The following is a 57,413-nucleotide window of genomic DNA, read 5'->3' as shown; positions in this document are numbered from 1 at the left end:
TCTCTGGCTCTCTCTCTCTCTCTCTGGCTCTCGCTCTCTCTCTCTGGCTCTCGCTCTCTCTCTCTGGCTCTCGCTCTCTCTCTCTCTGGCTCTCGCTCTCTCTCTCTCTGGCTCTCGCTCTCTCTCTCTGGCTCTCTCCGTCTCTCTCTCTCTCTCTCACACACACACTACACTTTGCGCGTCATTAGAACATCATTTGAAATAGACTATATACTCCACTCTTACCGAATAAATGCAGACAGACCCAAAAATCATTCAACATTTTGCGTAATAATCATGAAAGCCAAGGCTGGCATCATAGAGTGAATTAAACGCATGGCTTACCTTTAGAAGAGTTGCAGGCGGTGAGTGTTGGTGCTGAACCTCCTAAGAATGGTGTCCTTCCACTCAGTTGTGCATTTTCGGGTTAAGTCACTCTCAAACGCTAGCTGAACCAACTGGGTCTTTCTTTTGTGGAGCATTGCGTGTCTGTGGTCCGAAAATACGTTTCTCAGAGTGGAGAATGAATTCTCGCCCCTTGCTGTGGAGGCGCCAAATGTTAAGGCATGTTTGAAAGCGGTCAGTACACTGGGCATTCCGATCAGATGTGTGTGGTACTCTGAGAGGATGTGCTGTGTAGTCCAATCCCTCTCGATTGGCTGTGATTGTTTTTGTGGGCTGAAAAACTGTTTAGCAACTTCGTACTCTGTCTCAATTATAGGCGATCGTGACAGGTCCATAATATGCTTCACAGTCTTTACATCAAGAAATGTATCACTTTCTGGATTCAGTGCAACAAGTGCACCAGCCAAGTGTGAGTTGCGCTCACTGAATCTGTGATCCATCTCTCCAAGCACTGAATCAATAGTGTTGTAGTACAGTCTCTGAAGTTCTGTTTTTTCGTCATCGTCCCTGTGTCCTGTAGTTCCCATAACGACATACTCATCCATATTTGTGTTCGCTTTGCGTCTCCGTTTGGGGATCGCGGGTCTCAGTGATGCGCTGGCAGTCGTGGCCATGTCCCACACCTTATTAAACTCCTCGTCACAACTGAGTTTCCGTACACAAGCTGTTGCACTAGCCACGATATTTAAACCTATCATCAAATCAGTGTCCTCTCTCTGTAGAAGCTTGTTTGGTGGGTCCAACAGGGCAAGAACTGTGTGCACTAACTTGGCAATGAATGAGAAACTGGGCTCGGTCATCTCGCGCAGCAGGCCCACAGCCTCCATTCATATCTCTGCGCCATAGGCCAGCACAGAGTCAATCTCAGTCAAAAGAGATGTTATGTCATGGAAGGATTTTGGAATGACTGACACAGTGGCAAGATGTCCTGTCCATCTCTGTTCCAGAAGGCATTTAAGATGCACACCCTTATAGTGCACAGCAATTGTGGGCTTCTTGCAGAATTTGTAGAGGGCATTACACACATGAAAAAAGTCCACTACAGCTGTCTCTGCTGACATTGCGTGTACTACCACTAAGTGTAGCTGGTGGTTAAGACAGTGTACATAAGGTATCTCACGACCTAGTTTCTCTTGCAGTAGCTTCTAGATGCCACCATGCTTCCCAGACATCAGAGCAGCCCCATCAAATACAAGGCTTAGAATCTTTGATGTGTCCAGTCCAACTTAATTTAGCTCTGCCAAAATGGTGTCTGTTAATGTCTGTGCGTCACCTTTGCCAGCTGTTGCTATGGTTTGCAGAGGAGGAGTTCATATGGGTCAACTGTGACCTCATATGACTCATTTACAAATCGAATGACAATCGATATATTTTCACACCCGGTTGGGTCACGGGTTCCATCGACTTTCAAAGTGTACTAGGAGTCGCGTACTTCCTCCATTATAGCCTCTGTCACCACACTGCTGAGTGTACTTATGAGTTCATTTTGCATGTCGTGACAGGTGTACGAGGCATTGCGAGGGATCGTTTTCACAACATCAGCCAATTCAGGGTCCTTTTCAATCGTATAGTCCAGTAAGGAGAGGAAAAGTCCCCCCCCCCCCGCCCCCCACCCCCCTTCGACGTGTTATCAAAAGCCTCTATCTCCCCTCGTAAAGGCAACTGGTTTTCCGCCAAAAACCGACAACATTGATGAGAGAGGAAACATAATACCTGTTCTTTCGTAGTTGGTCTGCGTTGACAAGTGTTGAAATCTCCTTTCCAGTATTGACACGCCTCTCCCGCTCCTTCCACAATGTACAGAAAGAGATATGCTCCTTTGAAGATTTGTGTTTATGAAATCCCCGATCTCTCTCCACAGCATTTTTCCAGTTACGAAAGCCCACACTCACAAAGGCATCCAGTGTCCGAGACGTCTGAGTGGCACTAGACAGCCGACAGCAAAAACAAAATGCTGCATCGGCCTTGACACTATTCAAGCCAGTCTCGGTTGTGATACCAAGCGGAGACAAATGAACGCTTCCTACCACTGAAAATGCTGGCAGGGTACTGTTGTAAGACTATTTGGTTGGGCTGGTCAGTCCCGAGGTCATCTATAACTATGGGTTGTCTTCCACAGCTAGCGCTTACGCTAGCAGGTGCATCATGGCTGCTCGCAGAATGGGGCTCTTGCTCTTCAGAGGTGGCCGTGCTGGGCGCATTTGCTCCCTCTTCCGTTGGTGAAGCTGGAGGAGGCCTTGAAGAAGCAGCACCGTGTAGCCATTTTCTTAAATCCATTTCTGTTCGAAATGCAGTCTGATAGTTGCTTGCTCTCACTGAAACATATTGGCGCCAAGCGCCGTCTGTCTTGCTAATGCAAACTGTACGTGATGAATGAATGATCGTTTTAAGGCCATTTTTCCCCGCTAGAGCGGGGGTTAGCCTTGCGAGCCCCATGACAATCATGGTTCCCTGTTTGAGGCAATGTTTTTATGGCCGGATGCCCTTCCTGACGCCAACCCTTGGTCATGCTCTTACGATGCGCAGGGATACGGTGTACCTATTCTAAATCGGGGTACAGATCGTGATCATTCATCCCAGCAAGCTGGTACTCAATTTGCCGACCTCGGAAGGATGACAGGCTGAGTCAACCCCCCTGGCGTTAATTCAGCGATCGACCGGGATTCGAACCCAGGATCCTAGGATCCCAAGCCGGCACCCTAACCGCTAAGCCAACACCAGGTGATGCGCGCGCTTATCTTGACGTAATGACAACAAATCAAACCAGTAGGTCATAGGTCAAAAACCAGACCAATGAGCATACGACTTCCTCAAATGTGACGTTATGCAAATATGACCAACAGGGTGTGTGTTTTTTTTGGCCCCCGTCGCACCGCGGAGCGAAAGACGGACGATGGTTTTCCCCTCCGTCCGTGTGTCCGTGCGGGCGTGCGTGCGTGCATAAGCGAAGGACCGCATTCGAATTTGGTGTGTGGGTGCAACCCACGTCAAAATGCAAGATGGCCACCGCCATGTATGTCTGATGCCATGTATGTCTGAACCTTGTGAGCAGAATATCTTGAAAAATAAGCGAAGTACCAACTTCTAATCTGGTGTGTGGGTGTATCTTGGCATAAGGAAGAACCCTATTGAAAATTGGGTCGCCACGTCAAAATCCAAGATGGCCACGGCCATGTATGTCTGAACCTTGTGAGCTGAATATCTTGAAAAATAAGCGAAGTACCAACTTCTAATCTGGTGTGTGGGTGTATTCAGGCACAAGGAAGAACGCTATTGAAAATTGGGTCGCCACGTCAAAATCCAAGATGGCCACCACCATATATATGTCTGAACCTTGTGAGCGAAATATCTTGAAAAATAAGCAATGTACCAACTTCTAATCTGGTGTGTGGGTGTATCTAGGCATAAGGAAGAACCCTATTGAAAATTGGGTCGCCACGTCAAAATCCAAAATGGCCGCCACCATATATATGTCTGAACCTTGTGAGCGAAATATCTTGAAAAATAAGCGAAGTACCAACTTCTAATCTGGTGTGTGGGTGTATCTTGGCATAAAGAAGAACCGTATTAAAAATTGGCTCGCCATGTCAAAATCCAAGATGGCCGCCGCCATGTATGTCTTAACCTTGTGAGCGGAATATCTTGAAAAATAGAGGGAAGTACCAACTTCTAATCTGGTGTGTGGGTGTATCTCAGCATAAGGAAGAACCCTATTGAAAATTGGGTCGCCACGTCAAAATCCAAGATGGCCACCACCATATATATGTCTGAACCTTGTGAGCGAAATATCTTGAAAAATAAGCGAAGTACCAACTTCTAATCTGGTGTGTGGGTGTATCTAGGCATAAGGAAGGACCGTATTGAAAATTGGCTCGCCACGTCAAAATCCAAGATGGCCGCCGCCATGTATGTCTGAAACTTGTGAGGTGAATATCTTGAAAAATAAGCGAAGTACCAACTTCTAATCTGGTGTGTGGGTGTATCTAGGCACAAGGAAGAAAGCTATTGAAAATTGGGTCGCCACGTCAAAATCCAAGATGGCCGCCACCATATATATGTCTGAACCTTGTGAGCGAAATATATTGAAAAATAAGCGAAGTACCAACTTCTAATCTGGTGTGTCGGTGTATCTAGGCACAAGGAAGAAGGCTATTGAAAATTGGCTCGCCATGTCAAAATCCAAGATGGCCGCCGCCATGTATGTCTGAACCTTGTGAGCGGAATATCTTGGAAAAATAAGCGAAGTACCAACTTCTAATCTGGTGTGTGGGTGTACCTAGGCATAAGGAAGAATGCTATTGAAAATTGGGTCGCTACGTCAAAATCCAAGATGGCCGCCACCATATATATGTCTGAACCTTGTGAACGAAATATCTTGAAAAATAAGCAAAGTACCGACTTCTAATCTGGTGTGTGGGTGTATCTAGGCATAAGGAAGAACCCTATTGAAAATTGGGTCGCCACGTCAAACTCAAAGATGGCCGCCGCCCTATATGTCTGAACCTTGTGAGCGGAATATCTTGAAAAATAAACGAACTACTAACTTTTAATCTGGTGTGTGGGTGTATCTACGCATAAGGAAGAACGCTATTGAAAATTGGGTCGCCACGTCAAAATCCAAGATGGCCGCCGCCCTGTATATCTGAACCTTGTGAGCGGAATATCTTGAAAAATAAGCGAAGTTCCAACTTCTAATCTGGTGTGTGGGTGTATCTACGCATAAGGAAGAACGCTATTGAAAATTGGGTCACCACGTCAAAATCCAAGATGGCCGCCTCCATGTATGTCTGAACCTTGTGAGCGAAATATCATATAGCATGTTTTCTGCGTCTTTCACTTTGTCAACTCACATCACTTCCCCGACGGGGTACATAGGCGTAACGCTTGTCTTTTCTTATTTTTGTTTTTATTTCATTTCATTTAGCGAAAAGATTTTCACTTTTAATATGATAAATATAAATTAATTAATAAAACGTAAAGTTTGGCGCCAAAGGCTTGGCCTGTGGGTGGGGGCACAATAACTCATTTGGAGGGGGGGGGGCATCACCCGCGAATGCCCCCCCCCCCCATGACGCCGACCCTGTGTCTACTGTGGTGGGAATAGTACGTTTTGATGTTTGTTTTGGTTTTGGTCCTCTTTTCTGGGTCCTATGTGACTTGTTTGCATAATGGCCGATGAGGATGTTAGCTTGTTGTTAGCTCACCAGGAACATAGCTCCGGGGAGCTTATGCAATGGCGCGTCGTCAGTCCATAAACACTTGCAACTTCTTCTCTGAAACTGCTGATGGGATTGTGACCAAACTTGGCACAAATTATACTTTGTATGTTTCAACTCAAGTTTGTTCACATCATGAAAAAAATCGTGGTCTAAGGGGCTCTACCGGGGGGTCAAAGTGGATCCAGGTTTGAACCCCCAAAATAGGAATTTGCCTTTTCCTCTGAAACTACACATGCTATTTTGATGAAACTTCTCACCACAACCTTCATCACCAGTGAGGTACCAAAGTTTGTTCACGGCATTAAGAAAATCAAGATCTAAAGCAGTTAACGGGGTGGTGGGATGGGGGTTGACCCCCAAAATAGGTATTTGCTTTCTTCTCAGAAACTACATATATAATTCTGATGAAACTTGACAACAACATTCCGTTCATCACCCGTGATGTACCAACGTTTGTTCATGGCATTAGAAAAATCGGCATCTAAGGGGGTCTACAGGGAGTGGAGGATGGGGATTTGCCCCCCAAAATAGGTATTTGTTTGTTTAAAGTCTTATGATTAAGTTGGTATGATTCTACATGCTGCCCTGTCTTCTAGCAACCATTGAAATTGGTTGAAAATACCGTGATACTGTTTAAAATAATTTTAGTTGGTGTCTATACCGTTTTTACCAGGTGAGCGCCCAGGGGTATTGCCCCTATTTTTTTCTGATGGTATGTTGTCTATGGTAGTTATGGTTGCATGTGAGGGTGTTATTGCCGCTGTTGGAGTTATTGGTGCTGTTTATGGTTTTGTACAAGTGTTTGGTCTTGGTTGAGTGGTTTAGTGTTTGTAGAAAGCAGTGCCAGTTTTATTTTTGTTTTTTTCATGAATATTTTGTTGTTACCTCCACCACCAAAGGTGGATGGAGGTTATGTTTTCACTCCTGTCTGTTTGTCTGTCTGTCCGTTTGTAAAGAAGAGATCTCAAAAAGTTGTGGACGGATTTGGACGAAATTTGGCAGAGACGTAGCGTATGTGACAAGGAAGAAATGAGATTTGAAGATCTGGATTCGGATCCGGCTCGTAGAATCTTTTAAGTGATTCTTCACCATTGGGAGAGAGGGCCAAAAACGATACAAAGCAGGATATCTCAAAAAGTTATGGACGGATGATTTTGATTACATGTGATTCTGTATTGTGATTTTCTGGTCTACTGCAGGATACAAAACGTAAACTGTTCACCTGGCGGGGGTATGCTCTCTACTGAGTGCCGTTCTAGTTGATTTCTGTGTTTAGTGTTTCAATCCTTTCTACTATGTCTGGTGCTTTGGTGTTGGTGTGTTGTGTTTTACGTTGTCTCATTGTTTGGGGTGTGCGATTTCGGGCGAGTAGTTGGGGTTGCAATTTTTGATATTGCCCTTTGGAATGTATACTCAGAGGCAAAAGTTATTGTGACATGGAATTTTTTCATTGGTAATCTTGTGAATGAATTTTTGGATTTGAACCAGAGAAAGAGTGTGTTAAAATGGTCGAAGAAATGCAACCAAGCAGTTGTTGTTCAAATTGCATGAAATTTGCAAGAAGCATGACATATTCGAGAAAAATGGCCAGCAATGTTCACTTTAAAAGGCCAGACAACCAGACGCTTATCATTTCCACTCAATGCAGTCTTAAGAAGTGCAGAAGTCAGAAAAACACCTCTATTCATCGTTTTGGAATAAGTTCGACATGCCACGCCTCGGGGAAATTGACAGATGGAGAGCTATAGGTATGCTTCAGTCTGGTACCTCGCAGCGTGATGTTGCTCGTCGATTCAACGTCCATAGAAACACCATTTGGCACAGCTTCACCGAGCTGACGGTAGGACACGTGTCTACAGGTGCACAGGTGAACGTTACATCAGGCCATGTGTTCTGGAAGGGGATCGTTTTGGAGGTTGGGGGCGTTATGATCTGGGGTGGGATAACAGCTGCAGCAAGAACGCCAATGATTGTGATTGAGGGGAACTTGAATGCTATGAGGTACCGAGACGAGATTTTGCAAATGGCCGCTTTACCGTTTTTGCAACAGAACGGCCCTAGAGTGACGTTTCAACACGATAATGCCAGACCACACGTTGCTCGAGTTGTACAGCAGTATTTTAATCAGAACAATGTTAATGTGTTACCCTGGCCTGCAAGATCCCCTGATTTGTCACCCATTGAACACGTCTGGGATGAAATGGAGCGACGTTTACGACGTCATCCGAATCCTCCAAAAACGCTGCAGGAACTCCACCAAATCCTTCCTTGGATATGGAATGATCTTCCCAAGGACTTTCATCGACATTTAATGGCCTCAATGAGGCGAAGGTGCCAGGCCTGCATCAATGCACAAGGTGGACACACTCGCTACTGACTGTGTGAACTTGCTTGTGAACCCCCTCTTGTGTTGTGGCTCATTTGCATATGCCAGGTGCACTGTTCTTCTGGACTGTTGATCGTTACCATACCTTGAAACATTTGTCTTTCCATGTAATAACATTTCATTCGCGGCAGTTGTTGTGGAAAACCAATCAGGTCCACACAACTTTAGTCCAACGGGTTGGTTTAATTGCATTTAGATCATCACATCATCCTGTAAAGTAGAAATACACAATAAGTATACGATGCGACATCTCATGGGTCCATTCATATCATTCAATGCAAGCAAGCTGGATATTCTATACAGGCGTACCGTTAGCGAGGCTACCGATGTAACATGTCACAGGAGAAGTCTCGGAGCACCGTTCGCAGCAGCGGGTCTTATAGTCACGCCCCTAGCGGTGTCAACGAGCAGCGAGCATCACCCCGGGTTCAGTACGAATACGATTTCACTACAGCAGTAAAAGTTTAACACTGATTCTGTTTGTTGTTTGTGTGTCACAATAACTTTTGCCTTTGAGTATATTTGGTAGCTGCGGTTGGTGATGATCATATTGAACTGTTTGATACAGATGTCAATGGTAGTGATGTTGTTGTTAAGTTGTTGCAATTTTTGTTCAGTGTCGTGCTCAAGTTGTCCCACATTGCTTTTTTGGAATTATCTCCACCACCAAAGGTGGATGGAGGTTGTTTTCACCCATGTCTGTCAGTTTGTCAGTCTGTCTCAGAACAAGATATCTCAAAAGGTTGTGGACGGATCTGGACGAAATTTGGCAGAGATGTAGGTTATGTGACGAGGAGAAATGATTATATTTTGGTGAAGATCCGGATCTGGCTCGTAGAATTATTTTTAAGTGATTCTTCACCATTGGGAGATTGGGCTAAAACCGCTACATTGCAGGATATCTCAAAAAGTTGTGGACGGATTTGGACGAATCTTGGTGGAGAGGCTGGGTGTGTGACGAGGACTAATCAATTCGATTTTGGTGAAGATCTGAATATGGATTCAGATACAAGAATTATTTAATTTGTGATTCTTCACCATTGAGAGATCGGGTGAAAAGCGATATTTAACGTGATATTTCAAAAAGTTATGGGCGAGTTATGACTAAACTTGGTGGACGAGTTGGTTATGTGACAAGGACAAGCCGATTAGATTTTGATTCAGGTCCGAATCCAGATCCGGCCTATCAGTGGGATAGAAACCATAAACTGTTCAGCCTGGCGAGTGCCGTAGGTATGCGCTCTAGCGAGTGCCGTTCTAGTTGGTGAATGTTTTGTTTGTGTTGAGGTCTATAGTTGTGTGAATGGTAATCATGATAGGTAGGTGATTTGAAGGGAGTTGTTGTACTGTTCTCCACGTGGAAGTGATGTAGAACAGAATGTTATGTCTGGTGATGGGTTATTGTAACCAGCTGTGTGTGTGTGGTGTGTGGTGTGTGGTGTGTGGTGTGTGGTGTTTGGAGTTTGGTTGGTGATGGGTATACCAGGCCTTGTCTTTGGCATTGAAGTCCCCCCCGATGATGTATGGGACGGAACAAAGGTTCTGTAGTTGTGGTGTGTATTTGGTTGGTTCAGTGGGATGTGTCTAGTGGTATGTAAATGTTTATGATGTTTGTGGTCTTTTTTGTTGCCAGTTTTAATTTTGAAAATTTGAAGTTCAAGGGTGTTGTCTGGTGGAAGAAGTGCTTTTGTGTCTTGTGTGATATCTGTGTATTGAATTGAATTGTGAATGTATGTGATGAGGCCTCCACCTCTGGTGTTTTTTGAAAGTGCTTTTTGAAAGTGCGTATGTCGGTGCGTATTGATATAGTTGGGGATGGTCGGTGTTTTGTTTTTCTTGTGTGATGGCTGTATGAATGTTGTTTGTGAGAATGAAGTGTTTAAGTTGCATGGCCTTGCTGATGAGGCCGGCTGTGTTGTACTGGAGGATATTTAGGTTATGTGTGCGTTTCATTGGTTGATGAGGTTGAGGTTCTTGGTTGGTTTCTATGTCTGTGGGTGGAATGAGGAGAAAGGGAAGGACTGCTGGGGGAAGGTCACTCCCCAAAGAAGAAGAATGAAAATAATAAATAACTAAACATTTGTTGTGGATATGTGATGCATATGTGTGAGAGCGACGTGTGATGATTTGAGTGATTGTGTGTGAGGTGTTCGTGTGGAAGATGAGAGTTATGTGGTTTGATTTCAATGATTGTGTGTGAGGTCTTCTTGTGGAAGTTGAGGGGAAGTGGGATGATCCATGTGGACCGATCGGCACTTACACCGTCACCGCACTGCTCCGACGAATCGGCAGGGAAGAGCTAGGAAGATTTGGCCCCTGGCTTGTGTTAAGGGATGCAACCACCGTGAAGAGGCATCCCTATTAGTTGCTCTTAGAGTGTTGTTTACTTTGCTCACACATGTGCTCACAAGTTAAGTTACACTTGGATTTAACATGCTTTGTGGAAGTTCTTGTGTCATTTTAATCAGAACAGATAATCACCTTGCGCCAAGGAGAGGAGATGTTACCAACACAGATTCCTGGGCAATGAACATTGTGTAGTTTACCAGTGGATTATAAATGGGTTTGGGATCTTCTCTTCAAAAGTGAAATTGAGACGCATGAGCTAACCCAGCCAGATAATTCAGCATCACCCGTTCTCATCCTGCTCACATATAGTGTTTTGTTGCATTTACACTTTCATCTTGCCTTGCGTTGGAGGTTTTCGTTATGTCATGGTTATAGTACAGAAATGTTTGATACTTTATGGGAAAACGCTGTATTCTCAGCTTGTACTATTCGGCTGTACTCCTTTATTTGGCATGTAGACTCCTTTTTTTACTTCTTTTTTTTTGCCTCTCTGCTGACAATGTCTCAGGAAGCATTATGTTTTGGGGTTGTCCGTCCGTCGGTGCGTCAGTGATCGGTTTTCATTGCCGCGATAACTTGAGAACGGTTGAAGGGATCTAAGTCAAACTTGGTACGGGTATGTACGTATAATGATAATTAACCCATTTGAGATTGTATATCCCAGGAGATCAACTGTGGCTACAGAGAATGAGCATTTATCATGGTTGAAGGTTAAGTTGAATTTCTTGGCAGCATCAAGAAATTTGTGAAGATTAGCATCATGCTGTTTCTTACTTTTGCCACAGACAGTAATGTTATCCAGGTAAGCATACAGTGCATTCAGAATGTATTCAGACCCCTTCACTTTTTTAACATTTTGTTATGTTGCAGCCTTATGCTGAAATCGTTTAAATTCATTTTTCCCCTCACCATCTACACTCACTACCCCATAATGACAACGAGAAAAGAGGATTTTAGAAAGTTTTGCAAATTTATTAAAAAGAAAAAACTGAAATATCGCATTGAGATACGTATTCAGACCCTTTGCTATGACACTTGAAATTTAGCTCAGGTGCCTCCCATTTCTCTTGATCATCTTTGAGATGTTTCTACACTTTGATTGGAGTCCACCTGTGGTAAATTCAATTGATTGGACATGATTTCGAAAGGCACACACCTGTCTGTATAAGGTCTCACAGCTGACAATGCATATCAGAGCAAAAAACCAAGCCATGAGGTCGAAGGAACTGCATGCAGAGCTCAGAGACAGGATTGTGTCGAGGCACACATCTGGGGAAGCCTACAAAAAAAATCTCTGCTGCATTGAAGGTTCCCAAGAGCACAGTGGCCTCCATAATTCTTAAATGGAAGAAGTTTGGAACAACCAGGACTCTTCCTCGAGCTGGCCGCCCGGCCAAACTGAGCAATCGGGGGAAAAGGGCCTTGGTAAGAGAGGTGACCAAGAACCTGATGGTCACTCTGGCTTAGCTCCAGAGATCCTGTGTGGAGATGGGAGAAACTTCCAGATGGACAACCATCACTGCAGCACTCCACCGATCTGGGCTTTATGGCAGAGTGGCCAGACGGAAGCCTTTCCTCAGTGAAGGACACATGAAAGCCTGCTTGGAGTTTGCAAAAAAGCACCTGAAGGACTCTCAGACTGTGAGAAACAAGATTCTGTGGTCTGATGAAACCAAGATTGAACTGTTTGGCCTTAATTCTAAGCGTCTGGAGGAAACAAGTTTGTACGCATTCATTTGTACGCATTCATTTGTACACATTCATTTGTACGCATTTGTGTACACCCTGTCCCAGGGTGCACACAGAGTTTGTATGCATTAACCAGCCTCTGGCACACAAAACTTTCCAAGCTCCCAGTATCCAAAAGTACTCTACACTTGTTACCATTCACAAGCACGTTAACTGTTGCCTTAGATAGGTGCTCTACTAATGCGGCGGACATTGTAGCGAAGGTTGGGGTGTGTGGCATAGCTGCAGCCCCTGGCCCAGACGATCTACATACCTTAGCAAAAATGTCCTGTTTTCCCGCATTTATTACATACAGAATCCCGAGTGGGATAACTGATCGTGTCTTACAGAAAACATACAGAAACTCGTCGAGTGTCTTAAGTTCCCACAGAAAAAGCACTTCTGTTGCTTTTCAGCAGCAGCGACTACTTGAGAGTCATCTGGACGAGTAGGTTGGCAAGTCCTCGTTTCGGCTTCAGCAGTAGGTCTATCGACCGAAGAAGTTGTGGCCGCGTTCATGGGTGTTACAGGTGCCGTATATGACTCAGAACACCTCTGAGCTTGATCGAGAGCCCGAGCCTGGTCAAAAGCTGTGGTGAGATCCATCGTTTTATTCTCGAGGAGCCGTTGGCGAATGACATGGGACTGCAATCTACTTATGAAGGCATCCTGGATGAACTCCTTATATTTCTCAGCAGTGACAGCCTTGTAATTACAGTCTCCACTCATATGCTTCAATGATTGCAGGTATTCATCAAGAGTTTCTCCTGGTTGCTGTCGATGACTCGCCAATAGGTGCCGTGCATAGGCTTCATTCTTTGGTCGTACGTACATGTTTCGTAAGGTCTGTATGGTGGTGTCATCGTCTTCACAGTCAGCGATAAACTCGTACACATTTGGAGCAACATAGTTTATGAGCATAGTTAGCTTCTCCGGTCCATGATGCTCAATTGCTCTCAAGAAGTTGTCGAACGTCTTGTACCAGTGGTTCCATTCCTTTGCAGCACTGCTCAGGGTTTAAGAACTTGTCCATCATGAAATTCTTGCTGAATAAATTGTAATAAGCCCTAGGGAGTATAGAAGAGGCTTCACTCGATTTATTAACAACACACAAAACTGGTACCACTACATCGAGGAAAGTCTAAGGCTTTTGCTTCGTGTTCGGATATGTGAACTATGATCACCATTCCGAATAAGCATGGTACTTGTCCTTAACTTTCCCAAGTGTCTCGACTACTACGACGTGCGCATTCCTGTATCGGCATTTTCAGTTCATCGTCGGTCCTGTGAGCTATGTTGTAGCCCCGTTTGGAACCCCCATAAGAAGTGGTACGACCTGAAAACTGTGATCTGGGAATGCACATGCCGTATCAGCTGACACGGTGAAAGAACGACTTACTGTATTCATTCATTATGGCAAGAAATGTCTGACCTTTCATTTTTTTTTTTCTCTGACTCTTATTCATACAAATCCATAAGTAAAATGTTTTTAGTTTTTTTGGTGAAGGCCATGGCTTCTTGGCAAAAGGATAATTGAGTGCAATGTGGCATCCTTTTCGTTGCACTAATGAATAACAACCATTGTGGCAGCATAAAGCAAAATGTAACTTCTGTTCTCCTGGTGGCAGCGGGTTTGTTTTGAGACATATTATTTTCCATGTAACGTGTCACCTTTATCTCTCGGCCTTGTGTTCCCTCCCTTACCATCATTTTCATAACACTTCATCAATATATACACATAAAACCCCCACAACATCTTCTATATCCACATCACATGATTTGCGGAGAGAAGGGAAAAGTAAAAAATATATATATATATTTAAACGCTTCACCCACTAACGACCCTTCCGTTACCTCCACTTACCTCTGAAAAGTAAGAGTGGAAGACTTGAGTTTAAGAGGGGGAAGCATAATTTACGGAGCAAATGGAGAGGGTGGGGGAGGGGTGGTGAAGGTTCTGCCATATTTGCATGCATATTAAATTAATGGACTCTTAGATCACAGTGCATATGTAACAACCAGCAGTGTAGTCTAATTCATTTGTGTTTTACAGGCACAGAAATCCTGCTGGCACCAAGCATTTGGCGCAGTAGTGGAGATAAGGCCCCGGAATCTAAAGGAGTCCCAGCAGACAGCACATTGGAGAAGGAAAGCAAAAAAGAAACACTTGTACAAGAAGAGGTTAAGGAAAGCAAGATGGAAACATCAGGGAAAGAGAGTGGTGAAGATGAGAGCGACAGGGGTTTGGGTGATCAGAAGCTGACGATAAAGGAAGAACCAGATGAAGACAAAGAAGATGAAGATGATGATGCTGAAGAAGAAGAAGCTGAGGAGGAGATCGCAGAGGCCGATGTGAAGACTCTCAGGGTGTGCATTGACCTCGATGGATTGAGTCCTGGTCAACGGAGGCTACGTAGGTTGGGTGGCCAGAGAGCAAGAAGCTGGGGAAATGGGGTTGAGAAGCTCTCTGTGGAACGAGGTAAGTTGACTGTAAATATGGAATGCTTCGCCAGTGTGGAATGCACACATGCACTCACACAAACACACACATGCATGTGTACACATACGCGTGCATGCATAGCATACGCACACATACACATGCACGTATGTATATGCACACATACATACTTGCACACACACATACATACTTGCACACACACATACATACTTGCATGCACACACATGCACACAATCTATATGCACTCATGCACACACATGCATATGTGCACATACGCATTCACACACATGCATACGTGCACATACGCATTCACACACATGCATACGTGGATGTACACATTCACACATGCATATACACATTCACACACATGCATACGTGCATGTACACATACACATACACACATGCACACAGGCATATGGACACATACACATGCATACGTGCATATACACATTCACACACATGCATAGATGCACGTACACATACACACACACATGCGCGCACACACACACACACACACACACGGGCACGCACACATACGGACACATGCACATACACATGCATACGTGCATATACACATTCACACACATGCATAGATGCACGTACACATACACACACGCACACACACACACACACACACACGCACACACACACACACACACAGGCATACGGACACATGCACATACACATGCATGCATACACATGCATGCACGCATTCACACACATACATATGTGCACATACACATTCACACAATGCACCCACCCATGCATACGTCCATGTACATATACACAGACATGCATGCACACAGGCATACGCACACATGCACAAACACATGCATGTGCACACCTGTACACACATGCATATGTGCACATGCACACACGCACTCGTGCACACGAATGTTCCACCTTCTGAAACCCGCATATGGAAATAACAACCAACGGCGCGCGCGCACACACACACGCACACACGCACACACACACACACACACACACACACACACACACACACACACACATTTCCACTCATGACATTAACGGGCTAATATGGAAATGAACAAAGCCATTATATATGTTTTTTAAAAAAGCATTCAAAAGTTTACATCCCAATACATCCCAACTTTTTGGAATGCTTGGCAATTGTGGGTGCATTGCCAGAGGTAAAACCTGAATTACTGATTTTCTCATTTACATTCATGATGTGGACCTAATCTCATACTATGGTTTAAAAAAAAGTTGGGACACTGTATGTATACCAGTACCCAAATGTCCAAATTGCCTGTTTCAGCTTATTTTTATTATTTGCATCTCTTGCAATAGGTGGGAGTTTATTAAGTTGAGATCATGGCACAAGCAAGATGGGGTAAATGGCCTTTAGCTGTGTCTTAATTTGTGATAGCTTGTGTCTAGATCCCAGAAGTTCTGTGTATGCATTGGAGTGAATGAGATGACCAGACAGCCTCTCAGATTTATGACTGTCCACCCTAGTCTTGGAATCTTCCTGTAGCTGTGTGTTTGAGAAGGCTAGGAAATGGAACTTAGGACCTGCTTATCTGCATACACACAGTGAAAGTGCAAATGCTACGATAATAGCAAGGTAATGCAGAATCTTAACCATTGCGAGACAATCCATTGGCTGTTAAGCATCATTCCTGGCATCCAAAGACATTTCATCCATCCTTCACAACCTATAATAGCTAATCGGTGATGTTTTTGTTGTTGTTTTATGAGATATAATTGTCATCATCATGACCGTGTCCTATGTTATTTTACTGGTGTATAAAAAGGTCGTGCCGTTGTTGTTGAAAGGACCATTTCCTTTGTCTGTTGCATCACCCGCGAACATTGCAGGGATGAAGAGGAAGACTTCACCTACACCTTCAAGACTCTCGAGGCCAAGCAAACGGCGAGGGGTAGTAGGTCGGCCTCCCAGCTCTGGGAGGAGCTTGCTCCCCAGGAAACCATCCGAGGATGAATCCTGGAGAGAGCTTGTTGACGATTCTCCTTGGGGACTTGATCAAAAAGCTCCTGGGAAGTGTCGGTTCAAGCAGAAGCACTTGCTTCCATCTCGAAAAACCGGAGCACCTGTGGGGCGGCCACGAGGTGCCCTCAGTCGAGGAATTGGAGGCCGACCGGTTCCTCCGGAAGCCCGGAGATTAATTGTAAACAAGAATGCTGGGGAGACTCTATTGCAGAGAGCAGCGCGTCTTGGATATGAGGTAGGAATAAAGGAAAGAGGGACCGTTGGGGTTATTCATGTAAAGACTGCAAACATTGCTACAGACGATAAGGACAAAAAGTGCATACAACTTGGGAGTTTTATTTCTTTTATTCAGAAAACAACGGTCGTTCCCAAACATCTTGGCTAGTGCAGGGTGGGCTTCTTTTTTTTTTGGGAACGTGTCGGACTTTTGATTGCAGGCCAAGGAGATAGTAAAGGTTAAAGCTTAATGTTTTGGGGGGGGGGGGGGGGGGTTGCCTTTCCCTCCTTGATTATCTCCCTTTTCATCCCCTTTCTTCAGGAAGTGGTTCTTTATTGCCTTGAGAGTTCTGTGTGTGACGTTAATCACCGCGATCATGCTGGCTTTACTGCTTTGCATGAGGCCTCTGCTCGCGGGCACTTTACCATTGCACGGCATCTACTGCACAACATGGCGCATGTGAACTGTGGTGCTCAAGATGGAACCAGGTATGCAAGAAAACACCTTGTGTCTTGCCAATATGTTATGTCTTGTTATTGTCATGTGATATTTATTAATTGAATTAAGTTGCTTCAGGGGGCCATATATTTATTGCGTATCTAAATATGACCAAATTTGAGTCCTATCCACTCACTCCTCCGCATACTCTGCCATTTAAGCACCACCTGAATCCCTTCTCCCCACACCTGCTGCACATGTCATAAGAATGATCCCACAATATGTCACATCACTTCAGTGTTCTTCCTGTCAGAGCATTCATACGCGTGAGGTAACTGAGACCACCAGTGCCTATCGATAAATCAAACTTCTCGAACATGCACCTCCAAATCGCCATAGTTTTCTCACTTTTCAGCGTTGTCATCTCTGTTGTTAAAATAGGTCTTTTGTACTTGAGACTGGCCAGCCTTCTTCCCATTGTAAGCGAAGTAATCAAATTGATCAGTAAAACGAATCTATAGTTTTTTTTATTTTCTCGTGTTTTTGTTTATATGACCTGCTTAACTTCCATCATGGTTTGCGTTTTTATTTCGAATTTTTATTTGCCCTACAGTTTCTTAGGCTCATGGAAGAGCCGTCACGGACAAACATCTCGCGCTCAAATTCAGTCAGACAGCAGCCAACGCAGGACTTTTTGACATCAGACAAACAAACATGACTTGACCTTGGGGAAATTTTTTTCCTGGAATGTACTGAGTGCCAGCGACGCCATCTAGTGGCAGAGCTTTTCTCTCTGCAGGGCACTTGTCGGAAGAAATGCCTGGAATCCCCTCTCCCTTCTCCTGCCACCCTTCCCCTCTCCCGCACTCCAAGGGCTATCGTCTGTGTTCTATTCCCTAACCTTGCTGAGCATCAAACGAGGAAGCAGCACGTATGCCATTTTTTCAATATTTGGTACGACTCAGCCAGGGTCGGAATTGAACTGCCAACCTCCCAGACTCAGAGCTGATGCTCCAGCAATAATGTCAGAGTTTTGTAGCCATCCCCTTTGTGAGGGAAGTAATCAAATTGATCAGTAAAACAAGTCTCCCTTGAAATTAAAAAAAAATGGAGAGTGTGGGGGTAGATGGGAGGAATCGTATTCATGATGCCCATTACTTTTTGCAAGCTTTTTACTCTATTCCACTTTATAATATTACGAGGGACAGGGGTTTGGGGGATATTATTAGGGACACTTTATAATACTACTAGGATTTTTACCCGTTACTTTGCTGATGGATTTAATTAAAAGACACAATGTTGTACTTCCCAAAACATTCTGCTCTATTCACCCTATAATAATTTGTCCGAGGGCAACTTCCATCTGCTTGGATCACCTTCATCAATCATCCTTGCTGGTTATATATGGCGCTAGCAAAAATCACATCTGCTTCACTGCGAAGCGAAGCGTTGGATGCTTTGGTTTGAACCTCCACTTAAAATGAGTGAAATGAAACATTTTGAACATTTCGAATTGTTCTCACTCAGATTTCAACATCACTGTAGTGCATATTATCCAGTTCTTTAAACTTTATTTATGGATGAATTGTATAATTTATAGCATAAGATGAGTTGTTATACCGGCTACCACCAGGTGGCGCTATACCCCTCCCCCACACACGATACTATACACACTGACATAGAGAGAATTGGGATCTTACCCCAACTCTGAAACCCCTCCCCAGAACAGAAATGCGACTCTGACCCAGACTTGGGTACCCTTAGGCAACATACAAAAATTGGTTGGATTTAGTACTGTAGTTTTTTTGTTTTTTTTAAGCATGTTTAAATAAATATACAAATTCAATTTTATATTATAGACTAGTGGTCTGAAACCCAAATAACAAGAGCCATTTTTTTCAAATTCGGTCAAAAACGCAGTATCTTAAGAGCCGCAATGCACCTAACCCTCGCAATGCACCAATGTATTTTCTTGGTATTTTGTTGCATTTTTAAGGAGGGGGGGGGGGAGTGCTGTCAGGAATCGAACCCAGACTAGTCGACTTAAAGGTAAGTGTGCCGCCTATGCAAAAATATCAAGGAAATTGAAAGGAAAGGTTCTGATGCCTTGTATCTCGCCATCCTACCTTTATGGTCTGGAGACCGTGGCACTGGCAGAGAGACAACAACAGAGGTGTGCAAGAACAACTGGGTCATGGGGATTGCGAGAGTGAAGAGGTGGATAGAAGGAGGATGGATGAACTGAAGGAGGAGTTTGGTGTACAAATAAGCTTGATGGGGAGATTGGTAAAAAGCTGGCTGGAGTGGGCTGGACACTTTGTTCATGTGTGGAAGGAAGAAGAGAGAATGGTAGATAGAACAGATAGTTAAAGGGAGCATGGTAGGAGGGGGGAAAAAAGGTAGACTGCAGTTGAGATGGGAAGATTGTGTGAGGAGGGATATCAATATAGTGGAGATGGTTAGAGAGTGGAGAGACTTCATTGAGGACAGAGGGAAGTGGAGGAATATCATGGTCAAGGCAGGGCAGAAGATTGGTACCATTGGACTTCTTCTTCTTCTCCTCCTTCTCGTCTTCATAAGGAGTGAAGAAACACAATAATGCAGTCCACCACTCCACCTCTAATTTTGCTTTGTTTGCTTGTACTCCAAGATGATGGATCACAAATGTGGTGACACGACACGCTCTATTGAAGAGAAGTTATCAAACATTATCAAAACAACGTCTCGTTTGCTATTTTGATACAAGTCGTTCATTAGTGGTATTCTTGCTTACCTACCCAGTGGAGGATCAGGGCATCACTAGCTTTTTATAAGGGGAGGTTCCAAACTGAGGATGGAGGTCGATGCTGCACTTTTGTGGGGGATTAAAACACATCCTTACACCCACAAAGAGAGAGTCGGGGATCATCTAATATTACCTTTCTGCTTTCACATACCTATAAAGGCACTGTGCAGCGATTTTCTTTTAATGTTTTTTTTAAACCTAAAACTCTCCCCTGTATTCACTGATGAATCTCTGAAAGATTGACAAAGATCCTTTTGGCCATATTTGAGAAAAATGGCGACAGACAGACAGACATCTCTCATCATATAGATTTGATTGATTTATATTACCTACTTTCCCTCAAGGCCGGGGCTGCTCTTGTTCTTGATTTGCCTTAAGAGGTGCCTGCACTGTCAACGTGTTGTGCAGAATATATTACATGGAAGTGTGTGTATAACTTTTATTCTACACATGACAGGGTACATACATCAGCTGACTTTACAAAGACCTTTCCACCCTCTGAATTCTCGCACATCTGAGCTCCATCCCTTGTATCGCATGGTAATTAGCTTTGATGGTGTTTATACCCATTGACCAAAGGCACACACATGTCACTGTGGATTAGAATAGCATATCACCTGTTAAATATTTGAAGCACAGCATGTTAATCAGACATATTATTACAAAAATGACCGGGGTGGGGGCTTTTTCATCTCCCCAACACATTTTGTGTGAAAATGGCCATACTGCTCCAATGGGATGGTGACAACATGTATTTGTTGTTGCACATGTGGGTGCCCCTCATTAATGGATGTCAAAGGGGGGCTTGGGCCATTTGAAGCAGGCTCGCTCAGACAGAGCAGTGAAGCGAAAGGGAGAGATGAATGAAGCAACGAGGGTTGAAGCGTCAGACAGCGGTAGTGAAGCAACAATGAGTTTCAGTTGGAACTCCTGTAGGCATCAGCTTCCTTCTGCCCAGCAAAGGACTGAGGATAGTTTGAGAGTCGGGAGGAGTAAGGGCAGCCGGTACGCAGCTGCACATGGACACCTGATTAAGTCAGGGCATGGAGCATCCCGCACAAATGCAGAAGAGCAGGAACACACGACCACGTTGTGCCTCCTGACGTCTCAACCGTAAGGGGAAGACCCACAAACCTCGTCCAATCTGTCTCTTATTGTGTGTGTCTTGTGTTCTTTATCGAGTCTACATACGACAAGTTTAGTTTAAGGCTTGGGCAAAGTACCATTCCCTTCTAGTTAAATGTGCCAGCAGGTTTCTATTTATGTATCGTTTTTAGCTCTCCTGGACTTTGGTCCGGTGAGCTTATGCGATCGAGCAGTGTCCATAAGTAAGTCGGTGAGTGAGTGAGTGGGTCCATAAACACTTCAGTCATTATCGCTTGAACCAAACACACAATTTCGATGAAACTTGACCATAACTTTCATCACCCCCGATGTACCAAAGTTTATTCATGGCATTCAAAAAAATTGGCCCCGAAGGGAGTGTACTGGGGGCAGGGGGTGTGGAAGGGGGGGGGGGAGGTTCCCCCCAAAAGAGGCATTTGCTTTCTTCTCAGAAACTACACACACAATTCTAATGAAACTTGACCAGGATGATGAAAAAAGGATGTGTAGGATAAATATTTTACCCATCATGTGAGTGTGTACACAGCTTGAGGGTGCATGTGTTTATGTCCTTATGCTAGGCTGCTTGTGCTCTTTGCCCCTTTGAATCTCTCCTTTTTTTGTTTGCCCTCCCCCTTGACATGGATCCCTCCTGTACCAGTATTTCGTTATTTTATATACAGTCAATCGTCATTAATCCAGACTACTTTGTTCCCAGCACCCAATGTCGGATTAGCGAGATTGTCAGACTAACGATTTTGCGGATTAGAGGGATAAAATGGATGGCTGAAATCTGTTCCTGGATGTTTTGGTCGGATAGCGAGATTTCCGGATTATTCTGTCTGCTTACCTGGTCGTCAAACCAAATTGAAAATCATGCCAAGCAGAAAACTTACTGTTTATAAGGACTTCATAAAGGACACATACAACAGGCATGAAAAACTAGTGTAACGTGTTAAATAAGGTGGTGTATAAGACATGACGGTAAACTCCTGGGGAAATTTTTTTTTTACTCCAACCTTCAAAATCTATATTTTATGTATGCCTCCGTTGATGAAGTCGCCAGAGGCATTATGTTTTCAGGTTGTCCGTCCGTCCATCCGTGATAGGTTTTCGTTCCCGCGATAACTTGAGAACGGCTGAAGGGATCTTGGTGCATGTATGTATAATAAGGTAAAGATGAACTGATTTTGGGACCACGAGGTCAAAGGTCAAAGGTTATATTAGGTAAAAATCCTGTTACCGCAATAACTTGTGTGAACCAGTGATGGGATTCTGACCAAATTTGGTACACTTATGTAGAATGACGTAAAGATGAACCGATTAGATTTTTGGTCAAGAGGTCAAAGTCCCTATATATGTAATATGTCTATAACTTGAGAACGGCTGGAGTGATCTAATTCAAACTTGGTACAGGTCTGTATAATTATGTAAAGATGAATTGATTAGACTTTGTGGTCAAACGTCAAAGTCGAAGTCTGTAATAGGTCTATAACTTGAGAACGGCTGAAGTGATCCAATTCAAACTTGGTACATATGCTTAATAATGTAAAGATCAAATGATTAGATTTTGGGGTTCCGAGGTCAAAGTTCAGAGGTTATGTCAGGTAAAAATGTGATAACTTGAGAACAGCTGAATGGATTTAAATCAAACTTGATACAAGTATTATAATGATGTAATAATGTGGGCGGAGGCATATCGGTCGATGTCGTGACGTCGAAGAGTGTCGTTCTAGTTTCAATTGAGTTATATACTTGACCGCTAGAACACAAATTGCCTTTTTGTCCCTTCAAAAACCTTTTGTTTAGCAGTTACAGTACTTGTACTTGGGCAAACTATCACACATTTTACATCATCTCGACCAATCAAATTTGCTGCTTGGAGATCCTGCCCACATCCTTTTTTTCCTCAAGATTACATGGGGTAAGGTGTTACATGAACTCTCTAGTTACATTTACATCATCGTCTGAAACCGAACTATTTGAAAAAGAGAGAGGGAGAATCTCCAGCAAATACCAATTCTTATGTAATAATATTGTCATGTCCCCGGGGTTAAGACCCGTGGGTGATGGATGGCCAACTGAGCTTTAACTCCGAGGTGTATACCCAAACTATGGCGGTGTTATCTCTTGCACGTGCAGGGGTAGTGGAGGGCAGCGAGGTCTTACCTGTACGGACAGATGCGGCACGGGTGTTATCTGATCCCCACAACAAATAAACGTACAAAACCAGCACAGCAACAATACAAGAATTAAAATGCAACAAATAATGGTTTAATAAAATAAATGCCAGGATAACAGAAATGAATGTACAGTAAACTAAAATTCCTAACCGAGGAACCCTACATGCGGACTTAAATACAAACACAGGGAAAAATAAATGAAAGCAAAAATGTGGTGTGTGGTGTTAGCTGATTTTCGGCTCTGGTCTCCTCAAGTGGCCCTTGAACTCTGGCGGTCTGCGAACGGGTCCCCGAGTCACTGTACGGGAAACGCACAATGGCGCGAACTCGCACCCGCACGAGGTAGCCCAAGCTCTCTCCTCCTCTGTTTATCACCCAGCACGAAGCGCAGCTGCCACGAAGCCAGCTCAGAAGAGAGAGAAGTGCGATTAATGTCGGAGAGGTACAGGTATAAATGTGACTGTTCGTACTGAATGTCGGAACCAAGAGAGCGACAGGGACGTGCGACTACTCGTTATGAAACCCCGAACCAAGAGGGCGACAGCGACGTGTCCTTTTTGTCCAAGGCGCGAGAATGTTCTTTCTGACGCCACCCGCGCTCCAATCACCGAGTGCCGTCACACAAGTTTATGGCCATCCTAACCAATCGTTCCTCGCGGGGCGGGGCCTCACGGCCTTTCTTGATGCCCCTTGAGATGACTCGGCTGGGTGGCATCAGTGGTAGTGTTCAGATCCTGTCGGCGATCACTTTATTTAATTGTAGGCGCTGATCGCATGGCTGGTGGTGTAAGTGCCATAAGGAACGAAGGGAAATCATACAGAGGCAACTACACACAGGGAATCTACCCTTATACCCTAACTAATTAGCATATATCCACCCCTCGCATGGAAACAAATATACACTTACGCGACATCCGGGCCTGCTTAGTTACATCGAGGTGTCTACACGGCATACGGAGCACACTACCCTATACAATTCTACCTGGACTAAGGTATTGCATTACCTACCCCCACAAACGTAACAATATGAAATTGCTCTGTTTTTGTGTCCCCTGCTTCTCTGAGTTTTGATGTCTTGTTAATTTATGTGGCTTTGCTGGCTTCCATACAACTTGCTCTTTTGCATTGGGCTATTGCTTTACCTTTGCACTCTTGATCTGTGTTGGTTTCCAAGGCGAACAAGGCCTCACACAAAGTTTACTTATTCACTGTATGCAGATGAACACTGATTTTTCAAACCTTTTCCCTTGCCCTCCCTTTACATTTACTTGACCCATGCATGCTGTAATTGTAATATCCCACATTACCCATAGTGGCAAGGCATACAATGGCCCAACATTATCCGAAATGATAGGAAAATACGTTTTGTGCAATATACAACAAATTATTGTTGTATTTCTGCAAAATTATTTTCTTTGAAACGGGAAGTGTATGCCCATCTTTTGAAACATCACATTGCAGGAGACCTCACTTTTGGTCTGAAACAGATTAATTCCACTGCAGGAGATATCCCTTACTGTTTCATCCCCCCAGTATTACCTACCAATATAGTTAAATCACCCACTTGTTACATGATCTTCAAGCTGATAATCGTTCACTTTCTATTTTATTTGCCTTTGATAAAAGAATGCTTGAAAAATGTCCATTTTTTTTTTTTTTTTTTGCCTGGGTTTTATAGGCCTCACCTAACTAGAGGTGAGGTGAGCTTTTATAGGCCTCACCTAAACTGTCTCTCATTTGCCATTTGCTTCCGAAGGCCTCTCCATGATGCAGTCGAGAACGACCACCTGCAATTGACTCGGCTGCTGCTGGCCCATGGGGCTGACCCTACGCTGGCTACATACTCCGGTCGTATGGTCTCACATCTTGCACGTTCTCCGGTCATGGCAGCTTTCCTCTCTGGTACGTAATTCCACTTAATGCTTTACCAGTCATTATTTGACATGAGACATCTAAAATTTGGGTCATATATCTATATGTTATTATCCCCCGTTGGGCTTAGTCTAAAACGGGGGCTTATGGATTGGGTCTTGTCCGTCTGTCCGTGCGTGCATCCGTAACCATATCTCGGAGATGTATGGACCGATTTTGTTCATACTTTGCACAAAAACAATACATGATGGTATACATATGCACATCATGTTGTTTCACGATTTTGTTTCGCGATAGCACCTTGTAAAATGAGTTTCATTCGGTGTTTGCTGCCTTGGCAAATTCTATATTCCTACTCTAATGATGCAAACAGCAGATATTGTGCAACAATAGATGGGTCTTGAGGACATTATTATTATGAACCCCCACCGTAATTTTGACAAAAAGGGCAAAATGTTTCACTACTTCATACCCTGTATCCTCGTATGCCCTACAACCTCCTCCTCTTCCTTCCCATCCACATGTTTTATCTCTACCCAACTGTCTTTTCCTTTCATTCCCAACTCCCCCACCTCACCCCTTCTCTTTTCTGCAATAATCATATGCCTCTTCCTATTTAAAATATTTTTATGCCTCCACCCACGAAGGTGGCCGAAGGCATTATATTTTTGGGTTGTCCGTCCGTCCCTCCGTCCGGGTTAAACCTCATATATTTTTTCAGCAACCATATGCCTGATTGAGAGGAAACTTTCATGGTAGGAGCGACACCCATGCACAATGTTTTTGTGATAATCGTGATGTCATAGGTCACGTGGTATGGCAGCCATCTTGGATTAAAAACAGATAATTAAAATATATTTATCGGAAACCGCTGAATGGAAAAGTTTGAAACTTGGCACATTGTCAAGTACTCCCAATGGGGAATAAAATCATGATAACGATGGCATCATCAGTGAAGTGTTATACCAGCCATAAATGTTTTAATCAAATGACTTATCCTAAAAATCTGAAATTGCATGCACATGATCTATGACCCATTTGCATTGAAATATTAAATTTATGACATCATACGGTACATGGTTTGGCAGCCATATTGGATTTAATCTAAAACTTAAAAAAAACATCTTCTCCCAAACCAACAAATTGACTTGAAACTTTACGTGTGTCATTGTCTCGGCATGGCAATTAAAAGTTGATCACAAAAATGTCATTGGTCACATGGTGTGGTAGCCATATTGGATTGAAGGAAAATATTAAATAATTATATCTCTGAAACCTAATTATATCTCTGAAACCGTGATCCCCTACCCATACATATGCAGAATGTACATTTTCCATGTCAGATGTCACTTGGTGTGGCAACCATATTGGATTGAAGGAAAATATTAAATAATTATATCTCTGAAACCGCTTACCCTATTGATGTGAAATTTGACAAATATCATCTAACACCACTGTTGCATATAGTTTGAAAATGATGACATTGTAAGTCATGTGGTTTGGCAGCCATCTTGGATAGAAAAACAAACCTTAGCCGATCAACACAAAACTTCACAAACGTGATCCCCTACCCATACATATGCAGAATGTACTTTTTCCATGTCAGATGTCACTTGGTGTGGCAACCATATTGGATTGAAGGAAAATATTAAATAATTATATCTCTCAAACCACTTACCCTATTGATGTGAAATTTGACAAATATCATCTAACACCACTGTTGCATATAGTTTGAAAATGATGACATTGTAGGTCATGTGGTTTGGCAGCCATCTTGGATAGAAAAACGAACCTTATCCGATCAACACGAAACTTCATAAATGTGGTCCCCTACCCATACATATGCACAGTGTACATTTTTCATGTCATATGTCACATGGTTTGGCAGCCATATTAGCTTGAAAGCCGATATTTTAAAAACCACCATTCTCTGAAACAGCTTCACTGATCGATGTGAAACCTGTCATGTCTGGTAAAAATTTGATACTTGAAAACAGTTGAAAGGATTTAAATCAAACTTGTTTATTCTTAGGACAGTGAACGAGGGCATCTACCCATTGTCACGCGCAGGGACTGCGTGGAGGCATATTGGCGACACAGTCGCTTTGCTCTAGTTTACTTTTGTCATTTTGCTTCCATTCCCCCTTTATTCTTGTGTATATACGAGTACTTTGCAGTCCTAATTAGTAACACGATGTTCAGTCTTTGCGATGTCATCCAGCACAGTGGTCGCCAAATTTTGATCTGTACTTGATTCTGTGTTTGGTTGTTTATTATAGACCACATGGCAGATGTGCGAGGGTGGCCTGAAGGTGACGATGGTTGCTTCTGGTCTTTTTACAGTAGTTCCATATTTGGTGAGTGGTTCCTTAATTCCCAACAACAATGATGTATAATTTCCCCATAATTATAAATTCCCATCAATATCGATGCAAACCCCATGCCAATAAAGTCGTTTTGTATTTTCAACTTGTAGGTTGGTGAAGATAACATTGAATATAATCCGATTGTTTATCCTACTCTTTCTACCATTGTACTTTCCAAACCTTCAGAGAAGGATGAAGACACAGGATTTGATGTGCTGGCGGGGGTTCCAGGCAGTGAAGGAGAAAGAAGTGAGGGTGAAGGAGAAGAAGGGACCAATGAAGACCCGATCACATTTGAATTCTACTCCTCACCCCCACCACCTGCATACAACCTGCAGATATCTCATGCACAAGGGTAAGGTTCTGGATTAGAGTTTTAACCTTGGCTCGACTGTCTGTTCCCAAAAGGTGGTCAGAAATGGTGAAGCTATTGGGTAGTCTGTCAAGAGGTTCATTATTTGGTTGTCTCTATTGTCAAGAAAGGTGCTAACTAAAAAATGTCAAAAGGTGCTAACTACGTTTTAGCAGAACAAAAACAAGCTATCATGGATGAACTTGCATGAGAAATAAAATAAATTAAGACTACAACAAAAGCAATTAAATTGGCACACACAATATGATTTGAGGCAATAGGCAAACAAATAACCAGTTTATAAAATGCAAGAAGGAGAACACAGAAAAGAGGTGAATAAAAGAAAGGAAAATAATACAGTACTGTAGTTTGACACCTTGCCTGGAGGGTGTGATTATAGGAAGGCATGTGGAACCTGAAGCACAGTTAAGACATTCAAAATTACAGGTGGATAGCATATCTGCGAACTCGATATTCTCACGCCAGTATCACTCTTCTGAGAACAATGGAGGACTTTCTTTGAATAAATAAAAGCAAGCAAAAGGAATTAAGGGAGTCGGAAAAAGCGAGGAGGAGGCAATGGGACGTTGTTGTTACCTCTGCCACCAAAGGTGGATGGAGGTTATGTTTTCACCCCTGTCTGTCTGTTTGTTACTTGCAAAATCGAAGATTTTTCAAGTACATGTATATTGATCGGTTGCATTTGTCATTCTGTCTGTCTGTTTGTCACCAGCCTACAGGTCGCAATTATAAACCGATTGTCATGAAACTTCACCAAATTGTGGAGGTCGTCACAATTGAGAAGCATATTGATTTTGAGGTCAAAGGTCATCTCGAGGTCAAATTTCTAAAATCGCCATTTTTAATCCGATTGACTTGAAAACTGAACAATATTTGTAAATTGACTCACTAAATTGGAAAACCAACTATTTTTAGGTCAAAAGGTGAAAAGTCAACTTAAGGTCGAAACTTCCAAAATCATCAATTTTCATCTGAAAAATCATTTCATCCGATTGACTTGAAGATTTAACAGCATTTGCGTAGTGCCTTGCTGAATTGGGAAACCAACTATTTTTGAGGTCAAAGGTCAACTCTAGATCAAACTTCGAAAATCATCAATTTTCATCCTATTGACCCGAGCTTTGATCAATATCGTCAATTTTGATCTTGATGAAATGGACAATTTGCTGGATTAATTGCAACCTTTTTTCGGGGGGTGGAGGGGGTGGATTTTGCAAGTATCGTACTCTGCATGACGTCTTCTTCTTACTTGCCGGAATCGTTGATCGGTTGGTTTGTCTGTCTGTCTGTCTGCCTGTCTGTCTGTCTGTGCACAGCACTACCTCTACACCGTTACACGTAGAATCGCCAAACTTTACACACATATTTGTCTTGCCCTGGAATAGACTGTGCCCAATTTTTAACTCTCTCGGCCGAAGGCCTCCATTATGACGTCATAATTTGATAATTCGACAAGTACAAAACTTCATCCAATCAAGATGCAATTTCTTGAGCGCCATGTCGGCATAAACTGGTGGAGAAAAAAAAGAATGATGACGTCATCGGTCACGTGGTTCGGCCGCCATCTTGGAAAAACCGAAAAACTTTGCACCTCCATATCTCCGAAAGTGCTGAATAGAAAAAAATTGAGACATGGCTCATTGTAAAGAACTCTCCATGGGGAATAAAATATGTTAATGATGATGTCATCGGTCACGTGGTTTGGCCGCCATCTTGGAAAACCGAAAACCTTTGCACCTCTATATCTCCGAAAGTGCTGAATAGAAAAAATCGAGACATGGCTCATTGTAAAGAACTCTCCATGGGGAATAAAATATGTTAATGATGATGTCATAGGCGCCTCCATTTTGACGTCATAATTCGACAAGTACAAAACTTCATCCGATCAAGATGAAATTTCTTGAGCATCATCAAGGAATAAATTAGTTTAGAAAACAAATAATGATGACATCATCGGTCACGTGGTTCGGCCGCCATATTTGTCCAAAATGGCCGATAAAAAGTGCATTCCGGCAAGTCCTCGGTCTCTGACCGATTTTTCATTTTTTTGTTTGTCTGTTTGTCTGTGAACAAGATATCTCAAAAAGTTGTGGATGGATTCAGACGACATTTGGTGGAGAGGTAGTGTATGTGGCAAGGATGAAATGATTAGATTTTGGTGGAGATTCAGATTGACATCTGGATACTATGATTTTTAAAGTGATTCTTCACCATTAGGAGATAGGGCCAAAAACGATACATAGCAGGATATATGAAAATGTTGTGGACGGATTTGGACGAAATTTGGTGGAGAGGTTGTTTGTGTGAGAAGGAAGAATCGATTCAATTTTGGTGAAGATCTGAATATGGATTCGGATAGGATAATCATTTAAAATTTCTAAGTGATTCTTCACCATGTCGGCATAAATCGAGATCGGGCGAAAAGCGATATATAACATGATATTTTAAAAGGTTGTGGATGGATTTGGATGAAACTTATGGGATGAGCTGACAAATTGATAAAACTTGGGGGACAAGAACAAGCCGGTAAGATTTTGGTAAACTGTTCAGCCTGGCGGAGGTATGCGCTCCACTGGGTGCCATTCTAGTAACTAGAACGCCACTCAGTAGAGCGCATACTCCCGCCGTGGGTTTAGTTGGAATAATACGTTTTGTTTAACATCCCCTCTCCCCAAAACAATAAATGAAAAAGAAAGTAAGCCCTAACTGTCAGAGAATTTATTTTGATATATCTCGGAATTAGAGGAGAAAAACATCATTTAAGAATAAGAATAAAAGCTTTAATGCAGTAAAACAGAAAAAAATCTTTCCCAAAAAAATTCCTGGATCCGGAATAATATCCTGAGCTTCACCAAAAACTAATCAATTCTTCCTTATCCCAAGCGCAATCATCCCACCAACTTTCATCCAAATCCGTTCAGAACTTTTCCAGATATCTTGTTCACAAACACACTAACATACGAACACACACACACACACGGACGGACACGATCAAATGCGTTACTCCCTGGCGGGAGTAATAAACCTGAAAATCGCAGAGCCAGAACCAGAATTATTTATTTGGTCTGGGAAGCCCATGTGAGGTTTCTTCTTCTTCAGCCTCTCACAACCCTGGGTGAATATGCGATTTTTAAAAAAAAAAAGTTGGAATTTTGCCAAATCTGTTTCATTCGTTTGTTAATATACCTCAGCCATGACAAATCTGGAACCAAGTCTTTATAAGTTCATCAAATGCTGACACCGTAAATGACATTCGCTGAGCTAAATGTTGATATCTCTTCTGAGGTTAAAAAAAAACCGTTTTAAAGTATTATACGTATCAAACGATACATTTTATGAAACGGGGAAACCTAATACACACTTTGGTGGTTTTAAAATGACAGAATATGTCTTTATTGTAAATAAAATAAAAATGAACATTGAAGACGACGCTGCTAAAAAAAATACACTGCTCTAACGCATAACCACGAGTTTAAACTACATTTACAACAAATATGAAAACTATTTTCATATCACAATGTTAAATATAGAATATATAGAAGATAATGTTTAAAAAAAAATGAGCCCTATCTTCCAATGGTAAAAAAATCCTTCAAAAAATTCCTGGATCGGGAATAATATCCTGAGCTTCACCAAAAACTAAACAATTCTTCCTTATCCCAAGGGCAATCATCCCACCAACTTTCATCCAAATCCGTTCAGAACTTTTCCAGATATCTTGTACACAAACACACGAACACACACACACACACACAGACACGAGTGAATGCATTACTCCCTGGCGGGAGTAATTATTGTACCAATCAAATAAACCTTTCCTATGATTAATCGCTTTTCAGGGAGGGATTAACCTGCCTATCCGTCTCCTGGTTTGGTTTACTTGTGGTGCCAGTCCACATATTATGGTGGACTATTAATTCCTTACAGACAACGTGAGGTTGGCACTAAAAATACTTTGCACTAAAAAAAAAAAGTTTGCCTTTGGTGAGTGTTTTAATGAGCAAGTCCTTTTGTGAAGTTGCACCTCATTGTGAATTTATTATCCCCTGTTTATCACAAGCCCTAGGAACTGGCTCCTCCTGAAGGATATCCTTGCGTCTTCAAATCTTTCACTTCCTGCCTTGCAAGCAGCTTGCCCGGGCTTGCGCCTCGCATCTCTCCCATCCACTGAACTACGGCGCCAGGTCTTGGAATCTCAGCTTGCTCCACCTCTGTCGCAAACATCCGGACCTCCTTCACTGCCTCCTCTGACAACTGCTGCTCCCTCGCTTGCCCAAGGAGCAATTAAGTCTACTGTAACCACTCGACTTGTGCGGCTTGTGCCCGAGTTGCAGAGGCTTCTGGGAGCTTCTTTGGAGGTGTTGCAGTGACGAGGGGTAGGGTGGGTGGCTGACTGTGCCGCCCACTGAACTGCTGTTGGATCCATTATGCCTTCACTGGTGACCTGACGATTTTTAGGCTTCACCTGGAGTTGCAGAGAGAAGTTTAATGTCGGTGAAAAAAAAAACCTTGCAAGAACAAACACTTAGGTGTTGCCAGTAGCCATTAATAGCCCAGGGTGATTCGATTGCTGTTGCAACGGATTATTTGCTTGGCCTTGGCTGCTTTTATCTGTTTTTCCACTGGAATTCCTTTGCAATTTGAATTGTTCCCATATGTATGTCTATTCTTTATCTCTGCTGGTATGATGCCCCAACTCATCCAGCATTTTATTATCATGGTAGGCCAGTTGGTCCAAAAAGAAGACATTCATTGGAATCTCGATTGTCCGTTTCTAGGATTCCTGAATGGTCATATAGTCATCCTTGGTTTGTTTGATTTGTGTTTTGTTCTGCCTGAAACAGGTCTTTTTTTTTCTACCTTCTCTCTTCCTCTTTCTATCTCCACCCCTCTTTGTCTGTAATTCTGCTCTTTTTATCGTCGACCAACTTGCTCAGATCAACGAATTTCAAAAAATTGTCTTATCACCCCTACTTTTGTCTTTATGCTCACCTGATGAGAATTTGTGCAGCACTGGATCCCTGAGTGTATCTTAATATCGCCTCATCTTTGTACAATGTGTTCATTTTTGTATATAGACATCATGTACATTGAATTTCAGAGTGTGTTGATTCTCTTTTAAATTCCCTATTTTGACGAATAACCAACCAACCCCTCTTGCCTGAAGAGATAGTGGCCAAGGAAGGCTTTGCGGAGATGAAACTGTGGAGCAGCCTACTCCGCCCACTCCAATTTCGATCCAAAATCTCATCATGGGGTCGTCCAAAATCCACACCCAATTTTGTGCCACAAAATTGTCAACCAAAAAAAGCTAAATAAAATCTCAGCGCCGAACTGCCCACTTTGTTACATGTCCCATCCCTTGTTTCACTTTGTCGCGTGTCCCACCCCTTGTTTCGCTTCTCGTCATGTTGTCATTCCTTTTATTTATTATTTTTCTCACTCTTATCACTCAACTCCCACATCCCTTTCATCTTCCAATTCTACAGACATTTCCACATTATTTGAATGCATCCACCTCTTCCCCCAATCTCCCACCAACCTCCTCCAATTCTCCCTGCTCACCGCTGTCCTCCAAATCACTTAACCATATGGCTTGCACTTTCTATCATGGCTCTGTTCTCTTTTTTCTTTTTCTTTTAATTATTGTCTTTCCACCTGATCACTTTTCAAGGTTTAATTTATTTCATTTGAATGGAGTTAACTAAATTAACCTTCGTTGAATCGTTTTGATAGTAGAGCCTGCTGCGTCCGAGAGGGTTCTCCTTTGACCATCTCTTTTAGTCCGATGTTAATCATTTTTCATCATCTCGTATCTTCCCTTTTGGCTGAGTGCTGTCAATCAACTCATTCCCTCTATCCTTATCTTACCTTTTTATTCTATAATGATGTTGCCCTACGATTTGTCAATACTTTTGTAGTCTGTTCTTTCTCTTTCAGTCCCTACTCGTATTACCAAAGTCTCACAATATTCGACTTCATTACGCAGCAGAGAGAGTGTAAAAGTTTATATCATGAGTTAATGTAACCTGTTTCTGAAGTTTTAACTGCTATTTTAACTTGTTCCAAAAATTCCTCTCCAGCAGCGTTGTTAGATGATTGGAGCACAAGCTGTCTGAGTGTTACGGCAAAGGCTACGGGTTCGAATCTCGTTGCGGCCAAATCTTTAATCCCATTACCCTTGTCTGGCCTGAAGTGGCTCTGACTCACGGCCATGTAAGTGGATTTGTCTTACAGGGCTGTGACTGGACGAGCTCAGTATCCACTGTCTTGGCCTGCTGTGGGTTAGGGTTAGTCAGTCTCTAACTCTATCAACCCTCCCCACTTCCCCCACCCTCTCTCTCACTCTCTCCCTCTCTCTCACACTCCCCTCCTCCCTCACTTCCGCCCCCCCCCCCCAAAACCAAACTCTCCATCTTTGCCTCACTTTCTACCCCTCCTCCCCACCTCTTCCTCCCCTCCCTGCCACCCCTCTTCCTCCCCCCCCCCCAGCCCTCTTCCTCCCCTCCCCCCTACCCCTACCCCTCTTCCTCCCCTCCCCCCCACCCCTCTTCCTTCCCTCTCCCCACCCCTCTTCCTCCCCTCCCACCACCCCTCTCCCTCTCCTGCCCCCACCCCTCTCCCTCCCCTCCCCCCACCCTCTCCCTCCCCTCCCCCACCCTCTCCCTCCCCTCCCCCACCCTCTCCCTCCCCTCCCCCACCCCTCTCCCACCCACCCCCATCTCTCTCCCACCCCCCACCTCTCTCCCTCCCACCAACCCTTTCCCTCCCCCCTCCCCCATCTCTCTCCCTCCCCCCTCCCCCATCTCTCTCCCTCCCCCCAACTCTCTCCCTCCACCCTCATCTCTCACTCCCCTTGCCCTCTTCTCTCCCCTTGCCCTCCTCTCTTCTCTCTCTCTCTCTTGTCTCAATCTTTACCTCTCCTCTTCCCTCTCTCACATCTCCTGCAAGCCGCTGCGGGCTGTTCAGTGCCCATTGCTGGCATTTTGTGTATTTTCCTACCAGCTCTTGTTGTGAATTTTCGGGTATACCCGTGTTTTCTACGAAAATAAAAAAAGGAAATTATTGTGATTACACCTGCACCTTTGTTTTCAAATTCTGCCCTTTTTAGCATTCATCTGCTTTTATAATTGTAGTGGGAATTCTGACACTTGATGTCTCAATGCTACATTAGTCAAGAGAGCAGCATGGCATTGTCAGTGTTGTGAAGTGTTGGAGATGAGAGTTTGGGTGACTGACTTTGTTTATTATTTTTATTAAATTATCTAGGCTTGTGGAAGAGCTAAGACACAGAACAGTTCAGGACACAGGGAACAGCAGGAGAAAGGGGGAACCGCCAATAGCAGGACGGAGGGAAAAGGTAGACAGAGATGGACAAACAAGGGATGCAGGTAACAATGAGGGTTAGGGATAACGCAAGGGGTGGACAAGATGGATGCAAATACTCTTGGATTGGGAGGAGTAGGGGTGGTTTAATGGGTGTAAAAAAGATCATGCCTTTGGATGGGGGATTATCTGAGATGGTGGTGAACAGCTGTCGTGAAGACCCAGCGAGAAGAATGAGATTGAAGGGAGTGTGGAAGGTGGTTCCACAGGCTGGAAAAGAGAGGAATAAATGATTGGAGGTAAGGAGTAGTTCTGGATTAAGGCAGTTTCACGAGGAGGGGGTTGAGCTTCATCACAAGAGATTCCAAAGATCTTGAATGTCTTGGTTTCCATGGCATCAAGCTAAGCAAGATGAGGCAGAGGAGCCAGGCAAGATAGAGGAGCAGGGAGTAGTTCTCCATCAAGCTGTGGATGAAAGCCTTGTAGGTGAATAGCAGCTCAGGTGTGCCGAGGAAGGACTTTGCATAACGAAGGATGCCCAGTGGACATCTGGCTTTGGAGACCATATTTGAAATGTGGCTTCCCTCGATATATCATGGCTGAGAGTGAGACCCAAGAGTTTGAGAGACTGAACCAGACAGTTGTTGAGAAAGTAGATGGAAGGGTTTGCAGAATGGTCGAGCTATATATACAGTGCGTATCAAAAAAAAGGTAATCCGAATTCAAGGGGTTAATTTGCAAAGGTTATTTAGTTTGACAATTTACATGTGGTTTCCCAATTATGAGGAAATCCTCAGCTTTCCATTGATGCCTTTCATGCATCATTGCTGTCACACATGACCGAGTACATGTTCATTGAAAATGACAAGTTCAAATCGCATTTTTACAAGTTTGGCTAATCGGTGCAAGACAGTTTTAAATGGACGCATTACTTGTCGACTGCCAAGTTGATTATGTAAAATTGTTAAGCTGGTCTGGTAATCGTCGGTTGCGTCCTCCTTTGTTTAAGATGGGTGTTTAAGATGGGCCTACAGTGTATGGGTTGAGAGACCGTCTGAATCATTGAAAAGATGGTGCAACTTATGACTGAACGGCGGACCTTCGTGGTTACAACCTTTCACCAAACTGGAAGTTTGCAGCGAACTCGTGATGCGTTCAGGGAACGTTTCCCAGAACGGGAGCCTCCAGCAGCCAAAACCATCTGGGTGAATGTTAGAAAATACCAAGAGTATGGCACAAGCCTCAACCGCAACAAGGAGAATTCTGGTAGGAGGCGCACTGGGCGATCGGAAATGAACATTGCAGCAGTAAGGCAGCAAGTTTTGGAGCATCCTAGGGATACCAGCGCAAGACGAAATGGGATGGGATTGCCTTCGGCAACATTCAACCGAATCACAAGACTGGACAGGACAAGACTGGAATAATAAAATAATCCACCAACATCCATATCGGATTCACATCCGGCATCAACTTACGCCAGGGGATTTTGCCAGGAGGCTGGTGCTTGCCAGATGGTTGATCGCACGTTGCGAAGCAGATGTCAATTTCCTGTGGTATCTCGTTATCGGCGACGAAGCTGCTTTCGCCATGGACGGCAAGGTCAATACCCATAATGTTCTTGAATATGCACCGACAGGACAACCCCCGGAATTTAATTTTGACACCAACATGAATCGACAAAAGTGGACTGTTTGGTTGGGACTTTGGTGGAAGTGGTCAGGTGATTGGACCATTTTTCTTTCAAAGGAATGTCAATGGTAACAGGTATCTGCAGATGATCAATGATGAAGTTTTACCGCAGCTGGAGGATAACTTTGAGAGACAGGTTTGTGATGTCTTCAGATATCTCTGGTGGGCCCAAGACGGCGCCCCAGCACATCGTCTTATCGCTGCCCGAGATCGACTGAGGGAACTCTTTGGAGACCGAGTCATCGCCCTCAACTATGCAGTGGAATGGCCGCCAAGATCACCTGACCTCACACCATGTGATTATTTCCTTTGGGGACATTTAAAGAACAAGGTGTTCGTAACTCCTCCCTATGATCTTGACGAATTGCAGGGCCATATTCGACATGAAGTGGATGCTTTGCGCAATGACCCGGCTATGGTGAGACGAGCAGTTCAGGGCATGCTCCGCCGCTGTGAGCTTTGTGTTGAAAGGGGAGGTGGACATGTTGAAGGTGTGGGTGCATAAAGGCCAATCATTCCTGAGAAAAGTTCACATCTGACGTTCATTTTGCACCAATTATCCTGACTTGCATCGATTAACCAAACTTGTAAAAATGCGATTTGAACTTGTCATTTTCAATGAACATGTACTCGGTCATGTGTGACAGCAATGATGCATGGAAGGTATCAATGGAAAGCTGAGGATCTCCTCTTAATTAGTAAACCACATGTAAATTGTCAAAATAAATAACCTTTGCATATTAACCCCTTGAATTCGGATTACCTTTTTTTTGATACGCACTGTATATAGATATATATAGATAGATTTCTCAGGATTGAAAGACATGTTCCAAGTGTTTGACCAGTTTGTGGTTTTTGTCAAGATCTGAGGAGAGGGAAGAGACTGCTTCCTATCTGTCAGAAAGATGATGGGTGTCACGGTAGAGAGTGGAGTCAGCAGCAAAGAGATAAAGAGGATTTTTCCAGAGTCAGTGAGGTCATTGATGAATATTTGGAATAGGACAGGGCCGTGAACCATGCCTCGGGGTACTAGAACCCCTGATAGGGAGAGCAGAATAAAGGGCTTCGTTGAGAACCATATGTTGGCTCCGAGAGTGGAGGAAGTGAGTAATCCAAGAGTGGAGTTGGCATTGGATTCCATAGACAGACCATTTGGAAAGCAAGGCAGAATGCCAGACTGCATCGAAAGCTCGACATATGTCCAGAGAGATGATCCTGATCTTATGACTGATATTTAGGGCCTCCATCCATTGTTGGGAGAGTACATGTCTGAGATGAGGCTGTTGGAGAAAAGTAAAGATTTTATGTTAATTGCGATGATGGATTCCAATCTTGCTGATTGGAAGTAAGCTAATGGGTCTCTCCTTAAGAGGATCCGTTTTTGCACCTTTTCAATGTAATGCTGATTTCCAATGTTGGCCAATGATTTTTGCACCAATGTTGGCTGATTTCCAAGCAAAGGGAAGATGACCTAGGATAAATGACAGGATGAAAACGGCAGAGAGAGGAAGTGCAAGGGCAGCAGAGCAGATTTTTAGGACACGTGAGCCGATGCCGTCAGGTCCGGTTGTAGAGTCAGAGGCGAAGGCTCTGGTCCAGTTGTAAAGTGCCTTCTCAAGTGCAAAAGACAATCCAGGAGCAGTTGAGTACGACTGGGAAGGGTGTTACAGAGAGAGAGAGGTTAGGGACAAATAGTTGGAAGCAAACCCAGAATTGAGGGATTCGGCCTTCTCACGATCGGAGTCTGCTGTGGTGCCATTTGAAGTGAGGGAACGGATGTGCGGGATTTGTGGAATGATCTGAGGTTGCCTTCAATTGGATTTGCCTTCCAGGAGGAGAATGCAAGTTGTTTCAGAGCAAATGCCTCACCATAGGATTCAGCATAACCTTGGTGGGAAGAAGGGTAGGATAATTGAAGATGAAATGGGATGAATCTGTGCATAAGAGAGAGCAGGTTTGTGTGGAAGAATTCCCAGTTCCAATCAATATCAGGTGTGGTTGATGTAGGAGACCAGTCCTGGAGCATGATGTCTGTTTGCAGTCCCTGTCAGCTTTCCTGAGTGAACTATAGACTCGCCGGTGCTGAGGCTGTTCTCTGAGAATGCCCAGAGAGATGTTGACCTTCACAAACACATGATCAGATGAGCCAATTGAGGTAGAGGACGAGTAAGATACATCCTCACAACTGGACCAGATATTAGCGTTGGTCATCACCAAATCCAGAAGGGAAGATTTTCTATTGAAAGAAATCTTGGTGGGAAAATTCAGAGATTGAGTCAGTTCTATGGAGTCACAGAAGTCTTTTACAGTAGTACCATGGCTGGTAAGAGAGGTACCCAGCCAATTAGCATGGTGAGAATTCAAGTCGCCACATATGGGAATAGAGAGATCAGAGAGAATGTAGATGCAGTCACTGTTGGAAGCATGGTGTCACACACAAACATGCGGTGGGAGCAGAGGGGAAGTCGCAGCCAGAGGTATTCCTGGGGTGGGTTGACTGGAAATGAGAGTTGGGTTGAGCTCACTGGAGAGGACAGTTGGGATGACTGACTGGGAGTGAGACGGTCAATTGAGTACCACCACTAATGTTCACGAGTCCTGTCTTGGCTTCGTCAGATTTTCATCTCTTTCCCAAACTTAAGGGTTGTATATACTAGCGTGACTCGGCGCGCTCCGCGCACCTCACCACATGTCGTTTCAGAGGGGAAGGCATCTTTGACCTTTTTGGGTCTTCATGGTGTTTTGGGTCTTCAGGGCCATTTGGGTCTTTTGGATCCGCTGGGCCTTTAAGGGTATTTTGGGTCTTTGAGGTGTTTTTGGGTCTTCGTGGTCTTTTGGGTCTGGTGTCTTCAGGGGTTTTTTGGGTCTTTGGGGTGTTTTGGGTCTCCGGGGTGTTTTGGGTCTCCGGGGTGTTTTGGGTCTCCGGGGTGTTTTGGGTCTCCGGGGTGTTTTGGGTCTCCGGGGTGTTTTGGGTCTCCGGGGTGTTTTGGGTCTCCGGGGTGTTTTGGGTCTCCGGGGTGTTTTGGGTCTCCGGGGTGTTTTGGGTCTTCGGGGTGTTTTGGGTCTTCGGGGTGTTTTGGGTCTTCGGGGTGTTTTGGGTATTCGGGGTGTTTTGGGTATTCGGGGTCTTTTGGGTTTTTGGGTATTCAGGGTCTTTTTGAGCCTCAGGGCCTTGAAGGGTATTTTGGGTGTTTTGGGTCTTTGGGGTATGTTGGGTCTTTGGGGGTCTGAAGGGTCTTGGGGGAATTAAAGGGTCGTCAAAGGTCTGAGGGGTCTCAGCAGTCTTAACGCAATTACGAGGTTAATTAAGAGGGTGGTAATTTTTTTTGAAGAAGAAGAAGACGTTTTCGTCACATACAAACAAACATACATACAAACATACATACATACATACATACATACATACATACATAGCGAACCATATACGTTTGCTCTATTATAATAAGATTTGCACTATCCGGTTGCATCAGCACTGTTCCACACCTGCCGGCAACAACCGCAGTGCGGTAACCTTCATCCTGACGAAGCAGCACTAAACACGGAAAGAAGGAAGGGACACCGTGGTAGAATAAAGATTGATGTTAGTATCTGTGTTTGTTTCATTTGAATACCGTTACCTGTTTTGGAGAAGATTAATCGGAGGCATTACTTATCAACATGCCCAACCAATCAGCAAAGAACCCACCTATACGGACGGATGGATTCCCCCCACCTTTATGATGTCTATGCTCATGTGTATTTTATATTGACATGTGTGTGCGTGTTACCCACTTGCTGTGTGTGCGTGTTACCCACTTGCTGTGTTTGCGTGTTACTCACTTGCTGTGTGTGCATGTTACCCAATTGCTGTGGGTGCGTGTTACCCACTTGCTGTGTGTGCGTGTTACCCACTTGCTGTGTGCATGTGTTACCCACTTGCTGTGTGTGCGTGTTACCCACCTGCTGTGTGTGCATGTTACCCACTTGCTGTGTGTGTGTGTGTTACCCACTTGCTGTGTGTGCATGTTACCCACTTGCTGTGTGTGCGTGTTTCCACTTGCTGTGTGCACGTGTTACCCACGCTGTGTGTGCATGTTACCCACTTGCTGTGTGTGTGTGTGTGTGTGTGTGTTACCCACTTGCTGTGTGTGCGTGTGTTAGTGTTACCCACTTGCTGTGTGTGCATGTTACCCACTTGCTGTGTGTGCGTGTTACCCACTTGCTGTGTTTGTGTGTTACCCACTTGCTGTGTTTGCGTGTTACCCACTTGCTGTGTGTGCGTGTTACCCACTTGCTGTGTGTGCTTGTTACCCAATTGCTGTGGGTGTGTGTTACCCACTTGCTGTGTGTGCGTGTTACCCACTTGCTGTGTGCACGTGTTACCCACTTGCTGTGTGTGCGTGTTACCCACTTGCTGTGTGTGCATGTTACCCACTTGCTGTGTGTGTGTTACCCACTTGCTGTGTGTGCATGTTACCCACTTGCTGTGTGTGCGTGTTACCCACTTGCTGTGTTTGCGTGTTACCCACTTGCTGTGTTTGTGTGTTACCCACTTGCTGTGTGTGCGTGTTACCCACTTGCTATGTGTGCGTGTTACCAACTTGCTGTGTGTGCGTGTTACCCACGCTGTGTGTGCGTGTTACCCACTAACATCAGATGGCGCTATTTTCTGAATTTGATATGCAATTCGGTTCCGCCAAAGCAATTTCTTGGCAAGACATATCTTGGGTGGTTTTCCATTGGCTTCTCAGCAGTTTTTTTGGCAGAAATTTGTTCAGGTTGCCAATGATTGCTTGTCTGTTCTTCATGAAGGACGCTGTGGGATCTTTAGCGTTTACCAACTGATGTTGTCAGACGGGACACCCAGATTAACGTCCATCCGAAAGATGGCACACACATTGACGACTCAACCTGCCTATGAAACACTGACTGGGATGGCAGCTTATAGCTGGGCCGGGATTTGAACCCAGGTTAGACGGCTTGGAGTGAAGTGTACCTCCAAGTCATCCTGCCAGGTGGTGGTCGGTATGTTGGTATATGATACACGCTTGCACAGCATTGGCGTCCACCTCCTTCTCCAACCCTGGGAGCTATTTTTTTAACCTTTTCATAGCATCTCAAAGGAATGTATGGAATTAAAACAAACACACAAATCATAGAGAGCTTCGTAAGCGAACCTCTATGCCAATTGCATGTATGTATAAATCCATTCAAAATTTCACTTTCATTTCAAATTTCACAAAAAAAAACCTCATTCCCTTGGGAACAAAATTTCATGTCATTTGAAATGTCCCTTCCATGATCCGCCATCTTGTCCCTTCCATGATCCGCCATCTTGCTCACGTGATTTTGCTTTGGTCTGGCGCGACCGATAAATTATTTTCACCTGGTGATTAAAATCAATAAATTACAATACAGTACTGTACAGAACGGATTTTGATTTCGAAACCGCTCATCATTTAAGCCAGGTCCACCGATTTCAGTACATACCTGCCAGTTGGACCTATGTACCTGGTCCAGTCGACGAGAAGTCCAGACTATATAGCCTACAGTAGGTAAGTCCTGCATTCTGTCCCAATCTATCCATTCAATAAAATTAATTTGAATTTTAATTCTAAGCCCAAGATCAAACAACCTAGCCTAGCTAGGCCGAGGCCTACAGATGTTTGCGAGGGCTGCGTACTCGATCGACTGACCATTGTCGACGAAGCTCTCACTCTACTCAATGCGTATTCATATTAGAGAGCTTCGTAAGCGAACCTCTATGCCCGTGGTTCTTAACCTGGGTTCCCCAGGGATTCAGTGAGCCAGTCTCAGGGGTTCGGCGGAGGTCCTCCGAAACGCATTGCAATTTGTTTTTTTGGGGTTTTTAGTTTTGTATCAATTTTGAATCTATGTGTAATTACGCTTATTATTAATATTATTATTATTTTGCTATGTATGTTACGAACGAATGGAAATATTATTTGTAATTGTATTCCCATCCCATTCATGGTTTCTCTGGTCTGTGTTTAAGATAAGTTGTTTCACACTGACTGTAGTAAGTTGAATCAATGAGCAACTTGCTAATTATTCTGTTGATGGTGCTTACTTACTTACTGGATTTTGGACTTTGCAGGTGTTCGGAAATTCCAGTGAATAGCCTCGATTAGCTTGCCGTGTGCCGTGCGTCATTAGTCGCGCCTTACTTTGGAGTTACTGATTAATTGAAAAGAAAGTTGTAAATGTTTATAGATATGCAGGGCGGGTTCAGAGTTATATTAAAGTCAAAAGTGGATGGTGATTATAAAATATCATTGAATTACTCAGAAAATTAGGTGGAGGTGATATAACTCCTTTGGTCGCAATTCAAAACTAACAATTCGCAGTTTTCTATGTAATATTATAATGGGATTTGAGGTGACATAGAGTTGAGTAGATAATAAATCCCGTCATCGTAACTATAAGTTATGTTTTCTTCGTCAAAATTTCTCAGTTTTCAGAAGGGTACTGATTATATTTAAGCATGTTCCTTTTTTAATTTTTATCATATAATTATTTGCCCGAACTCAATTAAGATCAGTTTGTTACTTTTTTTTTTTTTTTTTGCAGTATGTCGAGCAAAAAAAGGAAGTGGTCGGAGGATTACGTGCGGTACGGGTTCACGTGTTTGATGGAACGGGATGGAAGGCAGCGTCCTCAATGCATGCTTTGCAATGTCAAGTTGAGCAACTCCAGCCGAGCACCAGCAAAACTACGGGAACACTTTAAAAAACAGCACAGCGAGGGGCAGTACAAAGACGCAACGCTGGATGAATTCAAATTGAAGAGAGTCCGATTCGACGCAAGTGCTACCTTGCCCACTCTCGGCTTCGTTCCAATTGACAAACCGATCCTCACCGCGTCGTATGAAGTTGTGTACCTGATCGCAAAGCAGGGCAAACCGCACACCGTTGGCGAGACACTCATCAAACCGGCCGTGTTGAAGATGGCCAACATCATGCTGGGAAAAGCTGCTGAAAACAAGTTGTCTCTCGTTCCACTCTCAAATGACACCATCAGATGCAGAATCGACGACATGAGCGACGACATCCTCGCCCAGGTAGTTGCAGATTTAGTCGCGAGCCCGACGAAATTCAGCCTTCAACTCGACGAGACCACCGACGTTTCGAATTTGAGCCAGCTCATCTTATTTGTGCGTTATGTCAAAGGAGACAAGATCAAGGAAGACTTTCTGTTCTGCAAGCCTCTCACAACAACGACAAAGGCAGCTGACGTAAAGAAGCTTGTGGACGACTTCTTCAGAAGCAACGGCCTCTCGTGGAACATGGTGTCTGCAGTTTGCTCGGACGGAGCTCCAGCCATGCTGGGATGCACCTCCGGTTTTGGAGCGCTGGTGAAGGCCGATGCACCACACATCATCGTCACGCATTGCGTCCTGCACAGACACGCGCTGGCATCAAAAACCCTGCCTCCAAAACTGGCCAATGTTCTGAAAATCGTCGTTGAAACTGTGAATTACGTGCGAAGCCGTGCTCTGAATCATCGCATCTTCAAAGAGCTGTGCAATAAAATCGGCTCTGAATTTGAAGTCCTTCTCTACCACTCTAACGTTCGATGGTTATCACGAGGGAAGGTAGTGAGCCGTGTTTTTGCCTTGCGTGTAGAATTAGCCCTGTTTTTGCGAGAACACCAGCATTGCCATGCAACGCACTTCCAAGAGTCAGAGTTCATCCTCGACTTGGCGTACTTGGCTGACATCTTCGACGCACTCAATCATCTCAATTGCCAGATGCAGGGCGGTGGAGTGAATGTCATCGAATCTGAAGAAAAGCTGAGCGCTTTCCGAAAGAAGCTACCGTTGTTGAGGCGGCGAACAGAGAACGACAACTTCGCGAACTTTTCGCTACTGGACGAGGGCGTGAGCGGGATCGAAGATGAGTCTGAAGTTGGAGGCACTGCTGTACCGGGGGAGCTGAAGCAAACGATTGCCACACACTTGGATGAGCTGGGAAAGTCATTCGATGGCTACTTCCCCGACCAAGAGCAATACCCAGCATGGGTGCGGCAGCCGTTTACTTTCGACGTTGCAACGGCAGATGTCAACGACCAATACCTCGACGACCTCATTGAACTTTAGCAGAGCCAGACTCAACAACAACCCTTTGGCACAACAATGCTCTCAACGTTTTGGTGCCACCAAATGGAAGGGTATCCTCACATCGCTAAAATTGCCCTTGAGATCCTCACGCCGTTCGTTACAACGTATCTCTGCGAGCATGCGTTTTCGAAACTGGTGGACATTAAAACAAAGAAAAGGAGCAGGCTTGCATGCGAAAATGATTTGAGGGTGGCCCTTACCAAAACAAAACCACGCATTTCCCAGATCGCCTCCCGAAAAGAACAGAAAACGCATAAAGATGCAATTCTTCGTAATTTTTTGGTCAAATTTGAGGGGTTCTGCGAGTGTTCGGTGGGTTTCGTTAGGGTTCGGCGCCTTTAGAAAGGTTAAGAACCACTGCTCTATGCCAATTGCATGTATATGTAAATCCATTCAAAATTTCACTTTCATTTCAAATTTCACAAAAAAAATTTTTTTTATCCCCATTCCCTTGGGAACAAAATTTCATGTTGTCAGTTGAAATGTCCCTTCCATGATCCACCATCTTCTCCCTTCCATGATCCGCCATCTTGTCCCTTCCATGATCCGCCATCTTGGCCCTTCCAAGATCCGCCGTCTTGCTCACGTGATCTTGCTTTGGTCTGGCGGGACCGATAAATTATTTTCACCTGGTGATTAAAATCAATAAATTGCAATACAGTACTGAACAGAACGGATTTTGATTTCGAGACCGCTCGTCATTTACGCCAGCTACACCGACTTCATTTAAGCCAGGTACACTTATTTCAGTTTTCCGCCAACGACACCAACTTCATTTAAGCCAGGTACACCGATTTAAGTACGTCCCTGCCAGTCGGACTTACGTACCTGGTCCAGTCGACTAGAAATCTAGACTATATAATATAGTAGGTACGTGACTATCGGATGCTGTGTCGCGCGTCGCTGTGGCACCAATACCTGGTCTGCCAGCGATCTCGGCTATCTGCACAGCCCTCTATTACTATCGCTGCAGAGATCGTGTTTGTTTTTTCTTAGATTAATCGGATATACTTATGACGTAGTTCAGATTGTCCCCTTTGACCTCGTCTTCCAACCTTTATTTTCCGACTTCGAGAAGCCGGTGAATTTATTGCCGCAAGTTTGGGTTGTCAAAACCATTCACTGATTTTGACGAAGGTAAGTTTATATCGTTCTGAAAACAATTTATTGTGTTAGTTTATATATTTACCCACATCTAGTTTTAATATTTAGTTAATTTGAGCACCAAAACCTTGTTTTTGACGATAATAATAGAACGTGTCGTGGATGCAAATTCCAAAATATGTCGTCGCAGTGCATCGTGCGCTCACAGCTCATGCATGTCATGACATGCATGCAATCACACGTTTGTCTTGTTAATTGGCCCTCACTCTTAGGGGGGGGCCTGGGGCATCAGTCACTTCAAGTTTTTGAAAAAGTTTGATTTTTGGTACCATTTTGAAGCTTAGGGTCTAAGTAAGAATTTTGGTCCGAGTGGACAAAGATCACATGGAGTCTTCATACATTCCCGCCATTTTCCAAGATGGCCGCCATCAAAATCTAATACTGACAATATCTCGGAAACTAATCAACCTAGAAACATGAATTTGGTGTCTATACCTAGGTTTTCATGGTCAAGGAATCAAATAAAACCATTTCTGACTACATCAGAGTATTTATTTGTCCCGAAATGGTAAATTACACAACAAACGTTATAGCAGAATTTAGCAGAATTATGCATGTTAACAATTAAGCACATACGAACGTAAATTCTATAAAATACCATGAATATAAACCGAACATTCTATTTTCATTGTTCTTAGTGATATTTGATTGATTAGGTAAGTGCAACTAAAAAATCATTACTCATTCTCACAACCATCATGGTCATTTAGTTGGGACATGTGCACTTGCATAAACGTGAGCACTTCAAGTCAGCTTTTTTGCACTTGCATGACGAGCAAGGTTTTGTGCACGCGCATTTTACGTCTAGATCAAACACATCCCTGGCAAGGGGCAACGTGGTCCAGATGGGAACCAGTTGGCCATCTTTTTCCATCCATCCATGATTGCTTGGGCTTGGGACTAGTGCCAGTGGCTCGTGCGCTGTAGTCCAGATGCTCGCCTGGAAGACACTCCTTTTGAGATGTTGGTCCAGCGCATCACTTGTAGGGGGTATTCTTTCCACATCCCTAGTCCTGTGACAGAAAACCCTCATTCGAACAAGGTCAACGTTGGTGTCATCAGTGATAGGTTCGTTGGAGTACATTTTGCAAACAAAGTGACTCACCACTTCCCTCAACTCTGGCGATGTAAGAAACGGGGTGCTAGCAATTGTCGCAAACTCACTCAAGAGGGGTGGAACCTCATTTTTCCGCTTGAAGCAGTATCGCTTGCCCTTGAATTTGAAAGCTGACGTGCTGTCTGATCCAGTGAATGCATGAAAGAGAGCCAAGGCTTTGCACGTTGTCACACCCAAACTTGAGGCAATGTTGTTGAGGGAGATCATTTTGACTGTCTTTCCTGCTTTGAAAGAAATCCAGATATCTGACTCCGGATTCATCGCCTTGATGTGGTGGAAGTTACACAGAAGTATTACGACAACGTCTGTGTCGCCAGTATAGACCATTCCCAGTGATGAATATTGGAGGGCATGAAGAAGATGTACCAGGACACGAGTGTCTGCCTCCTCATGATTACATCGTCCCATGGGCGGTCCATTCCCTGCATTGAGGACTTGGTCACCAGAAGTGATATAAACCTGTTTGCCATCTTGGAATGGTGTTTGCACAATGCTTGTTGACAGGAATGAGAAGAGCTCTTTTTTATTTTCGGCATTAGCCAAAAAGTTTTGCCAGTTTCCAGGCACTTTGGCAGAACCAGATACTCGCTGTCGTGTGCCTGTTCCTCGCTTTTCTCTTGTGGTCGCTTTGATTGACATTGTGCGATACTGATCCCATACAATATCCACTCTCGCTGCTCTTTTCAACTCATGCTGGATTCTTGGGCAGAATACTTTGGTGAAATATTCATCAAATGTTTTGCCTTGGACAGTTGTGCCAGGAAGAGAGTGGATCAGTGCACCACCATCAATAACGATGACCCCATAATCATCTGGTGCGACGAGCTCCTCATCCGCGGATAGTCCGGTACTTGCACTTGCTTCCATAATGCACGCCAATAAATCTGACTTGGTGCAAGAGTTGATGGACCCATCAGAAGCCAGTGCATCTGGTGATGAGGAGGATTCGTGACGGAAAAATTTCTCCAAATTTCCACCCCGGCTATCAACCATAATGAATGCTTGTCCATACAGCTCTGTATGTTGTTTGAAGTGCTGCACCTTCTTCTGAAGTGCTGTCTTTTTTCGAGTTTTCTCATGGAACAGCAGCAAGTTGTTTTTCTTGATCGGAGCTGCCAGAGGTACATCATTTGAGTCCAGCACATTCTTCCGAAAGTGGTCATACTGCTCTTGTCCTCTAGATTCTAAGACACGGACCGATGTGGCGGCAGACTTGTCAACACACACTTTATTGTCTAATGTAACTAGTTCTGCACTACTCACTTCCTCTGGTGTCTGGCTCGCGCTGGAGATGATTTTTCGAGCTGTCTCTGAGCAAACAAGGAATACTCGATTTCGGATCCCTTTTTCTTCTGTCAGATGTGGGAAGTGTTCAAGTACTCTCTCTTTCAGGCGTGTGCAGTTCACTGTCTTACGAATCTCATGCTGTCCCAACCTTTCCGTCATCATATCTGTCAAATCTTGGAGAGCAAAGATTCTACGTCCTCCAGCAATTTCTTCACTGACGAATTGTAGTAGCTCATTTTCTACTGTGATTTCAGTGTCTTGGGTGACTTGACCTTGTTTTGTACTGATTAGCATTTCATAATGCCGACGGTTGAATTTAGTGTAGCAATATCGATGATAGTTAGCTTCAATAGCTACCAGATCTCCTTCTGCAAGCCGTGCTACAATGCGATCCTCTCCCAATGAAACTGCTTTGTCATGGATGTTCTCGGTGAGGGAAACTTTTTGGAATGAATGGTCATCTTTACTCGTTTCTTCATTACAGAAGAGACATAAATTTCGATTAGTTTCTGTGCTAGATCTTCTTGGTCGTTTTCGTAGAGGTGGCAAGCCTTTGGAAGAACGTGTTTTTGCCCGGTCAAGTGCTGATGCCTTGTACAACTGACGACATGTTTTGTGCCAGGATGCTCGATTTGCTTGCATAGATCCTTCATCTGGAAGTTCCAAGTTTGGGTGAGGTGCAGCATCAACATCTCGGAATTGATTTACAAGGCTGATAATATCTTTGTATGCCTCCGCCCTACGTACACCAACTGGGTTGTCAAGAGGACAGACAAGTTCTTCGTTTGTTTTTTCTTGGCAGAGGACACACAACTCACAGTTCGTTGTCTCAGCCATCACACTAGCCTGGAACGAAAAGAAAATACATGTAAGTATATAATAACCAAGCATAATCAAGTATACATGGACATAACATAACACAAAAATCTGACAAGTAGGGATTCAGCAGAAGCAGTTGCACATACATATGAATTATCCAAACCGATTTCCAAATATACAAAATGTATTCATGTGTGCTGACTTATATAACACAATGGCTATTGTATTTAGATATTTGGATACATACTGATATATCAACAGATATATAATGCGACTAGAAAATGTGCTAATGAGTTCGTGTACTGCACAGATATTCCAGCAAACAACCTAAGCTGATTCCATGATCACAAAGGATAAATGTGAGATCCTAATTGCCATGGTTATTTTTCTACTTTTGGGGAACAGAGATACACCTACTGATTTAGAGACATAACTGTTTGCTTCCCTGGCCATAAAATTCTAGGCATGGACACCAACAGCATGACTGAAGGTTTAGTGGTTTTGGAAGTACTAGGGCATTGCCCGTACTATATCTATATCTAAAATTATATCCCCCCCCCTCTATTTACATGAAATGGTTTGGTCCAAAGCGAACGGCTTGCGAGTACGGTGACAATCCCCCCCCCTCTATTTACATGCAATGGTTTGGTCCAAAGCGAACGGCTTGCGAGTACGGTGACAATCCCCCCCCCCCCCCTCTATTTACATGCAATGGTTTGGTCCAAAGCGAACGGCTTCCGGAGTTTGGTAAAGAAATCGCCATCGCGTGCACAAACGCGCAGGAAAGCGAATGAATCGCAAATTCGGTTTTATTAGTTTTAAAACATAGTTTAACGCCAACATAGTTTGCAAACGTGAAATAAATGAATACGCTCTCAAATGTGCCATCCGAGGCAGAGTGTGTCCTCCACGTTCGGCACACGCGATCGTTCGCTGCTCTCTGATTGGTTGAATCGTTTTTTGGACATAGCTCGGTAAGTAATTGTCCGATTAATATGAAACCTTGAAAAGGCACATCCTCGGGTCCCCAGCAATATACCTGGCAAGTTAAAAGTATATCGGACCCGTGGTTGTCGAGAAACAGCGGTCACAGACAAACAGACGTACAAACGTACAGACGTACAAACAGAGATTACTGGAATTATAGATAGATAGCCGATATAGGATTTTGGTGGCGGCCATCTTGAATTTTACCATTTCGGGACAAATAAATACTCTGATGTAGTCAGAAATGGTTTTATTTGATTCCTTGACCATGAAAACCGAGGTATAGACACCAAATTCATGTTTCTAGGTTGATTAGTTTCCGAGATATTGTCAGTATTAGATTTTGATGGCGGCCATCTTGGAAAATGGCGGGAATGTATGAAGACTCCATGTGATCTTTGTCCACTCGGACCAAAATTGTTACTTAGACCCTAAGCTTCGACCTGGTACCAAAAACTAAACTTTTTCAAAAACTTGAAGTGAAAATGAAAATTTGTTCATGGTGGGAACCCCACTATCTCCTCCACCCACCCCTCACTCCCCAAACTCACTCCCCTCCCCACCCACCCACCCCTCACTCCCCACCCACCCACTCCTCACTCCCCCCACCCCACCCACCCACCCCTCACTCCCCCCCCCCCACCCACCCACTCCTCACCTCCCCCCCACCCACCCACTCCTCACTCCCCCCCCCCCACCCACCCACTCCTCACTCCCCCCCCCACCCACCCACCCACCCCCACCCCCCCCACCCACCCACCCACCCCTCACCCCCTCCCCACCCACCCACCCACCCCTCACTCCCCTCCCCACCCACCCACCCACCCCTCACTCCCCTCCCCACCCACCCACCCACCCCCACTCCCCTCCCCACCCACCCACCCACCCCTCACTCCCCTCCCCACCCACCCACCCACCCCTCACTCCCCTCCCACCCACCCACCCACCCCTCACTCCCCTCCCCACCCACCCACCCACCCCTCACTCCCCTCCCCACCCACCCACCCACCCACCCCTCACTCCCCTCCCCACCCACCCACCCACCCACCCCTCACTCCCTCCCCACCCACCCACCCACCCCTCACTCCCCTCCCCACCCACCCACCCACCCACCCCTCACTCCCCTCCCACCCACCCACCCCTCACTCCCCTCCCCCACCCACCCACCCCACACTCCCCCCCCACCCACCCACCCACCCCTCACTCCCCTCCCCACCCACCCCTCACTCCCCTCCCCACCCACCCACCCACCCTCACTCCCCTCCCCACCCACCCACCCACCCCTCACTCCCCTCCCCACCCACCCACCCACCCCTCACTCCCCTCCCCACCCACCCACCCACCCCTCACTCCCCTCCCCACCCACCCACCCACCCCTCACTCCCCTCCCCACCCACCCACCCACCCCCTCACTCCCCTCCCCACCCACCCACCCACCCCTCACTCCCCTCCCCACCCACCCACCCACCCCCACTCCCCTCCCCACCCACCCACCCACCCCCACTCCCCCCCACCCACCCACCCCTCACTCCCCTCCCAACCCACCCACCCACCCACCCCTCACTCCCCTCCCAACCCACCCACCCACCCACCCCTCACTCCCCCCCAACCCACCCACCCCTCACTCCCCTCCCAACCCACCCACCCACCCACCCCTCACTCCCCTCCCAACCCACCCACCCCACCCACCCCTCACCCCCTCCCAACCCATCCACCCCTCACTCCCCTCCCAACCCAACCACCCACCCACCCCTCACTCCCCTCCCAACCCACCCACCCACCCCTCACTCCCCTCCCACCCACCCCTCACTCCCCTCCCACCCACCCACCCCTCACTCTCCTACCAACACACCCACCCACCCACCCCTCACTCCCCCTCCCAACCCACCCCTCACCCCCTCCCAACCCACCCCTCACTCCCCTCCCAACCCACCCACCCCTCACTCTGCTCCCAACCCACCCCACCCACCCACCCCTCACACCCCCCCAACCCACCCACCCCTCACCCCCTCCCAACCCACCCACCCCCCCACCCCCCCACCCAACCCACCCCTCACTCCCCTCCCAACCCACCCACCCACCCACCCCTCACTCCCCTCCCAACCCACCCACCCCACCCACTCCCACTCCCCTCCCCACCCACCCACCCCACACCCCCCCCCACACACCCACCCCTCACCCCCCTCCCCACCCACCCACCCACTCCTCACTCCCCTCCCCACCCACCCACCCACCCTCACTCCCCCTCCCAACCCACCCACCCCACCCACTCCTCACTCCCCTCCCAACCCACCCACCCACCCACTCCTCACTCCCCTCCCAACCCACCCACCCACCCACCCTCACTCCCCTCCCAACCCACCCACCCACCCACCCTCACTCCCCCCCCCCCACCCACCCACCCACCCACCCTCACTCCCCTCCCAACCCACCCACTCCTCACACCCCTCCCAACCCACCCACTCCCACTCCCCTCCCAACCCACCCACCCCTCACTCCCCCCCAACCCACCCACCCACCCACCCCTCACTCCCCTCCCAACCCACCCACCCACCCACCCCTCACTCCCCTCCCAACCCACCCACCCCTCACTCCCCTCCCAACCCACCCACCCACCCACCCCTCACTCCCCCACCCACCCCTCACTCCCCTCCCAACCCACCCACCCACCCACCCCTCACTCCCCTCCCAACCCACCCACCCCCACTCCCCTCCCAACCCCACCCACCCACCCACCCCTCACTCCCCTCCCAACCCACCCCACCCACCCACCCCTCACTCCCCTCCCAACCCACCCACCCACCCACCCCTCACTCCCCTCCCAACCCACCCACCCACCCACCCCTCACTCCCCTCCCAACCCAACCACCCACCCACCCCTCACTCCCCTCCCAACCCACCCACCCACCCACCCCTCACTCCCCTCCCACCCACCCACCCCTCACCCCCTCCCAACCCACCCACCCCTCACTCCCCTCCCAACCCACCCACCCACCCACCCCCTCACTCCCCTCCCAACCCACCCACCCACCCACCCCTCACTCCCCTCCCAACCCACCCACCCACCCACCCCTCACTCCCCTCCCAACCCACCCACCCACCCACCCCCACTCCCCTCCCAACCCAACCACCCACCCACCCCTCACTCCCCTCCCAACCCACCCACCCACCCCTCACTCCCCTCCCACCCACCCCACCCCCCACTCCCCTCCCACCCACCCCTCACTCCCCTCCCACCCACCCACCCCTCACCTCCCCCAACACACCCACCCACCCACCCCTCACTCCCCTCCCAACCCACCCACCCACCCACCCCTCACTCCGCTCCCAACCCACCCACCCACCCACCCACCCACCCCTCACTCCCGCTCCCAACCCACCCCACCCACCCACCCACCCCCTCACCCCCTCCCAACCCACCCACCCACCCACCCACCCCTCACTCCCCTCCCAACCCACCCACCCACCCCTCACTCCCCTCCCACCCACCCACCCACCCACCCCACCCCCACTCCCCTCCCAACCCACCCACCCACCCACCCCTCACTCCCCTCCCAACCCACCCCTCACTCCCCTCCCAACCCACCCACCCACCCACTCCTCACTCCCCACCCACCCACCCACCCCTCACTCCCCACCCACCCACCCACCCCTCACTCCCCACCCACCCACCCACCCCTCACTCCCCACCCACCCACCCACCCCTCACTCCCCACCCACCCACCCACTCCTCACTCCCCACCCACCCACCCCTCACTCCCCACCCACCCACCCCTCACTCCCCACCCACCCACCCACCCACCCCTCACTCCCCACCCACCCACCCACCCACCCCTCACTCCCCACCCACCCCTCACTCCCCACCCAACCCACCCACCCACCCACCCCTCACTCCCCACCCACCCACCCACCCCTCACTCCCCACCCACCCACCCACCCCTCACTCCCCTCCCAACCCACCCACCCCCTCACTCCCCTCCCAACCCACCCACCCCTCACTCCCCTCCCAACCCACCCACCCCTCACTCCCCTCCCAACCCACCCACCCACCCACCCCTCACTCCCCTCCCAACCCACCCACCCACCCACCCCTCACTCCCCTCCCAACCCACCCACCCACCCACCCCTCACTCCCCTCCCAACCCACCCACCCACCCTCACTCCCCTCCCACCCACCCACCCCTCACTCCCCTCCCACCCACCCACCCACCCCTCACTCCCCTCCCACCCACCCACCCACCCCTCACTCCCCTCCCACCCACCCACCCACCCCTCACTCCCCTCCCACCCACCCACCCACCCCCTCACTCCCCTCCCACCCACCCACCCACCCCTCACTCCCCTCCCACCCACCCACCCCTCACTCCCCTCCCACCCACCCACCCCTCACTCCCCTCCCACCCACCCACCCACCCCTCACTCCCCTCCCACCCACCCACCCACCCCTCACTCCCCTCCCACCCACCCACCCACCCCTCACTCCCCTCCCACCCCTCACTCCCCTCCCAACCCACCCACCCACCCCTCACTCCCCTCCCAACCCACCCCACCCACCCCTCACTCCCCTCCCAACCCACCCACCCACTCCTCACTCCCCTCCCACCCACCCACCCCTCACTCCCCACCCACCCACCCACCCACCCCTCACTCCCCTCCCCACCCACCCACCCCTCACTCCCCTCCCCACCCACCCACCCCTCACTCCCCTCCCCACCCACCCACCCACCCCTCACTCCCCTCCCCACCCACCCACCCACCCCTCACTCCCCTCCCACCCACCCACCCCTCACTCCCCTCCCCACCCACCCACCCCTCACTCCCCTCCCAACCCACCCACCCACCCCTCACTCCCCTCCCAACCCACCCACCCACCCACCCCTCACTCCCCTCCCAACCCACCCACCCACCCACCCCTCACTCCCCTCCCAACCCACCCCTCACTCCCCTCCCAACCCACCCACCCACCCACTCCTCACTCCCCACCCACCCACCCACCCCCTCACTCCCCACCCACCCACCCACCCCTCACTCCCCACCCACCCACCCACCCCTCACTCCCCACCCACCCACCCACCCCTCACTCCCCACCCACCCACCCACTCCTCACTCCCCACCCACCCACCCCTCACTCCCCACCCACCCACCCCTCACTCCCCACCCACCCACCCACCCACCCCTCACTCCCCACCCACCCACCCACCCACCCCTCACTCCCCACCCACCCCCTCACTCCCCACCCAACCCACCCACCCACCCACCCCTCACTCCCCACCCACCCACCCACCCCTCACTCCCCTCCCAACCCACCCACCCCTCACTCCCCTCCCAACCCACCCACCCCTCACTCCCCCTCCCAACCCACCCACCCACCCACCCCTCACTCCCCTCCCAACCCACCCACCCACCCACCCCTCACTCCCCTCCCAACCCACCCACCCACCCACCCCTCACTCCCCTCCCAACCCACCCACCCACCCCTCACTCCCCTCCCACCCACCCACCCCTCACTCCCCTCCCACCCACCCACCCACCCCTCACTCCCCTCCCACCCACCCACCCACCCCTCACTCCCCTCCCACCCACCCACCCACCCCTCACTCCCCTCCCACCCACCCACCCACCCCTCACTCCCCTCCCACCCACCCACCCACCCCTCACTCCCCTCCCACCCACCCACCCACCCCTCACTCCCCTCCCACCCACCCACCCACCCCTCACTCCCCTCCCACCCACCCACCCACCCCTCACTCCCCTCCCACCCACCCACCCCTCACTCCCCTCCCACCCACCCACCCACCCCTCACTCCCCTCCCACCCACCCACCCACCCCTCACTCCCCTCCCACCCCTCACTCCCCTCCCAACCCACCCACCCACCCCTCACTCCCCTCCCAACCCACCCACCCACCCCTCACTCCCCTCCCAACCCACCCACCCACTCCTCACTCCCCTCCCCACCCACCCCTCACTCCCCTCCCCACCCACCCACCCACCCACCCCTCACTCCCCTCCCCACCCACCCACCCCTCACTCCCCTCCCCACCCACCCACCCCTCACTCCCCTCCCCACCCACCCACCCACCCCTCACTCCCCTCCCCACCCACCCACCCACCCCTCACTCCCCTCCCACCCACCCACCCCTCACTCCCCTCCCCACCCACCCACCCCTCACTCCCCTCCCCACCCACCCACCCACCCCTCACTCCCCTCCCCACCCACCCACCCACCCCTCACTCCCCTCCCCACCCACCCACCCACCCCTCACTCCCCTCCCCACCCACCCACCCACCCCTCACTCCCCTCCCCACCCACCCACCCACCCCTCACTCCCCTCCCCACCCACCCACCCACCCCTCACTCCCCTCCCCACCCACCCACCCACCCCTCACTCCCCTCCCACCCACCCACCCACCCCTCACTCCCCTCCCCACCCACCCACCCACCCCTCACTCCCCTCCCCACCCACCCACCCACCCCTCACTCCCCTCCCCACCCACCCACCCACCCCTCACTCCCCTCCCCACCCACCCACCCACCCCTCACTCCCCTCCCCACCCACCCACCCACCCCTCACTCCCCTCCCCACCCACCCACCCCTCACTCCCCTTCATCCCACATCCCCTCCCCACTGCTTACCTCCCCTCCCTCCCACCATTCCCCTCCCCCTCACTGCTTATCACCCCCATCCTCCCATCCTCCCCCCACTGCCTGCCACCCCTCCCCCCCTTCCCCCGCCTTCCCCCCCCCCCCCTCTTATGGAAACCCCTCAGTGGTCGGAGACAGCATAGCACCTGGGTTCAACTTAGACACAATTTCATTACAATAAGCAACAAGCTATTGATTTTGAGGTCAAAAGGTCAACATAGGCCAAAGGCTATAAGCAACTATGTCAAATTTCTAAAATCCTCAATTTTCTTCCGAATGACTTGAAATATGAAGAGGATTTGCATATGAGGAGGTCACTGAATTCAACCACCAATTAATTTGAAGGTCAACATTGGCCACATTTCTAAAATTGCCAATTTTCTTCCGATTGACTTGAAATATGAAGAGGATTTGCAAATC

At 46.9% G+C, this 57,413-nt stretch overlaps 1 protein-coding gene across 1 annotated transcript; it reads left to right on the top strand.

Moving 5' to 3' along the window:
* Positions 1-13,264: 13,264 nt before the first annotated feature.
* Positions 13,265-32,820, top strand: LOC144888151 (BCL-6 corepressor-like protein 1). Its single transcript, XM_078769514.1, has 8 exons — positions 13,265-13,352; positions 14,120-14,545; positions 16,370-16,737; positions 17,041-17,207; positions 24,986-25,131; positions 27,381-27,458; positions 27,654-27,822; positions 31,901-32,820. Exons 1-8 carry the CDS (start codon positions 13,265-13,267, stop codon positions 32,208-32,210), a joined length of 1,752 nt encoding a protein of 583 aa, XP_078625640.1. The 3' UTR covers positions 32,211-32,820.
* Positions 32,821-57,413: the final 24,593 nt, after the last annotated feature.

The sequence above is a fragment of the Myxine glutinosa genome, unplaced genomic scaffold, assembly GCF_964187855.1.
Source record: "Myxine glutinosa unplaced genomic scaffold, kmMyxGlut1.1 SCAFFOLD_2831, whole genome shotgun sequence".
In the NCBI taxonomy this organism is placed as follows: domain Eukaryota; kingdom Metazoa; phylum Chordata; class Myxini; order Myxiniformes; family Myxinidae; genus Myxine; species Myxine glutinosa.
Note: the sequence above shows the minus strand (reverse complement) of the source record. Positions and strands in the feature narration are given on the sequence as shown.

Bases quoted from the DNA above. Each gene is read 5' to 3' on its own strand.
- LOC144888151 (XM_078769514.1), top strand. From the start codon at position 13,265: ATGGTACTTGTCCTTAACTTTCCCAAGTGTCTCGACTACTACGACGTG. The intron at 14,546-16,369 runs GTAAGTTGACTG...CGAACATTGCAG, and splicing joins GAAGCTCTCTGTGGAACGAG to GGATGAAGAGGAAGACTTCA. The intron at 27,459-27,653 runs GTGAGTGGTTCC...CCAAACCTTCAG, and splicing joins TTACAGTAGTTCCATATTTG to AGAAGGATGAAGACACAGGA.